The sequence below is a fragment of the Uloborus diversus genome, chromosome 7 (genome assembly GCF_026930045.1).
Source record: "Uloborus diversus isolate 005 chromosome 7, Udiv.v.3.1, whole genome shotgun sequence".
In the NCBI taxonomy this organism is placed as follows: domain Eukaryota; kingdom Metazoa; phylum Arthropoda; class Arachnida; order Araneae; family Uloboridae; genus Uloborus; species Uloborus diversus.
Genome location: NC_072737.1, coordinates 98,066,743 through 98,138,831, shown reverse-complemented (window position 1 = coordinate 98,138,831; position 72,089 = coordinate 98,066,743). Strand labels below are relative to the sequence as shown.

Below are 72,089 nucleotides of genomic sequence, written 5' to 3'. Positions count from 1 at the left end.
TAGGGAAAACTTGCTTAATGTTTGTTTGTTTAACTTTAATCCACAGTTAGGCAAAAATCAAGAAATTCTCTTTCTGGGGGGGGGGGGAGGGAGGGGGGAGGGATTGTATATTGGAACATGTTGGGGGAAGAATTTTGTTTTGGAGCAGTTAGGGGGCAATTTGTGCAGTTGTTGCAATGCGCAGCTTTTACTTTGCACAATACTCTACCTGTACATTGTGCTAAGCAGGTGTACTAATCATTTTCCTCTAATTGTATTAAATTCATGTGTAAAAAATTGATTTTTTAGAATTATTTTGAATTGTTTCAATGATTAAAAAAAATTTAAAAATAATTAATTCTCATTTTCTTGTATTGATGTATTTATTTACAATTTTAGGGCGGAACAAAATTAGAAAGAGCTAGAGATTTGTTTGAACAGTGCTTGGAACGATGCCCACCAAAGTTTGCTAAATGTAAGTCTTGTTTAATGGTGTCTTAAATGCAATTTTTTTCATTTTTCTGCATTTTTTTTTCACTGATTGTACCTTTAGCTTTATTGTACGAGCTTATTTATTTGGTTTCTGCTAACAAAAAAAAAAAAATCTGATTCAGACATTTTCAAATTGTTAGTATTGAATCAAAAACCTGTTTCTTCAAATATCTTGGAAACTCATTTCTTGAGATACACAATACACCTGACATTTCCTGGGTGACTAAAGCTTAGCTTTCAGATGCCATGTTACACCAAATTTTCCTATAAGCTCTGAAAAACATTCCACTAATTTTGAGACCAATTTTCTCAAAAATAAAAATTAAGATAATTTTTAAACACATTTTCTGGACTTTTCTATGTGTTAAAAACCAATTAATACAAAAAAAAAAAAAACATTCCCGGAGGAAACTAAGAGGAGGTTGAGAATCTCCTGCATAATACAATAGACCCTCATTTTGAGTAGTCTGTCACATTCCACGGAAATGCTGTGTAAATCAAAACTGCAAAAATTAAGACTTAATTGTAATGATAAAATAGAGATTAGGTTCCATATATGAAAAAAAAAAAACTTTTGTGATAGATAAATGTATATAACAAGTTTAAAATGTACTCATTCCGATACAGATGCACAACATGCATATATGAATTAACTAAGTGTGTATAAAATAGACCTGGTTATAATATTCTTTTGGCAGTCATAAATTATTTTTCTTTGTGGGGCATTAACGCATCCAAGACTGGTGTAAGGAAGACCAAGGTCTTCCTTACCTAACAAATGGGATAGAACATTTGCCATTGTTGAAGAATGGCTCAAAATTTTCAATATTTTGATTGTGTGTCATCGGTGTCAGGTTTATTTTCTTTTGTTACTTCTAAAAGCTCTGAATTGTGAGAGCTTAATAACTTTACTTCTGGAAAGAGAATTAGAAACAATCACCAAAAATACCTCTAGTGTCAAAAGCCTGCTCACTAATACCCCAAAAGTCAGTTTATTACGCGTTTTCTGCTCTTAGGAGTTAGGATGGATTTTGAAAGAGGGGGAAATTTTATGTTTTTGCCATGTTGCATCTGCGTAAAATGAAATAAAGGTGTCAAATCTTAAACCGCATATAAACAAATCCACGTAAAATAAACCCGCCTAAAGTGTGGATCTGCTGCACTTAAATAAATTGAAAAAATGTGAATGCAATACTAATAGTGTTATAGCTTTTCATATGCAATATTTTTTTCACCCTTTTTGTTCATTATGCTTGATCTTTTATTGGATATTTACGTATTTCATCATTGTAGCAATTTATTTATTGTATGCCAAGCTGGAGGAAGAGCACGGCTTAGCCCGACATGCAATGGCAGTCTTTGATAGAGCAACAAAAGCAGTGCTGCCAGGAGAAAAGTGTGAGGTAATCTATCTTCTTTTATTTTGCGACTTTGTCTATAAGTTTTATCATTTGTGATTTATAAAATTCTGGGTTAATGCAATTCATGTGTACATTTAGCAAAACTTAAATTACTGTATTAAAATTATAAATTCTGAAATGTATAGCATAGTGCTAATGCAGACTTTGTAGTAGCTTTGAAAAATAATCATGACAGAATATTATAAAAACATCAGGACATTTTTTATATTTTTTATTGTGTGTAGTGTGTATGGATGCAGATATAATATTGAGCTTTATATTATCTCCATATATTAATGTAAGATAATAGCTTTGTATTTTACCATCAGATGTAATCAAATTTACTGCTGTATGTTTTTATTTTTTTTTAATGGAAACATTATCAGTAAAAAGAGACATACAGTTTGATAAATAACTAAAATTGACATGTTTCAATTCATAGAGGTTTATTACTGGTTTAATTATTCTGTAAGAATTTGGATATATATATATAGAAATATATATGAAAGACAAAATTATACATATATATTTTAGATGGATGTATGTATTTTAACCATTCTTGTTAGAATTTTTATGTTTTAGTGTCCATAATAAAATATTCAGTTTTGTACAATATATTTAGAAATGTACTGTAAAATGTATGTTCATGTTGCAGAACTGCAACTTGAACTTTGGCAGATGTTAACATCAAGTTAATGTGTGAAAAAAAAAAGATTTGCTAGTAATATTCAATCCTAAAAAAGAAATGAAAAATTGAAATACTAAATGTCTGTACTGCTAGTAATTTATTATTATTTCAAATTTAATATGAAAAATAAATAAATTATTTAAATAAAAAATAAAATAAGTTATCATAATGTATGTTTAGCATTTGCATGTTTGTTGCTTTAAAGTGTAGAATCTATTTTTTTATAAGTTGAAATTACAAGTCTTTTAATTTCATGAACTAGCTAGATGTTTCATGAAGTAACTGAATTATATGCTTTTAAAGTAACATATTCATAAATTTCCATCCTTTTGTTAGATGTTTAACATTTACTTGAAGAAGGCGGCAGAAATCTATGGTGTGACGTACACACGACAAATCTATGAGCAGGCCATCGAAGCACTTCCAGACAATGAGGCTAAACAGATGTGTGTCAAGTTTGCCGATCTTGAGCGAAAGTTGGGAGAAATAGATCGGGCAAGAGCAATCTATGCACATTGTAGTCAGATGTGTGATCCCAGGGTAAGTAAATGTACATTTTGAGATTAACAAGCAGTCCATAAGAGTGCTATACATTGCTGATTAATCTTTATTTATCTAAATTGCATTAAAATACTATAGATAGAAGAAATATTATTTGTACCTTTATACCCATACATAGGCGTGCCATATTTCTAAAATGTTCAACCGGGACACCGTAATGTGTCCCCCCCCCCCCTTGTCGCCGGTATTTAAAAGGGTTCACACCCGTGGCTGGCTTTTAGAGTATTTTTACAGGGATGTTCATTCTCAATGCTATGAGTAAATGGTTTACTAATTATAAACCTAAAACAAGGTAAATAAGAAATGACACAAACAGAAAAATTTTTAAATTTTACTTCTTGCATGTTAATATTTACAAGTTATGTTAGTAAGAAGAAACACTTTCAATGGGCAATTTTAAAAAATGAGCAATATTTAAATATACTTTTCATTAGCAAGACTTTTTTAGAAAGTCTTTTTTTTTTTTTTTTTAATCTTGTTGTAAAAATCCTCAGAAGCTAATCCAATATGAATTTTTCAAGTCAATGATAAATGAAAAAGTAATTTTTCTAGATAATTCTTCCCAGTTAATCGTTTTTAGAATATTTGGTCACCTGTAATCAAATTTATCTTTTTTCTGGGACACCAAGATTTTGTCCGAAAACCGGGATGTCTGGCAAGCCTACCCATACACATATGTGTGCGTGTGTGTGTATAAAACTTTCTTAAAAATATTTTCTCTAAGTATTTAAGCCAAATTAAATTTTTCATTGTAAGCTTTGTTTTGTTAAATAAGTTTTTACTCAACTGTTAGTGTTGAAAAATGATTTTTTTTCTTTTGCCATTTTTGTGTGTTGTAAACTTTTATTTTGTCTAGACTCATCCAGATTTTTGGCAAACATGGAAAGAATTTGAAATTCGTCATGGAAATGAAGATACAATGAGGGAAATGCTTAGAATCAAAAGAAGTGTCCAAGCTACTTTTAATACTCAAGTCAACTACATGTCTGCACAGATGCTTGGGGCTGCTGTTGTTGCAGCAGGAAGTGCAACAGGTAAGGCCAGTTCTTATCTGCCTGTCCAGCAGCATTTTAAACGTTTTAGAGGCATTATCTCCGAATCAGTTTCATATACTCCTTTCTCTGAGTATTTTACCTCTAAACTGTTGTGTTGCTTTATATCCATTTAGGTCACCTTATGTGCAATTGTATCGTGACAAATGCTTAGTATACATTTCCATTAAACGTCTAAATTACATTTTAAAAAAAATTACAATTAGTGTTGGGATCACTTCATGATTCTACTTTTTTTCTATATTTTAATTACCAGTTTTCCTGAATTCATTAAGAAATGTTAAATATAATACAATAAAATTCCTCTAAAGCGGACACTTACAGGACAATTTTTTTGTCCGCAATAGAGAGGTGTCCGCAGGACAGAAGTTTAATAATGTTATTTGCATTGAAACTGGGGAATAAAAAATTGTCCGCATAAGAGGGGTGTCCGCCTTTGAGGGGTGTCCGTTAGGAGGGGTTTTACTGTACAGTCAAACCTTGTTATGTCACTCTTGGGACTGTCAACAAAGTGTCGTCATAGCCGAAGCAGCAGCATAACCGGAATAGTTAAACAATTCAAAATTAAACATTAGTTTATAATAAAATAACAGATTTAATAAAGAAATTAATAGTTTTGATGTTTTTAATTAGATTCAACTCATGTAAATTTGAAGTGCCGGTGGATCTTTTCAATGAGGGTTTGCTCAGATTGCAGGGATGAAAATCTTCCGCAGATCCGCGATTTTCTGCTTTTTGTATTTTTTCTTCAGTTTCTGCGGTTTTCAGGTTGTGAAAGCGATTTAAAAGCCAATTTTCAACGTCGTCGGCAAGACAATGTGAAGCGATGTTGGGAAATATCGAACTGTCGACTACGATATCCTCAGAATGTCGTATAAACGATATAGGAAGAAATCAACTAATTGATAACGCCAAGATATCGTTTTTACTTCGTCGTCACAGTTGTTTATGATAACATCACAATATCACGCCCTGTGCCAAATTCGACATCGTAGAATATCATGATCCCATAACAGGGGCGTAGCTAAGGGGGGGGGGTTTGGGGACAACCCCCCCTCCCCCCTCCAAAACGTTAGTCTCAAAAAAAAAAGGGAAAAAGAAGAGAGAAAAGAAAGAAAAAAAGAAGAAAAAGAAAAAAAATCAAAACGACTTTTTTCTGAGTAACAAAGGTCAAAAATTCACTTCGCTCCCCCCCCCCCCCCAAATGCCATTGAAAATCTGCTCTATGTGTGACCCTCAAGCATAAAGACGCCTCCCTCTGCTGCAACAATTTTTTGATAATTGAGTGAAATTTGACACTTCGCTTTAGAAATGAGATTGATTTATTAAATCCACGTATATGCAGCCTTTCTTTGTCATAGATTCTGCAAATTGTTAAATATGTTTAATTTTATGAGCCGCGCAGTGGGAATATTGCATACAGTCGAATCTATATATATCGAATTTCACATTAAAGAAAAAAATCGAGATAAAGAGATTTTGAGATACGGGGGCTTTAAGAAACTTTTTATAGAAATTTGAAATCAATACTAAAGACAATATGGGCTCTTGATTAAAATTCCTCTTTATTAGTTTTGTTAGGTATTTATTCTATTATTACATTATTAAGTGCTTTATTGCGAGTTTAAGGAATCATTTTGACAGTAAAAGAAACTTTAAGCATATCTTTTTCAAGAAAGTCTTTTATTGCTTTTTGGTCCCTGATTTTTTTTTTTTTTTTTTTGATTCATTATTTATCCTCTTGAGGTTAGCAATTGTTGCAAATCTAACTTGGCCAGTATTCTACCATTTTCCTTTTTTCATCACTTGAAAAAAACTCATACTTTCTTTTCACTCCAATCATTTCGGTTTTCTAAGGAATCACAATTTTAAGAAAGAGAGCAACCAAAGAACAGTACTAATCCAGATAACAGAGCGAAATGGCTTTTAACTTGAATGACCTTTAACCATGAACTTGAAATGTTCATTTTTTTACATGTCAAACCTGTGAATTTCACCCCTTTACCCTTCTGCCAAGAAAGTGCGCGAAAGGACTGTCCTTTGGTTAATATTCGTGGAAAGCCTATTCGTGGAATGCATTTCTCCCTTTTTTCCATGCCTCCTCAGCTCTTGAAGACAATTCCTCTGTTTCTGAGTTGAAGAAAATGTTTTTGTTTGCTGCTTTAAAGATCATTGGGCTTCGAATTCAAAAATGATACGAGGGCTATCCAGAAAGTAGATTACGTTTTGGAATAAAAAATAAACAAAGTATAGGAAAATTTTTTTATTATATACAGATGAAAGCCACACTCAAATACTACTTTTCGACATAGTCACCATACAAATTAAGGCATTTATCGTAGCGATGTACGAGCTTGGAAATTCCTTCGTCGAAAAATTCGGCCGCCTGCGCCTTCAACCACTCCGTTACCTCTTCTTGCAGCTGTGCGTCGTCATCAAAACGCTGCATAGCCAGCCACTTCTTCATTGCTGGGAATAGGTGGAAGTCGCTCGGTGCCAGGTCGGGACTGTACGGTGGATGAGGAAACAACTCCCACTTAAAAGATTCAAGAACTTTACGAGTGACATTTGCCGTGTGGGGCCGGGCGTTGTCGTGAAACAACAAGATCTTAGAGCTCAACATTCCTCTGCGCTTGTTTTGAATTGCTCTTCTGAGTTTTTGGAGAGTTTGGCAATACCTTTGAGAGTTTATTGTAGTGCCTCTTTCCAGGAAGTCCACCAAAATCACACCTTTTCTGTCCCAAAAAACAGTCGCCATGATCTTCCTTGCCGACATTGTTTGCATGCATTTCTTGGGTTTTTGGGGAGAACTTGTGTGCCCCCACTGCATTGATTGCAATTTCGTTTCACAGTTCACGTGTTTCACCCATGTTTCGTCACCAGTAACGATGCGATCGAGTAAAAAGTCACCATCCTTATGGTAAGCGTCCAAAAAGTTCAACGCTGCAGCCATTCGCTGATTTTTGTGGTCCTCTGTCAAGATTTTTGGAATCCATCTTGCACAAAACTTGTGGTAACCAAGCTTTTCGCTGATGATTTGGTGCACCAAACTTCGCGAAATTTGTGGAAAACTTAAAGAAAGTTCCGTTATTGTGAAATTTCGATTTTCCCGGACTTTAGCATCGACTTTTTCGAGAAGTTCGGCGTTCACTATGCTGGGTCTCCCACTTCGATCTTCGTCGTGAACATTGGTTCGGCCATTTTTAAATCTTATGACCCACTGACGCACTCCACCTTCAGTGATAATGTTGTCCCCATACACTTCACAAAGCTGCCGATGGATTTCTATCGGTTTACAGTTTTTTGCAGTCAGAAACCTTATTACTGCGCGCACCTCGCAGCTCGCGGGATTTTCAATTAACGCAGACATTTCAAACCGTCACAGTATCTGAACGAACACAGCACGAACCTCTCACTAGCACGGCTAGATGCAGACTGAGCTGCGCAACGCTTTGACCCCAAGATGGCCGCGCTAGCCCCGCCCCTAGCGGACACAGACGAAAACGTAATCTACTTTCTGGATAGCCCTCGTAGCATAACCGGAATTCAAAGCGATAGAGGTTTTTGTTGGTCTGGTCTCGTGTGTGTCATAGGTCATAGTCAAAACGACCTTTGCTAACTAGAGTATCCATTGCAATCACATTGATTTTTCAGCCATATGCAGTATTTACTGCATATTCTTTTGGAAACGTACAGTCTGGTTAAAATTGTACATTCTAAGTGAAAGTTGTTGCAGAATGAAGCGAGCAAAACCGATAAGCTTTTTTAAACCCAAAGAAAAAAATTAAAATGACGAAAAGGATTGCTCTAAAAAGAGAAAGTTAACGTTATCTGAAGAAAACGAAGTACAGTCTGCAAAGCAGCATTAGTCCCATCGGACCCTTCTGAAGGTAATTTTATTTTAATTCAAAAGAAAAACTGCATAGCATTACATGAATAAAATGTTTAAAAACGAAATGAATCAAGATTATTTCTATTAGCTTGGTTCGCATTAAAAAGTAGAAATTAAAAAAGACTTCTGTTTATAATACACGAAAATTGCTGTTGCTCACCCAAATATTTATGTAAATTCTAAAGCAGCTAATAAAATTAAAAATAAAGACCCAAAAGGAGAACAGATGGCATGCATTTGAGCGAATAACTTTCTACCGCCTATATTTCTTCCCTAACTTTTTTCATTCAAATTTTATTAGCTGCTTTAGAATTAGCATAAATGTAAATACATGAAAAGCAACATATAAATATAATGATATGAAAAGCAATTTCATTTTTTGCGGGTTATAATTCAAGAAGTCTTTTATTTTATTTCATACTTTTAGTGCAAACCACGACGTTAGTAAAAATAGTCTTTATAGTCTGACCACGGATGAGATTGAAAGTCAAACATCCAGTTTACAGGCGGAAATGAAGTATCTATTAGTTTTTAGGGTTGCCAGCTTTTGTAGATGTGTGTTAGCCTCTAAATTAAGCAGTCACACTGAAATGAACGGAACACGCTCATCAGATATTTGATTTTCCCCCTGATTTGGATAGACTGGTTTTGACAAGACCGTTGCTAGAAAATTTCACTTTAAATTAAATGAAGGGAAAAGAAAAAAAAAGTTGAATTTTCCATAACATTAAAAAAAAATCTTTGCTTTTGTTTTGTTTGACACAAGTATTGGAATTGGGGCACTCCATTCCAAAGTATGTAAGATTCACCTCCCTCTTATTTTTTTTAATACTAAAAAAATGTACACACACACACACACACACACATATATATATAAATGGACTTTGGTAAATTATCTAACCCTAAGATCTCAGAAACTACCCGGCAGATTTGGCTGAAACTTTCACCGTTTGTTCTTTTTGGTACTGGGGAGGTTTGTAGACCAGTTCAATAAAAATTCGATTGATAGTTCTTTTTTTATTCTAATTTGTCAAAATTTTCGCATAAATGCCCCAATATGACGGTTAAAAAATACGTGCACATATTAAAATTATGTGTCCATCGAAAGCGCTTATTTTTCTGCTGAAATGGCATCTGTTAGAAAGTTCTAAGTTGTATGAAAAACGAGTTATGGGCTTTTTTTCTTCCATGTTCGAAGGCTTTCCTCAACCCAATTCATTATTTAGTGTATCATCTCAACTCCCAGTTCATAGTTAGAATTGTTGAATGTTTTTGTGTTTCATCTGACTGTTTGAGGCTTTTCTCAAGTCAAATCTTCAAGTAACGTTTTTCCGCCAAGATTGGCTAATAATAACTATAGATTTGGTTGATTATTTTCCATATAAACTGAACTTTAGTGCAATTAATGAGTTTTTTAATTATTTGTGCTGATTGGTTTTTTTAATCATTATCCAATCTAACAGCAGAAAACCTCGCCAAAATTTATGCAGAAAGATTTCAGTAGCGGATGCATTTGGCAGTTTTTTCATCTGTCACGGTTTTTGAAGTCAAAGACTACGTAATAATGTTTGTCAGCTTTCATCATGTAAACAAAATATCGTCAATCAAAGAATCTTTAAAAACTTTTTTTACTGTAAAATAATCCAGGCAAATCCATAAACAGCACAAAAACTTCCATTAATGTGACTTTGTGCACAAATTCAAATCATCGCCAAATTTTACTACTTATTTTGGAAACATTACGGATGAAATTGTTTAGCGCCATTTTATGGTGACCAAAAGTATATTAGTATATGGCGACAATATCTCTTTAACAAAAATTAGTAGCATACCGTTTTACAAAGTAAGGAGGGGGAGCATCATCCAAGGTATCCCAAAACGATTCCCGCAAATTCGATTATATTTTAAATCGCACCTAGAACCCACAATAACTGAGATTTTCCAAAATAACTAAAGCAAGTTTAAGGGGATCACGGGCGCGCGGCTACATTTTTTTAAACAGTTCGTTCTTCAATAGACATACAGAGAAGGTAAGACTCGATGTAAAAAAAAAAAAAAAATAAGTATTAACTGATAAATCTTTTTAAACATGTGAAGTTTAATTTCATATTTCAAAAAATTCTTCAAATTTGTATACGCTTAAATTTCGTGTTTTCGTTTCTAAATGAATACTCTTTCGCTCTTTTTACTTACTGCTACTTTAGTTTTATGAGTAAGGAAGAAGCTAGATTTTAAGTCACGTCGAAAAGGTGTGTTTTAAGTTCTTTTACTGAAAACAGAAAACAAATGCAAGTAACGATTGTTTCTGATAATTATTGCTAACCCAGGCAACGCCGGGTATTTTTGCTAGTATATATATAAAAAAGAAGTACCCCCCCCCCCCCCGAAAGTCGGGTCTAGCTACGCCTCTGTCCCATAACATAGCGATATAGAACTGATAATTATAACGATATTGTCGTGCGACATACTAGGGATCTTTGCGAAAATGTTAGTAACTCTGGCAAATCTGGGTTCGTAAAAAAAACGTTTTTTCTTGCAAAAAAAAAAAATCCGAATAACTTTTTTTTTCGGTTAAAACCAGGTTTTTTTTTGTTTAAAACACTTTTTGTAAGAACAATTTTATTTTTGGAAAGTCAAAGATTTTATGAATTAATTGTTAATGAATGTTTAATATTCACATTTGTACATAATTTCTTGATGATAAATTAAGAATAAAAATTGTAATTTCATATCCTCATAAATAGAGATTTTTATAGGGGAAATATTGTTTAAAAATCTATAACTACTAAAAGAATGCTACATGTAACTGGACCTTGATATAAATAAATATTGAAAGACATAATTTACTCTGAGAGTTAAGACATGTTAAATTATAAATAACTTAGAATGAAATCATGTAAATTAATTTTCTCATAATTATAGCTTTCTAGGATAAATAAGTAAATAAAAGTAAAACCATGTGTTCTTAAGTAGAGAAAGTATTTTACAGTACCTACAAATGAATCACAAATCTGATATGCATTACACAACTGTAAAAATCCAAAGATTAACGCATATTTTGTTTGAAGATTTAAAAAAATGTTACACATCATGAGATAATTACCTGATAAGAACTTATACAAATAACGCAAATAGGCTTTACACAACATTACTTCTCCTGGTTTAATGCATTTTGAGATAATTTCTTTACGTAAAAAAAATTATAATTTTAATTAAAAGCCTTCAATGAAAAGACAAGTTCTGAAGTCTTTCCCGATCCTATTGTATTCCTTATTTTTGATAGTACAAATGCAAACAATAAAAATATTCTTTTTTAACATATTTCAATAATGGAGACTTTTTCATAAAAAATAATGTTTATATTGATTCTTCTACCATTTGTACAGGGGGCCTGTAAATTAGGTAGATAAGTGAAGTATGGGCTAAAATATGCTTTTTGAGCTATTTTGAAATGTAAAAAGAAATGTAAAAGTCAACGAACTGCTTGTATTTTTTCTCCATTGAGTTTTAGAAAAACTTTGTTGGTTTGCCTTGTATATTAATTCTGTACCTCAGAGCCAGAAGGAGGTAAGCCCAAAAATTGCGATGTTCCGTTTATTAGTATCAATATATTTAATTTTGCATAATATTAAGAAAAATATGTATTCACATTTTAAGCCGCGCAATTTTTTCTCTTTTTGCTTTTGGGCTGTTTTCATCCCTGAGATTGAGAGTAACATTTTGAACACTCCTCCTTTCCAACAAGTTGGTTATTAAGTGAGTAAAAAAGAGTTTTCTGTTATTCTCAGCAAGAAAGAAACTAAAGACTTTTCAATTTAGTCCATAATTTGATTAGATTTTGATGACTAAGCATCACTTTTTGAAAGGGGAAAAAGGCTCTTTCCCATTCTTTTTTTCATTTTAAAGTTCTGTGTTCCTTTTCAATGTAATGAAAGGCTTGCTTGTAGTGACCACCTTAAGATAGCTATGATCTTTCTCTTTTCCTGCTGCTTCCCTGGTTCAGTATTGAAATGCACTTGCTTTGAATTCCTTTCTATTGTCCCTCTTGGCAAACCTGTAGCTTTCAGAACCAATCTACTTATCCCCCACCATTCTTAAGGAATCATGCATTGTCAGAGTCAGAAATTCCTACAATAAACTTTTCCAGACGTTTTCATTATTTTACTGAAAGTATTTTAATAACAAAAAAAAAAAAATCGATCCTGTCTGCACAGCTTGAAGTGTCGTCGTAGCCGGAGTTGCACAAAATAAAAGTCTTAAAATCCGGAGCCAGTTAACATGAAATTGTGTGGCATAAGTTTGGGAATTTGAAAAAGTGACCTGACTGTGGTGAAAAAGTGGTTTATTCTTTTGAATTTGTTAGAAAACAAACCACCAACTGAAACAAAAAAAAAAAAAAAAAAACAAAATGAGGAAAAAAATTTAGGTCGATCGCATTTTAAGTGTTTCCGCAAAACTCCAGGACGTCACAATGTTTGGTACCTACATGCAACTCAAAGAGAAAAAGTTTGACTTACCCCACAGTTGTAAATGAATAACAAAACTTCACACAGATTTGGCACATCACACATCTTTTATTTCCGACCATCATTTACATGAAGGTCTCGGGGGAGCTCCCGCGAATTCAACCACCGATTTTTCTCCTTACATGAAATGAATTTAAAAAAGAATACAAGGTAGATTATTGCAAGACAGACTATTGCAGGGATTTAAGATGTCCTAAGGGATGGGTCAGCTTCACATATGAAAAAAAAATGACGTGATTCGATGTTGCAGGAACGAAAAACATAGTCAAGCCCAAAAGAAAAACGGAGGAAGGATGCTTTACATTATACTTTAGCGGAACGAATGAAGTGATGCATCACTGGAGCTGGGGACAATCACTGGCGATGAAAAAGGGAACCACATCTCCCCACGAAAATGGCGATGCAGGCGTCAGAAATTAACTTCAGATTCGGGTGCGCATACCGCTCATGTTTCGAATGGTATATCCAGATGCAGATGCCACCATCATTAATTTGGAACGAAGAAAAAAACAAGGGGTGGAACTAAAAACTTCGAGATGTACATTCAATCATCATTGTCGGAACAAAAAAAGTGGACGTCGCCATTTTTTTTTTTAATCTTGATTCTTGACTATCATATTGAGCAGAATTTACTAACTAATAGCTCATTTTAGGTATTTGACAGGGCTAATTGTTAGGCATAAATGCCTGTTAATAACAACAGTAAATAATCCTATCTCATCACCTCACAACACCAATAGTAAAAGAATGTTTTCCCTTACTTATAATGTACTACCAATCATTCTGCATGACTGGGGTAAAAGATTCTTATCAGCACTCATTCACATTGGTCGAATCGACCGAATGTTTGTTTCACTTTTTCGTTCACCTTTGGCGGGAACTCCTGAGCGGATGACGTCGCATGAAATCTTCTAGAAGAAATCTGATGGCACGTGTGCTTAACGATAGCAGTGATGTGTCCGTTCACGTGACTCGGATATGCTAATGACCCGGGGGGATATTTAAACTGCTCGCGGCTTATGTTCGTTCTCTTTGATCATCTCTCGTCATTGTAGGCGGTCGCTCGATCGGTATGGGAACTTGCTTGTTTGTGCCGTTCGCACTTTTATTAGAAATGATGAGCTGGAATTAGCTTATTTCCCAATGGGTTTACTTCATCGAAGTTTTTAGTCAATAGTCATGCAGTTTGCATTGCAGTGTTAGTTATCTCATGCAAAAGTAGCATGTAGAGAGATTATGTTGTTAGTATTTATTTTTATCATTTACAGCGTGTTTTTAACTATTTACATTATTGTTTAAATAAACGTCATGAAAGTTAGAAATAGTTTGTCAAGTTCTTATTTCCGAACTCACTCTGCTAGTATCAAAGAAACATTGGGGAGATATTATTAGATTAGAAATTCTCCCCAACACTAATCAGCACCTGTATCGATAATTAAATCATCACACCATTTGTTTAACGGACGGATCAAGATTCGTACTCCCCATCATTGTTAATTCGTGAGACGACCTTTCACAGGTCTAGCGTCCAAGCTCCTCAGAAAGCAACATCACATGGTCACCGCTAGCACTCGACTAGACACGAAATTTTCCGAAAACATTCCAACTAAAAACCCACGCGGTCGCGCGAAAAGCAGATATTCATACGCGGCGTCACTTAGCGCAGCGAATGGGAACGCGGGAAAATGACATCACCGAACTAGGCCACGCCTACGGCCAATGAGCGAAAAAGGCGGGAGACAACACATCACGGGAGGAAGAAGGGAAAACATGGCTGCCGAAAACTCGGAAACGACGCCATTAAATAAAAAATCGGAACACATGAAATAAAAACGCGAATCAATGAAAATATATGTGATTACTATATCACACTGACAACTGGGGTGTCGTGAAATCCGCGTGTTGTGATAACAAGGTTTGACTGTATTGTCCAACTCTCTTATAACGAGCCTTAATTCAATGAGAGCCCAAAATTTTTCTAGGAAATTAGAAATGTTTGGTTGTGGTTGCATCTATGTGAGCGTAACTCCCTTTTAATGAGCAAATCCTGCTTAAAGCAAGCAATGCTTTGCAATTCATAAAAATTTTTCCTTTCTTAGAAAATTCCTTTAACATTTGAAGGTTAGCAATGAGTCGCAAATCCAGAGAAGAAGTAATGAGAGCCATTTTTTAAGAATAGGGTCGAGAAGCATTTGAAAATTGAACATTTGTTGACACTTATGTTATTCCGAAGACATAGTAGCTCAAATTCAAGCTAGATCAGATGGAAAAAGTAATGAAAGTGACGACTAAATATTTTACATTGTATTGAAACAGAGCCTTAATAATGTTTCAAGTTACAGTGAATTGTGGAAAAAAGAACATTTAGAAATATATGTGATGGATTTTAGAACATGTTGTCAACTTTAAAGTCCTGTACAAATTGAAACAATTTTTTGATACATTCTCCTTCACAAAAAATATTCTAAAATCTTAGAAACTATTTTAAATGGATTGTTTGTTTTCACAGTTGTTGCATAATCCGTTTAAAATACTTGAATGTTTCTTTCATTAACTTATAGTCTTTAACTCTCTATCCCTCTCTTTTATTTTTTAAGCTTAAAACCTTTGTTTTTATATGAATTAATCGTAAGAGAAGAGGGACTACAGGTCTCAATGATGCTTTTAGGTTTTCTAATTTAGAGATGATGGCCATTTTATAATTACAAAAGTTTTAATGCTATTTTGTAAAATTCTAAGTGATTGGCTAATTGCTTAAAAGTAATCACAATCAATTTTTATTTATGTGTTTACATGTATTCTTAATTTCATAATTGAGTCTTTTTAAATACATTCACTTGGTGTTTTGAGATGGATACAATGATGGGGAAATTCCACTTCTCTGTTATAATACTTTTTCCTGGTTATTTTTTAGATGTACCAAAAGACAGTATGCAGGAGCTGGAAACTCATGCAAAAGCAATGGCTTCTGAAGCTGCTAAAGACCCACCCACCACCATGAGAGGAACAGTGATGTTCGTCAGGTTAGTAAATAAACATACCATACTTTTGGTTACACTTTTTCTTAAAGTTCGAGGAAAAAAGGAAGAAATATTTAAAAAAATAGAAAAATACTCTACTTATCCTTGAGAATCAGAGAAGTTTTTTTTTGTATATTGTTCTTACAATGGGGAGAAAATGAATCAACAGTGACACTATCAAATGTTACAGTGAGTAATATTTGATAAGCTTAAAATTAAAATAAAAATGGTTTAAATGGACTGGGCACACCTCAAAACATGCAAATCCTTCAAAATTCGAAAATGTTCACAAAACCTATATATTTTTTTTATATATTAGATATAGTAAAAATGGAGATAGGCTTGGTGTAGCAATTCACTGTGCTCCATAAAATTGCCTTTAATTTTACAAAGAAATATTTTTTTCCTTTTGGGATAATGTTACAATTAAGTAAATTGGTGATTTTTTTAATTTTCGTTCAACAGGGATGAGATTTTTCCGGCTTTCTCTGTTGACTTTTAAAACCTTTCCTCCTTTTTTTTTGCCTCCTCCAGGCCTCATAGCGAGCGCTCTAATTTTTCTCAAAAAATTGGAAATATTTTTCGGTTTTACTCGATTTTCGGTGCTTGTTTTCTTATCCTTTTTTTTTCCCCCTCGAATCTTCATCTTCTGCAATATCTACCAAAAAAATATGTGCTTAGGAAGCATGCCAACAACGTCAAACAGGTGCTGCACAAAAAGTTGCATGCCTTTTGCACCCTGCAAATATTTGGATTAATTTTAATGTTGGATGGTTTTTTACCATATGCTACCTTATATCTGCTTATTTTATTCATATTTCAATAATATTTTTATTTCTTTAATTTATTTTTAAAAAAATGCAAAAGTCAATCAAAAAATGTGGTTTGCCTCCCACAGCCTTGAATTTCAATGATATTTGGCATGTTTATTTTTTTTAATGTATTTAAGGAAGTGTAAAAAAATATTTATGGTGAATCTTAAATGGTTTAGCTTTACAGCCTATTAAAATTTTTGGGATTTCATGATTAAATAAATGAAGCAATTTCAAGTTGCCTTTTTGATCCTGAAATTGGATTAGGAAGTTTTTTAAACCAAATTTTGAGTTCCAATGCAAGGGAAAAGATATACATACACAGTGCATGCAATAGAAAAGGTGACTGATTTAATGTTTGCGGAACTATTAGCGCTATCTATAAAAGAATGATTGCATTAAATGCACGTACATTTCAATTATTATCTGGATTAATTTCAAAGCGTTGGCAACATCGTTTGAAACGTGATAACGCAAAGTCTAGAAGAAGTCGCTTGGCCTCGGTAGAAAAAAAAAATGGAGCAGCACGCTAACATTAAATTCTGTTTTAAATTGAGTAAAAGTGCCCCAGAAACATTTGAATGGATGAAAACTGTTTATGGTAGTGAAGTACTGAGTCGTAAGAATGTTTTTAAGTGGTATGCAAGATTTCATGATGGTAGAGACAGCTTAGAAGATGATCCAAGACCAGGTCATTCAGTAACAGTTCGAAATGATGAGTACATTGAAAAAGTGACCGAAATCTTACAAAATGATCGTTGTGTCACTACTCGACTCATCGAAGAGGTTACTTGCATACCTAAATCCCCTGTCCATCTCATTTTAACTGACAATTTAGGAAAAAGGAAAGTCTGTGCTCGCTTTGAACCGCACACATTGACTGACGACCAAAAACATTGCAGAGTGGAACACTGCAGAGACATGCAACAAGCGGCCACAAGGGATCCAAACTTCATGGCAAACATTGTAACTGGTGATGGAACCTGGTGTTTCAAATATGAACCACTCACAAAACGTCAGAGCGCGGAGTGGAAGAGTCCAGAAGTTGCCAAACCAAAAAAAGTGCGCATGGAAAAAAGCCGAATCAAGACTCTCCTCACAGTTTTCTTTGATTCGAAGGGTATCATCCATAAAAAATTCATGCCAGAAGGTGAATCAGTTAATGCTACTTACTACTTGAGTGTTTTGAAGCGTTTATGGGCGAGAATTCATCGAGTTAGACCTGAATACCAAAACCAAGGGACATGGTCTTTTTTGCATGACAATGCGCCAGCACACAAAATCTTGATGGTACGTAACTTCTTGGCCCAAAAAAGTATTGTGGTGCTTGATCACCCTCCTTATTCCCCTGATTTGGCTCCAGCAGATTTCTGGTTGTTCCCCAAATTGAAATTGGCAATGAAAGGCAAACATTTTGTCTCAGTTTCAGATATTCAGGCAGCTACGACAGCGAAATTGGGGGCAATTCCAAAAGATGGGTATGAAGAGTGCTTCAAAAAATTTCATGATCGCTTCCAGCATTGTATTGACTCCCAAGGTGTATATTTTGAATAAATCATCTTGTAAACTAGAAAAAACTTTTGTCTTGTACCTTATTTAAAATCAGTCACCTTTTCTACTGGACGCACTGTGTGTGTGTATATATATATATATATATATATATATTCTTTTTTTTTTTATGAAAAGCATGTTCTAGCACATAAAGTAATTTTAGATTTTTCACTCTGTTGTAAACTTTTACTTTACGAACAAACCTGATTATAAAATTTATGTTCTCAGTTTCAACAGTATAAATTAAAAATTTTTTAATTAAAAAAGATATTTTTCTCTAAATAATATGAAAAATTGACTTTATGATGCTGCCTAGACTCACCTCTGGCCCCCTCAATCCTTTATTCAAGGACTCAGGGGTTTGAAGTTGTAGCCTCTTTTTCAAAATTTAGATTTATTTAGGTACCAAACAGTGGTGTTCCCCATGGGGTGTGCTCCATGTATGCAGTCTACTCTCAAACATTTTTTAGACACATAGCATATACCCTCAAGCTTCAAAAATTTTCATATTATGACATTATGTATATGATCGCATACCCATATTGTGCACAGCTGATTACTGGAAGTGTACCCTCAGAAAATTTGATGGAAACATCATTGAGAACAAACACTCTTGGAAGAAATGGTGCAATTCAGCAAATTCGTACAAATTATGTATGCATAATTAAATATGTATTATCTTTAAAACTGGCAAATTAGAAATTTTTTGTTCTAGTTTAGAGTATCATGGCTTCCAGGGGCTAGTTTGATGCAGTTTTGGATATTATCCCTTTTTCGCATAGTTTTATGAATTTTTTTTGGATTTCCTCCTTTTTGCTCTCTGATCCTCATCCTTGTTTTAAGATAGAACAGCATTGTGACACCATTGGGAAATCAGAGAGATTTTAATTTCTGGAACAAACTGGGAATTATTAGGGCATATTAAGAATTTAAGAAGTCGCTGCAAATGCCCCCTCCCAACATAGTTATGCTGCTCTGTTTTGTAGATTGAGATTGAATATAATTTAAAATGTTGGGGAACATTTTCAGAACTGAAGTATCTATATTTTTCATAAACTCTTAAATCCAATTTAGTATCAACCCTTCCAGGGAGTGTCTTCCAGCGTGAGGATGCACCAGCCCCTCCCCATGGTGATGCAACTGTGTTTGATAGAGTAAATATAATTTAAAACACTGGGGGAAATTTTGTTGAACTGTTTATATTTTTCCAAGACTTAAAATTACACTTTGGATGTCACCCCTTCCCCGCCCCCCAGATGGGTGACACCTGGGGTGGACTGCCTCCTTCGCAGCAATCTCATTGCATAAAGTTGTCAGATAAAGATGTTTCTCTTTATAAAACTGATCACACATATCTCATCATGCATATCTATGTTTGTCTGCGTATGTGTAGTTCTCCCCTTCCTGTTACTTCATGATGTTGTCTAAATTTATGTAATTCTATTTGTACATAATATTTTCTATATTGATTTGAAATGGTTAAATAAAAGTGTTTTATATATATTTTTGAACTCACATGATAATTAAATGCATATTAAAATATATACTGTAATATTAGATAATTCTTAATCTTATTTTATAATCAATTTAGAATTAATGTTTCATGGACATTCAAGTGTGGAATTGTTTAAAAAAAGAAAAAATGGTCAATAGCACTGAAGTTACAATTTTTTTCAGAGGTGAAACACAAGGCGGTGATCGTCAACAGGCCCAAGAAATAACAAAGGAAAAGAATCCAGATGAAATAGACTTGGACTTCGATAGTGATGAAGAGCAAAATGTTGAAGGTAAAACTTATTATTTTGTAATTTGTCATTGTTTTATGTGACATTCCCATTTTGTTAGTGAATGCCTCATTAACTATTATTAAGGGTGCCGAATTGAAATTACTATGTCTAATATTTAATAATCTGATAATTGGAGAAAGTATATTCAAATTCGCTAACAATTTACTACAAATTTGGAAAAAACACAAGCATGAGTCTAGTATGTACTTGTTTATAATTATTAATCAGTAGCAGATTGATAAATATAAACAAGTTGCATACCCAAACATTAATTCTTTTTCATATAATTTCATTTTGTGTTACAATATGTCAGCTTGTAAATAAATGCTTGAGCCCAAGAAAAGAGAGCATATTTGACTTAGGGTTATTTCATGCAAAAAGATTTAATACGAAACCATAAGTGAAAAATTCTCTGCAATATTTACTACTTGTAATAATTTTTCTTTTGTATAGATAATATTTAATGTATAGAATGTTTAAACTAAAATTTAAAAGTTCTACTTTTATATTTAATATTGTTATAACAATGGTGTTTCAAAATTTAAAATATAGACATGTCCCCAGAACGCCCATCGAACCAGGTATTGATAAATTCATATTTTTCTGTTTGGCTATTTAACATAATCCTCCAATAATAATTTAGCGGAGCTGTCAATTAAAAATTATTAATTATGATACTTAGATTTCAACATAAAATCCCTATTTTTCAAAGGCTCTCAAAGAAGCTTCGAAAAATCTCCATTCAAATTATTATTCAGTGCTTCATCTCAACTTTCCGCAGCAATGCTTTTATTAAAATTTGTAGTGGGTGAAGAAAATCATTGAGCAGAAAGAGATGTGTTGCCATTTTTGTTCTCGAATATGAACAGGTAAAATTCTGGCTTTTGTTTTGAGGCTTTTCCTGTAATCGGGGGGGGGGGGGGGGGGCAAGTTTTATAACTGGACAAAATTCAGTTATAAAAGCTGCTGTTAAACTTATAAAAACACATTTTCTGATTAAATTCCAGTGGTTATAGAAATTTTAAATTGCTATGGTTAAATATTTAACTTGCTGTTTTCAACTATATGTATTTGTCAAATATCTAAACAAACTGTTCCATTAATGAATCTTACTTTTTTCTTTCTAGAAATACAACTTGAAGAAAGGGAAGTGCCTGATGAAGTCTTTGGTGGACTAAAAAAAAGCTGAACTATTCTGAATACATTTCAGACATCTATGTAAATATTTCCTTTGTAAAAAAAAATATTTTTATGAGCTTCATGTCTGTTAATTTAATGCATATTTTACAGGTATCTCTCTTTCCTGATAATGTTACAAGGTCGGAACAGATAGATTGTTACAAAATAGATGGCCATTTCAAATAGTTCAACTTTATTTTAGAATGAATGACATGTTGAAACTTGATTTTTAGATCTACTTTGCTTACTGAAATCTACAATACCTGAAAGAATAAACGAGTGACCAGTCCTGCAGTTAATCTGTTTGCAAGCTTTGCTTGTGTATGTATGTAATCGCTCATTATTGCAAGCTGATCTTTCCTAAGCTTTTACATACGATGTTAATGTTTTAGCTATTGTTTAAATGCATGTGAGTGTTATTGATCTTTCAAAGCCATTGCATACGCTTGCAATACGTTTTAACACCGCACCTATTTTCACAGTATAACGTTTTATGTACAGTACAATCATTTTTAAGCTAAAGACAATTTTTGAACCTTTTTTCGGGTTTTCCGCAGTACACAAGCCATCCAGTTGCGCGGATAATTGGGAGTTTACCGTATCAATTTTCTGGAAAAAAATTTTGTATTTAAAAAGAAATGATTTGTACATGTTGCAGGTGTAACATATACGTTACTCTAGCAACACATACTAATTAATTTTTAGACAAAGCGTCCTTTCATTTCTTAAAAGATTAAAAATTTATGAGGCCACCACTATGACATGGTACAATTGAACGACAATGCAATCATTCATGCTCATAAAAAATCAAGAGGAAAACTGAACCTTAAACTGGAAATTTTCTTGAAGTGATGACAGTAGCAGGACAAGTCTAATCTTAGAAGAATGAAGATTTAATAATGCAAAACTATTTACAATTTAATGTAATATTATTTACAATAAGAATTTAAAAAAAATTCATACACTGATATAGTAATACTTAAATACCAATAACACAGAATGAAATCATTCAAAATGAAATCACAAATCAGACAGTCATAGTCAAAAACCATCTTTCACAACTCATTTTTATAACTAATGCCAAGCAGTTTGGAAGCCTGTAAAGTTAGGGTAATTAGAAAGATTTTTCTTTTCTCTGGTCATGTTAAGGAAATCAGGCAAACCATCCAGTGTGTAATAAAATTTTGAGAAGAATTGATAATACTGAGGAAAATTACAATTTTAAGTGATTGTTTCAAGCGATAAATGTATAGCTTAAACACATTTTAAATCTATGGAAACTTATAACAGTAAATGGAAGAAGATTGATGGGGTTCGAGAATTTTGCTTCAGAGAAAAGGATTTCTCTCCCCCCCCTCTAAATATTATTTACTCATCAACCTTCATTGTGATTTATATTGAAAATTTTATCTTTAATAAGTAATTTACTTGCGATGAATAATGAATCAAATGTGCGATGGGAACATCGAAAATATTTGAAAAAACTTATACAATAAAGAAATTATAAAGTGAAAAATTAACGTTTCTTCATTTTACTGCTATCACCTATTTTACACCCAAAAGCAAACTAGCGGCAAAATTTAAAAAGCCGTAAAAACAACAGAAAGGTAACTTAAAATATTCTGATAAAGTTTCTTTTTTTTGCTTTCTTTTGAATGTACTTGTGATTTGCAAAAAAAATATGAATGTCTGATAATCACAATGAAGGTTGTAGCAAGGGGTCATATCTGTCAGAACCGTAGTTAACACATATTGCCAATTTTAATATGGCTTGTTTCTATACATGTAAGGATTGTTATGACCCTCCCCCCCTCCAGAATATAAATTCTGCCTGCGCTAGAGATTACAATTATCAGGGGTGCCCACCCCCCTAAAAGCAAGGGCGCATGCCCCAAAACTATGAAGACTGCCCTCCAAAAAGAGGAAAATATATCTTAAAACAACCCCCCTAAAAATTTCAATGGCACACTCCTGCAATCATTAACAAAATACAATATTTGGAACACACTAAAATATGCTTTAGAGCATAAATATGCTTTTGAGCATCTTTAGCAGCATATTTTTAAATGATTTTCATTATTCACTTCATGCTGATTACTTATTGAAATTACCTTTAATGAGCAAATGATATTGAGAGGGAAAAGAAAAAGAAATCCTGTTGCCTCAAGCAAAATGCTAGAACAGTCAATGATGCTTAAAAGGATTACTGATTGTAGTAATTTCAAGAAATTGTATTCCAACCCTTCTTCCCTCGATTTTCGTCATTTATAATTGAATTTGTAGAATTTACTCTTATAAGATTCTATGAACTCGAAACATGCTCAACATTTATTGCTTGAAACAATCGCTTAAAATGGTCATTTTCATCATTATTACCAATTCTTTTGATAATTTTTTCTTTCAATTTTTCAAAATTTTGTAATTAACACACTGGGTGGTTTCCCAGATTTCCTTAATATGAATGGAGAAAAAAAAGGATGCACGTTAGTTTGAAATTTAATAAAAATTCAAGAGCCATAAGAATAACAAAAGTAAAAAAAAAAAAACATAACAATAAAACGCATCTAATAAAGAATTTTTCTTTCTGCTTTCTTTTGAATGTGTATAAAAAATGATTATCTCAATGAAGGTTGCAGCAAGGGGGGTTGAGGGCTAGAGAACTAGAGATGTAAAATTTTTGGAACTTTTGAGGAGGTGGAAAAAAAAAACAGTTTTCTAGAAACATATTTTTTTGCAAATTAAAATGCATTTAACAGCTGTAATTTCTTAGAAAACAAACACACACACAAAAAAAAAAAGAGAGAAAAAGACATAAGAGATATATTGTTGCCTCAGAGACCAAGACATATCTTAGAGTTTGCATTAACTAAAGTTAATGTTTTCATGTGCGATACTAAACATAAAAAAGTATTGAAAAATAAAAAAAAGCTTACAAGTATAAGTAATATAAGTTTCTGAATACATAATTTTATGCGAGAAATTTCAAGATTTTCGTTTTTTCCTGCCCGTTCCCATCTTTAGTCAGAACCGTAGTCAACACATATTTTCAATCCTGATTTGCTAGTTTATACACATGCAAAGATTGTTACAATCCAATTCCCCCCCCCCCCCCGCTTCCCAGAAGAGAAATTCGGTATAGAGCATATTCAGGATATTTGAAATGATTTTATGAATTGACTACCAAAAACAAAAAGAGTAAATCAAGAACCAGTTTGACTTTCTGCACTTATGTCTTCTTCACTCAATTGATCATTATCTTCAAAAGATTCCATATTGGCAATGACTAAATCACTGGTACTGCAAGCAGGCAAATTAGTACTTTCTTCATCTTCCTGCAAAACATTGCAAGTTAGTGATTCACTATCCTGCTTAACAAATTGCACACACTCCAAACCTTCGGCGGCATCAACTTTAGCTTCGTCTGTAGGCAGTAAAAGTGCAGTGGAACCGTCTTGTTGTTGTATGGTAAAATAGTAAGGTTCGTTTTCTGAGCTATCATTTGACGGTAGCTGAATCGTTATTGTTTGGGTTCCATCCGAAGATGTAGTGCTGCTGGTAGGTATATTGACTGTAACACCTGCAGGCAGATTTACAACACCACCATCTTGGCTTATAGCATTAAGGCAGCTGTAGATTAATTGGGCAGCTGTCATGTTTCCAGGAAGAATGCCCTCCAGTTGCTGTAGTGCATTGTCAGTCAACTGCATCTGGACAGAACCTTGATCACTGGATAAAATGTCAAAGGTTTCTTCCTGTTCAGTTGTGGGTAAAGTGGAGGACTTGATAACGTTTTCTGTTTCTCGTTTATGATCAGACATATGATTTATGAAGTTTTCTTTGCTCACTGATTTAAATGTGCAATAAGTGCAAGAAAATAAACCATCCATTCCGGGATGCTTATTTCTTAAATGGGTTTTGTACGATATGGCCTAGATAAATGAAATGAAACTATAAGTATATATCTCACAAAAAACACAGGACACAAAATATTTTAAACAATAAATTAAATAACTGTCTTTGAATCTTTTTTAAAAGATCATATTATTAACTTAGTTACTGTGATTTTGATAAATTAATTTTACAGCAGAAGTAAAATTATAAACCTCCATATCTTTAAACTCATCCCTTCATTAGGTTATTACTTTCAAAGAATTAATCTTTTTGACTTGTGATAAACATATATTATGAAAACAGTATAAGAGAATATTTAGTTTTGTAAAACAAACTCATTTTGAGTAGAATTAGAGACACAATTAAACGTTTTATATAGCATGCTATGCAAAATAATAATACAAATTACAAAGCTGAAAACAGCTGAACTGCAAAAAGGGGACTACACGACTAGCACTTTCACCTAACAAAAATGATTGTCAAGTCTCCCAATTTTGGTAGGAGACTACTCCCTATTTTTTATTCTTCTAGAAAGATTTCCTAGTTTCTTAAAATTTAGCTTAACGTTGTAATATTTAAGTAAAAATTTTGGGACTAATCTAATCTCTCTAATCTGTTTGTTGCATTACTTAACAGTGTGAATAGGTCAAATTTTGGTCTTTCTGCACTACTTTATAAGTTGGCTGTCATTGAGAATCTATAGTATGCCCTCCCCCCCCCCCCTAAAAAATGTAGATTTGATTTGATAAAAGGAGCACTAAAAATAGATCAAGTTCATTAAAAAATATAATTCAAAATACATTTTTCAAAACATTACTTTAACTCATTTGCTATTAAACTTAGTTTTTTTTTTTTTTTTCGCAATTATTAGAACAAGTATTATATTTTAAGAAATACCACTAAAGAAATTTGCTTTGTATTAGTTTGCAGCACCTGGGCCAGAAAATACAAATTTAGGTCTTCAGCACAAACCCTCCAGGCATTCATCTCTGAGTAAAGTTTTTAAAAATTAAGTACCAATGAAAGAGAGTCAGAATCTGTGGGGCAAAACTTAAAATTATAGAACTTTTAAATTAAATTTAAAAAAAAAAAATACAAAACACAATAACTATGGGATGAAACAAAACATGTTAAATTGAATAACTAACCTTTGTGCTTGAAAGGCAAAATAATGAAACAATGCATAAAGGCACAAATTAACAAGAAAAACAAAGAACCACTTTTTAAATACAAAAGTGAGCTTATGGATGAAAAGGCTTCCATCAAAGCATTTTAATTTAAATTATCAATTTTATTCCATTTTTATAAAGTTATAGAATTTTTCTTGAACAGAGATATAATAAAATTTCAAGACTGGGATAACTTCTTCCTTATTAATGAATATAGTTAATGTCCCACAAAAATAATATTCAGTAAACGAATGTCAGTTTTGGTACTTTTTATAAAATCACAGTAAGAAGAAATCAAAATTGTACAGCTGCTTCAAGAAACACTAGATACAATAGTAAAAGTGAGAAACACTTACCTGAATACAGGCATAAGGACAGTGTGGGCACTTGTATGGTTTTGCACCAGTATGCCTCATGCGATGCCTCCTTAAGGAGTTATGATCACCTGTTCTGTAATCACAATGTTCACACAAGAAAGGCTTTTCTCCCGTATGTTGACGCATGTGCAGCTGCAACATGGCTTTTCTTGCACTCAGATGACCACAGAATGAACAGGCATAAGGTTTCAGCTTGTTGTGAACTGCTTGTTGGTGCTTCCTCAGACATTTCGTGTCGGAAAATTTACGGTTACAGGTTTCACATTCTTGCTCACTGTACCATCGCTTCTGGGGAAGATTCTTACGATCCAGATGGGTAACGAGATGGTTACGAAGTTGGCTGATCTGCTTAAAGCCTTTGCCACACTGATTACAGATGAAGCCTCTTTCCTCACTATGTATTTTCTAAAAGAAAAAGGAGCGCAACATTAAGTTATTGATAACAATGCATAAATAAGCATGATAATTATTCATGATTGATCAAAGACCAGAACCTGAGTTATGTGAAATCAGAATAAAAAGTGATATGATTATAAAATAGCAATGCAAGTGACCTGGATTTTAAAATTATATGACTTTTTTTTCAACTTTTGTTCATGACAACATTTTTTTGCATTAAAAGGTCTCTACAAGGTATAGTTAAACCCTCATATTGATGTAACATTTTAAATACTTTGTCAGCATCTTTCAACACTTTTTGATAAACTGGCTAGGGTCAAAGGTTTTTAGCCTATCTATATGGGGGCCACTTTTTTACAGAACTGGTCAAACTTCTGCTTTATTTCTGTATATGAATTCCTAGCAGTTTTTTTTTTTTTTTTTTTGTATATGTGTGTGTAAAATATTTGAAATTGACCCAAACAAAGCTTTTTTTTTTTAAAACGATGAAACTTTATTTGATACAAATAGCTTTGGTCCACAGTTAACAGATCTGTTTGAATTTTTAATTTCTTAAGGCTACAATGGAGTCTTAAAATTCAAAAAACGGTTCAAAATTTTGATTTTTCATTTTTTTATTAAATTAATCTTTGAACTGCGGGTTATTCATAGCAAAAAATTTTTTTTTTTTCAATTTGGACTATTTTTACAGAAGTTACAAGCTGTTCTGTCAGTGTGATATTTTACATTTTGTGAACAAATGTTTCTTTTAAATGCAAATATCTCATAATCGTAGGAAAAAAATACACAAAATCTTTTAATTGTTCACAAGTGCCGCTGCATACACATGAGAACAATTGAATTGATAAAAAATTTCCATAACACAAAGAAGATACTATTCAATCATGAGGAGTCCTTTTCCTAGAAGAAATTGATATTTTTTGAAAAATTTAGTAGGGTCAGACGGGGCAATCTTGGGTCAAAATACCATAACATCTTAGTATTTTCTTAAGTATAAAAGATAAAATGATTTAATTTGGCATGGAGTAAGCTTACACAACGCATGGAGTAAGCCTACCCCTTACTCTTTTTTTTCCCCTTTGGCAACAATTAGTTTTCACATAAAGAAATTGTACATTAACAGCATACAAATTTTAATTATTTCATTTGCATATTTGTTTCTACCTTTACAGATTCAAATTTTTGTTGCAGAAGAATTGAGAAATGTTTTTCATAATTTAGTTCTACTTTTTCATTACACTTGAACGCTTGAATTTTAGAAAAAATTGATTGAACTAAAAGTATTCCTAAAGTAAAACAAGGTTCATTAATGAGTTGAAATTCATAGATATACAGTGTCTAACAGCTGTAGATAATTTGATCATAATTTTGTAAAATAATTATCATTATTATTATTATTTTGATTAAAATAAACAAAACAAAGCAAATACAGTCGAACCTCGTTATCAAGACACCTTTGGGACTGTCAACAAAGTGTCCTCATAGCCGGAGCGACATCATAACCAGAATAGTTTAAAAAATTCATAGTTAAACATTAACCATAAAATTAGATTTAATAAAGAAATTAATATTGTTTATTTTTTTAATTAGATTTAACTAATGTAAATTTGAATTATTGGTGAATACAACAAAAGTGATTCACAAAAAAAATCCTTCACTTATATTTTTCTGTTTGTTTTTTTTCAATTCTACAATACTTTCCAATTAACTGTTTGATAAATTTTTGAATAACATTTGTCACACTCCTTCTTCCACGAAATTACCAGCAAGAAAGAAACCAATTCAAAACTCTTTTCACTTTTGCCCACAATTTGATTAGATTTTGACGGCTAAGCCCCACTTTTCCCTTTCTAATCCTTTTATCCACTATAAGAGTTGTGTTTCCCTTTTTAATCTAATGAGGAGCCCCTTATCTCTTTCTCTCATGGGAGAAGCTTGTTGCGACCACCTACAGCTTAACGTAGCTATGGTCTTTCTCTTCTCTTGCTGCTTTCCTCATCCAGTATTGTAATCCACCTGCTTTGAATTCCTTTCTATTGTTCCTCTTGTCAAAGTCTGAAACCTGTACCTTTCAGAACTTATCTACTTGCCCCCACCATTCTCGAGATGTCATGCTAGGTCAAATCTCTAGTCAGAATCCAAAGTTCCTACAACAAACTTTTCCAGATGTCTTCATTATTTTACTGAACATTTTTCAATTGCAAAGAAATATTTGATCCAGTCTGCGCAGCTCGAAGCATCGTCGTAACCAGAGTTGCACGAAAAAAACTGTCGTAAAATCGGGAGCATTTAACATTGAATTATATGGCATAAGTTCGGAACTTTGAAAAAGTGACGTGACATCCGGAGTGCCGTGAAATCCGGGTTTCGCGATAATGAGGTTTGACTGTATACAAAAAATATTACGCATTGAAAATTTAGGAACAACAGCAAGACATTCTTTTCATTTCTAGCATTAATAAAGAATGACGAAACTAGCTTGTAGAATCGAAGTTGACTTAATTATGGAGGAGTGAAAAAAAGTGAGTTTTACCCTGTGATTGTCAACTTTGAAGAAACTGTATGTTTTGTAATCACACTCGGAGCATGAATATAAATCAACATCTATACCATGCTCCTTCCAGAGATGCATGACTAGACCTCTCCAATATTCAAACTCTTCTCTGCACTCAGGACACATAAAACTCTTCCCGATATCTAAGTGGCTCGAGTAATGATAGTGAAGGTTTTCTTCATTGCTGAATCGATGACCACAGCCACTTTTCATGCACCTACAAAAGTGTAATGCAACATAAAGCACATTTATTGCTAAATATTTACCACAATTTTGGATTTATGTGATGTTAAAAAAGCTACTTCTTAAATTCTTCCAAAGAAAGAATAATAATAAAAAAGATTAAAGAAACAGTTTAGTTTTTTTTTTTTTTTAATTTACTTTCGGCAAGAAAATGCAATTACTTCTGTGTTTCCATTTTTCTGTAAAAAATCTAATTGATGAATCAACATAAATTTAGAAATATTCAGTGGTGTTCCCATATACGCCGTATACTCTCAAACATTTTTTAGACATATAGCGTATAGCCTCAAACTTAAAAAATTTTCATTTAATGACACATTACGTATATGATTGCGTACACATATTGTGCGTAATGGATTACTGAGAGTATACCCTCAGAAAAATAGATGAGAACATCACTGGAAATATTAGCATTTAATATTAAGTATCTTTACAGAGCTGTCAAGCAACTCTTTTGCTTTGATATTTCAAATGTGGGGGGCATACAAAAATTTAAAGTTCTGTATTTGTAATAAATCTTCCAGGAACCAAAAAAAAAAAAAAAAAAACAACCATGCAGATTTTATGTGACATCACGTTGCAATGATAAAATTAAACCAAGCATTTAAGTAATAAAACTAATCAAAAGGGTACTATTTGTACTAACTACCTTAACATCTTTTGTTGAAAACAATTTAAAAACACAAAAAGTCTTGATGAAGTATAATAATTAAATCAATATTTTTTCTTCTTTATATAAAATAGGTGCCATATTCTTGAGATATAATCTACGGATGATCTGCTAAAAAATGAATTTTTTGCTGATTAGATGACGCTGTGAATAATACTGTAATATGATAAAACAATGGTAAGCACGAAATTGTTAATATCCAAGCAGTAGAATCATGTAGAAAACAAAAACAAACAAGTTTTATAAGAGCAGATGGAATCAGATTATGAAATGTGTAAAAAATTGGGTACGTGTAACAGTAGGGGGGGGGGCTACATTTTACGCTTAATCCGCAAAATTCAGTAAGTAACCATTTGTTTCTATGATTTTTGAGTATTTATTGTTGAAAATCATGACTTTTTGCAACCAAATGATCAAAATCCATGATTTTCCTCGGCTTTCCAGGTGCATGGCTCTCCAGTATTTGGATGTTATTGCTCAAATGCTTTTACAATTCAAATCTAGTCTTGATTTTAAAATCAACCACTATCGAAAGGATTTTTGAAAAAAGTCAATTAATCATACTATTTTGATAAAGCTTTATATTTCTTAAGTATTCAAAGCTAAGCACTAACGACATTTTTGACTAGTGTTTGGAGTTATTTTACTCTGAAGGAGTAAAGTATCCCTACAATGCAAATCATTTTTATTATTCACTTCCTTTTAAAAATTATTTTATTGCTTTCTTCCATGACAAATTTGTTGAAAGCTTGAAAACAACACTTAAAAAAAGACCCAGTGGCAGAAACGTTGCAACAACACGATGCGGCGACATCGTCGCGGACAAGGAAACCCTATCGCAGTTCTGTCTGTGCTAAAAAAATAAAAGTTGTCTGCAGAAAAAAATGAGCTATGTGTGCATCACATGACTTCCTTTTACTCCAATTTAATGTCATTTTCTTTATATTGGCAGTTTTAATGTGATTCAATAGTTTATTCTGTAAATATCACCAGTGGCCAAATTGAAACCAGATTTTAAAAAAAAAATCGCCAAATTTGTCGCCAAGTTGGTGACAAAACTTGGCGACCAAAAGACTGGAGATATATCGCTTAGTGTCTGCCAAATTATAACACCGAAATTACATCGAAAACATTGTTTACATTGAAATTAACAATGATCCCCCCCCCCCAATATATCGCTTAGTGTCTGCCAAATTATAACACCGAAATTACATCGAAAACATTGTTTACATTGAAATTAACAATGATTCCCCCTCCCCAAAAGGGGCAAAAGACCCCTTTAGAAACACCGGAATGCAACCAAAGGGGAGTTGCACAACTAGACCCCACTAGGAGTCTACGTACTAAACTTCAACTTTCTAGAACATTCTGTTCTTGAGTTATGCGACATAAATACGCACGTACACACATACATACGTACATACAGGCGTCACGAGAAAACTCGTTGTAATTAACTCTGGGATCGTCAAAATGGTTATTTTGCGTGTCTATACGTTCTTAGGCACTTATCCAAGTGTTGTCGAGTTGAAAAAAATCTCAACATTCATTCGGGGGTGAGCAAAATGGAAATTAAGATCAATTTTTGAGTGAAATTTTTTTCGCGAATACAATACTTCCTTTTTTGTAAAAGGAAGAAAAAACATTAATAACACTCACAGATACATTTCAATTATAACTAAAAACATTGCTACATTGCATCTACTAACATTAAATGTTAAAAATGTGTGTAAAATCTAAAAGCGAACAATAACACAATCATAGATTTATTTTTAAAAAAAATTGCGAAAAGAACCGCGGATAATCCAGCCGCCGAAAATCGGGAGTTTATTGTATTCCATCATGTCATGATCATATCACAGTCCCTTTTACTTTTCAAATGACAGACTCTAAGCCGAGTTGCTTTCCTGCGTTGACACCATGCTGGCAGCAAAACAAGTTTTACAGAACTCCACAGTGTTCTCGCATCACTAGCCTGTTATTCTGAACCTTTTATTTGTTACTTTAAGAACAAAATACCATTTTATATGATGCCGATGAACTAAATCCGAGTTTTCTATCCCTTTTTTTACATCTATCTCGTAAGATTTTCTTGTGAAATCAACAAAAATACAATATTTCCTTTTTTGTAAAAGGAAGTAAAAAGAAAGAAAAAAGCTGTCCGCAACTGTCAGACATATATTTGCATGAACTGCAAGCGATAAATAACTAATATCATAGTAAATAATTTTGCTTGTTTGTTTTATATCGTTAGCAGTGGTGTTGTTATAAAGTTCTCTGAAAATGCAGTGTAAGTACTTTTTCTTCCCACTAATGACTTAAAAAAAAAAAGCATTTATCAGAGAATTGAAATGTGATCCCTTCAAATAGGGTTACCTTCAAATAGGGCCACCAGCTCAGTCACCAGCTTTAAAATTATCGCCATTTAGTATGGTGCTAAACCTTTTCTCATCCTTTTTTTTTGCACAACTCCGAATTTTTGGTGAATGTCAGTAATATTAATAATATTCATCATTCAGACCTTTTAAATGGTAATTCTAAAACTATTTTACTTTAAACTTTTTTATTCACCATTTTTATACTTTTAATGCTTTCATTTTGAAAAACGCAATCTCTTTGCATCCGATATGAGAATCGAATTTTTACTCTTTTTTTCAAGCTAACTTTGCTTAATATGGATGCAAATAAATGAAAAGTCTATTAAAACCATCATTTCAAGATTTTAAAATGAAATTCCGTTTTTGTTTAAGAGTGAAAAATTTCAATGCTGAATAGATGATTTAATTTTACTTTTGCTGCAACTGTGTCTACAGATATTAATGATATGTTTGTCATAGGCTTCTAAAATGCAGTTCTAAAATAATTTTAAAAAATTACTTCTTTTATAATCCGTTTTTATACTTTTGGAGCCCTCACTTTGAGAATTGCTATCTCTTTGCATCCGCTTTGAGAATCAGATTTTTTGAAAATTTGATGTTTAGTATGCTTTGTTAAGAGGTAAACAAATAAATTCACCTTTTATTTTTATTGAAATCACAAAATTTAGAAGCTCTAAAGGAAATTCTGAGATTTTTAAGAGTTTCAAAGAGTTAAATGCTCAACCACTGCTTGAATTTTATTTTTTGTTTCAATTATTTAAAATATGCATATAAAAATTTCCAATTAACATTAGTAGCATAATCCATATATATATATATAAACGTGACGGTGTTTCTTTGTTTGTTTCTTTGTACCTGATGGCCAGAAGACCCCATAGCACCTACAGCCCTGAAACTTGTTTAATATAATGTGGAATAGTGTATAGGTATACTTAAGGGGGTTCCCATCTCCCAGAAAATAATGCTGCTGAGCCCCCTCCCCCCCCCCCCCCCCGAAAACCTTCAAGAATATTTTCAACGGAAAAAAGAAAAAAATATCACTTAAACACCCACTTGGAAATTTCGTTTTACAACCCCCCCCCCCCCCCACACAAATTATTTGATTTTTCACAAAATGAACTGAATTTTCACAAAAAAAATTGGACTCTGTTAAAAATCCTGGACAGATCCTTGTTCAATAGCCAACGCATGTTTGCAAAAGTCAGGTGCCCACCAAAGACAGGGGGGCCAGGTAGTCATCGGATTGCACCGTTGAAACTTTTAGGTGAAGGGTACAGTTTGGGGTTGGGGTTTTGTTCTTGAGAGCAGAGTGCTTCATGGTATTTAGGGAGGTGTGCCCTTGTCTTTGGGGGAGGGGGGGGGGAAACCTCCTGCCTTATTTCAAATAAAATTAAAAAGCTGGAATGGAATGAGATTCTTGGGGCCATAGACTCTACCATAGTAATACAAAAAAAAAAAAAAAAAAAAAAATGCTTCAGAATCCTACTGATATAAAACTGCTGGGAAATATGATAGATTGTTTAATAATTCTTGTTTTTTTCTAAAAGTTTTTAAAAATTACTTATATTATCTCTCAAAGGTGCTTTTTTTAAAAAAATAATTTTTAGACAACACTATAACTAACATAATATGTGTTATCAAACTATATAAATTAGGTATCATTTTAAAGGTATTTTCCCCTGCAATAAACACAGTTCACACATTTTGCATATATTTGTTCGGTTAAATCAAATTTCCGCTTAGATCATCAAAAGGAGACCTGGGTAGTTCAGGCAGTAGAGCGTTTGACTTTCAACAGAATGGTCCTGAGGTCGAGTATCTGTTCAAGTGGCCTGCCTTTATGGCATTTACGTATGGGAATGTGGGGCGAAGTGAAATAGTTACGATAAGTTCCTTTTTCAAATGAAACTGAATATTAGTAGGTCTCAATTAATATTCAAAAAGTTAGATAACAAAAACATTAGTAATGACAAAAATAATTTTTCACTTGCAACAAAATGTTACAATATTAAATTTTTGAAAATTGCTTGTATTATGATATTCTATGATTTACAGATGTTATTTTTTCTAGACTGGAATAGATTACATATGTTACAACATAGTTAAAATATTACTAGATCTGTGGCATTAAAACCAGAGTAAATATTTCACCATTTCACTTTGCCCCACATCCTCCAACTTTGTGTTTTACATTTTAGGCGTTGATATATATTAAATTTTCAATGGTGCAGATGAAGAATCCAGCTTTCTTCTTTACTTTAAATGCACTTAACTGATGAAAAAACATAACTAATATTTAAAGCAAAGCATTCTACACTTCATCTAGCTTGATTCCACCAGGGGTAGAAGTGACCGATTTGTCACATATAAGACATTTTCCACAAAAAATATAGGAAAAATATAGGACACATTATATGAATAATTTTGCTATGAAAAAAATAAATAATACATATCATATATTATTCAGTTATTCATTTCAATGATTTTGTTTTAAAAAAAACCTCAAAGAAAATACCTTACATCTATAATGACTTTCCTGTAGTTGAAAGAATAATTTTTGAAAAAAGTGTACTTTATAGACTAAATAACTAAACAAATTTGAACAAAGATAATTTTTATTTTTTCTTCCTCACTCACGGCCCAAGTACTAATTCCACTGCTCTTAGATTTTATATCTAAACTGAACCCTTTACCATTTGTATTAAGAACAAACAGAGATTGAGAAGAATAACTCTGACGTTTTTCAGAGTTTTCTTTATGCTTGAATGTTTTAGCATGCTGCCTCAATTGTGAAAATCAACTATTGCTTATGGGCACTGAACAGTTGCAAAAATGGCAAAAAGCGGTAAAATCATCTTTTCCTTTAGTGCACCAAAATTTGTAGAATTAATGTCCTCCTGGTTCAACAACTCCACACGAAATGTTGTTAAGCGATGCGATTTCGCCATTACAATTCCACTTATTACAACAAACTACGTTTTAACATCCATAAGGAACTAACCATTCCACGATCTCAAAATTCCACAAAAAGAAAAGATTGCAAAAAGAAAATTAGAACATTCCGATCAGAAAATGCACTGAACGCAAAAATATATCAACGAAAACCATGATAGAAAACAAAACAAACGGCTGTTGCTCCCCCCCCCCCCCCCCTCCAATGCAAAATTCTAAAACCAACTTCAGCCAATGAGAGAAGATGCCTGTTGCAGAATTTAGTCAGTTGCGTTTTTTAATTTGAAATTCGTTTGAGCACGTACTTTCAGCGAAAAATCCGATGTCAGAAAGTTTATTTACCGTTCTTTTTAAAAGATATATATGGTATAAAACGGAAATATAAGACATTTTTGAAAAATATAGGAAATATAGGACGATTTTGATGCTTTTTTTTTGAAAATATAGGAAATATAGGATATATAGGACTACTTCGACCCCTGTTCCACTTTAAAGAAAATAAAATTAGAAATACTAAATATCAGAACAATTAACTTTGAATAGATCATATGAATCTCCAGTTCAAGTAAGGTCTATTCATAGCATAAACATAAAGTTAGTTGCACTACCTATTAAAAATATCACCATTTAGGTCGAGAAAAGCAAAAAGTCAGAGTAAAGCAGCTTCTACAATTAATAAAAATTTAAGTTGAGTTATTGAAACCACAAAATAAATAAATAAATATAGAGGAAAAGTAAATGTAAAGGTAGGATTGTTTGCATTAAAACTGTTTACCTGAAGCTTCTGTCGGATGTATTATCTCTCCGAGTCTTTTTTTTCACTCCAAAATCGTATTGCTCCTCAAGAGCTTTTGGTGGGCGAGACTGTCTTTTATTCTCATTTACAGTGGCAGCTTTAGTGCTTTCGGAGCCTTCTGTTGAAGTAGTAGGTTGAGCAGTTGCGTCTGCACTAGGGCGTGTCTTGGGTCGACCTCTCTTTTTAGCAGGCTTGGCTTTAATTACTTCAAACTTTAAATCATGGTCCTATAAAACCAAAAAGAAAAGTACATTAAGACTCTATGAGACCAGAAGAGCACAACTTAATCAAAATAGGTGAACACAACAGGCAGGGTTCATACTCTATTTGGATGAAAAAATTCCATGACTTTTCCAGGACTTTTTCATGACCTTGTTACATGAAAAGAATAGTACTATTTAACATCAAACTTGCCTTTTTTTTTTTTTTTTTGGAAAAGAGCATTAGCAAAACTTCTATGTGAATGACACTACCTGATTGAAAAAATTTCAGTGTACACCTAAAAAACTGAATAATTCTTACCTGTTTTCATCGTTTAAGTTAAGCAAAACTACAGTGAATGATGCTTAAATGTCGACTATTTTTTTTATAAACAGGCAGAATGATAATGATTAGGGAAAAGGTTGAATGAATCATTACCAAGTTTCAATAAATTTGCTTCAAAAGTTGCCTTTTAGTGTCAACTTGACAATTTTTTGGTTCTTTAAAATAAAGCCACATTCTTTAGTAAATTCATGTTTCTAAACCAGATATTTATTTAAAAAAATAAAAACATTACAAAGTAAATAAATCTTTTGATTTAAATGTACTTGTTTACTTATTTGTACATTTTCAACTGCATATAAATTAATAGGTTTAGAAATTCCAGAACATGTTTGAATAATGACACTGAATGTACCAGTGGGTCGCATGGATTAGTTTTGCGGGCCGTATATTGGGCACTATTGTTTTTGGGCATTAGAATTCCCCTATTTCTGTATTCTATTGCATGACTAAAGATTGTTCAAAACCTTCAAAAAATTGAGATAAACACTGATAAATTTTAAAATAAAGATTTAGGGGTGATGGAAATGAACTTGGATGCAATGTTTTTTAAGATCGTTCAATCTTCCAGTTTAAATAGCTTTCATGGTGCAATACTAAATCACTCAAGATTTCTAATACTCTTGTTAGTTACTATTACTTTTTCCCAGAACATTTTTCCGTGACTGAAATAAATTTCCATGACTTAGACTGAAAATTTCAATTTTTCATGACCAGGTCTGAAATTTGCTTACTTTCTTTCCATGACTTTCCAGGATTTCCATGACCCGTACGAACCCTGAATAGGGTCATCGTTATAGTACTACGAGGGAAAGGTGAAAAGTTCTCAGCCTGATAATGAAAGACTGCAATTATCAGTTTAAAAATAGTTTTCTAAATAGTCTCTTTTGACTTCCACAAAGTTAGCCCAGCATTGCTTAATCATTAGTATTCTTTCCCGGAAAAAAAAAAGAGTCTGGAAGGCTGTAAAAATATTTATCTCCAGCCAGGGTTGGCCAGATTGGACCCAATGTTTTTTTTTTTGAAAAAAACCCATTATTTAGCCGATTTTTTGGGTTTTTAAAAAATTTTCTGAGAAGTTTAAAAAAAAAATTATTTAATTTAAATACTTTCACAATGTAAACTTCTTTTTTATTTGGTCTTCACCAAAGACAATGGACATAAAAAATAAATTTTGGAACTTTAATAGTATTTCTTAATTCTTAACGGCATTAAAAAATACTTCAAAGATTTTAAATAAATATATTTAACTTTTTACTTTAACTGGTCAATAAATAACTCAAATTATCTTGACTAAGTCCTGTCACGTCTGATTTTCTCAATATTTGTAGATTGTACAGAGGAAACTACTCTAGCTAAAAGGCTTTCATGTGAATTGTTTTCTGCAAACTAAAATGTCACAAATCTCAAACAAACAAGGTATTTTTTAAGAAATTAACAGGTTTTACAAACGGTCGGACAGAAAACAGGATAGGATGTACAGTATTTTCATTATCTTACGCAAAAGTGTAATATTTGTTACTCTGTACACAGAAATAGAAAAACAGGCAACATAAAATTCAAAGAAATGTCTTGATTAAGCTGGAATTCAGTAAAAAAGGATTTAAACTACTTGAGGTTCTACAGTAGTTCATCAGCATTCACCAAGTGTGGCACCTATCTTATGCAGAGCTTTAGCACTTTTCGTTCTTTGTGCAACCAAGGGTGCCATATGCAAAATTTTAAGGGGGGGGGGGTCAGATGTTTTCCTCCTGGTTTAGCAGGATATTTTCCAAGCAATGTAAAACATGATGAAAAATGTCTCAAATCGGGAAATATTACACTCATCAGTTTAACCAAAAAAAAGAGGGGGAGGTGGGGGGGCATCATCATTTGATGCATACGATACAAAATTATGTACCTCTTTTAAGAAGGCATTTCAACATTCATTTTTAAAAAAGTCTCAATAATTATCTAGCAAAGATTTGTTAACTTACATTAATCATGTGTTGTTTACAATCATCCAAAGAAAAAAATCCTTCATTGCATGTCCCACACAAAAAAATGTGCTTCTCCACCGGTTCTTCCTTGGGTGAAAAAGTTTCTTCAACAGATTCTGCTTCAAGATCGGAAAGCTCTTGATCAATCTCCTTAGTAGCCACTATTTTTGGTTCTACAACAGGACTATTTGCAGCTTTTAAATGGCTTATATTTGCTGAGCCTTTTCTTTCTGTACGTGGTAAATTCTTGGGCTCTGTATAAAAATAAATTGATTGATAAAAAAAAGTAACTACAACATAACATTATGCCAGTAATGCTGAGACTTAATTTAGATTACTTTGACATACATTAGTGCCAAATGCCCTTGATGGGTGCAAGATGCAATTATGAAATGTGTGCCATGCATACTAGTAAATAAGAAAAGTGGAAAGAAAGAAGGAATTTTTGAACCCTATCCCTAAAGACGTACCGCTAAGCACCTATCATGTCGACTTTATAGGTCCAATGCGTCAACAAACAAGAGGTACCAACACATCCTGACAGTTGTTGACGCATTTACGAAGTTTACCTGGCTTTATCCAGTTAAATCCACTTCTGCAGAAGACGCACTCGACAAACTGAGACTGCAGCAGAAGAAATATTGGAAATACTAGAAGAATAATAACCGACAGAGGGCCAGTATTCACAGCTAAGGCTTTTAGTGACTATTGCATTGATGAGAAAATACAACATCTGCTTATAGCAACTGGAGTTCCGCTCGTGAATGGCCAAGTAAAAAGAGTGCACGCTTATACTGGTTCTCAGTAAGTTATCCATTAAAGATCCTACGAAATGGTATAAGCATGTAGACAGATTACAAAGGATATTTAACAGCACCTCCAACAGAAGTACCAAGTGGACTCAATTTGAATTGCTGATTTGTACTACTATGAGAAACAAAGAAGATCTTCATGTGCGGGAACTGATAATGGAAGAATTTGTGGAAGAACTGGCAGAAGCTCGAAATCTACTTCGGCAAGAAGCAAAGAAAAATATCCAGAAAATTCAGGCTGAAAACAAAAGAACGTATGATAAGAAGCGTAAAAAAGCTCCAGTATACCAAGAGGGAGATTTAGTGGCTATCCAAAGGATGTCGGAACTGGTCTAAAATTATGGCTGAAACTTTTAGGACTGTACAAAATAAAAAATGTTAAATCAAAAAATAGATATGAAGTAGAAAAAGTAGGTAATCATGAGGGCCCTAACTTAACGATTTCATCCGCTGACATGATGAAATACTATTCACGAATTTAGGATTGTGTTTCATTCTTTTTGTTTTGTTGTATTTACTTTCGTTGTGATTTATGTAAAGCTTAATTATGATTATTTTCATACATCGAAATCTTATGTCAGTCACTGAGGCCAGTTCCTGCAAGATGGCCGAATCTGTAGGAAATAAGCTGGCAACTGAATTATCTAGCGGGGAGTTCGATAAAGAGAGACACCTTTCTATGTTCCGTGATGGCGGACGTCTTTTTCCCGGCGTGTGTTTTGTCTTGTGCTTTGTGTTGAAAATAATAAATATTATGTGCCGTCACCTGGTTGCAGTTCTTTGCAAAGGATCCTACATCCTACTACAATGAAGAATACGAGTATCATTCAAAATACCTCTAGACAGTACCATAAATTCTACATTTATACCCTAGCTTTTATCTTCGTTTGCTTGATAGGGAGCCATACCATGTTTGCACATCTCTTTCTGTTATGGGAATGCATTTTTATCTACCAATGTGATAATCTGCTCAGCTTTATAAGAGGTTTTTTGCCTGAACATGGTTTTAGCTACTCCAGACTCATGAGCATAAAGCTAGAGCGCAGCTGCTATCTTTGAATGTTGTAACTGACATTTTTGGTGTTTGCTTACAATTTGGTGTTAGCTCTGGCCATGGGGCGGTAACTTGTAGTTGTATATCCAACTGAGGTGCATATAGTGTTTTCAGACCTTAAAATGTTTTGCGAAATTATATTCTTCAGTTTACTATATAAGTTTATTTCAAGTAAAAAACCGTATTTAAAGTTCTTAATTTTTCAGGAGAGGGAACCGCCACTGCTGGTATCAATGGCTAATCATGGCCAGGGCCGGATTTAGGGGAGGACAGGCGAGGCTACTGCCCCGGGGCCTCCACAACATAGGGGTCCCTACAATAAAATTTTTACGAAATATCCTAACTTTCACGGGTGAGCAAATTTTACATTTTTTCTCCTCTTTTAATTATAATAATAATATTTAAAAAAAATAGTAACTTCAGGATGTATTTATTATTAAAGTGCTGATCGAAAATATCGGATATATACATATATATCAAAATATTCGGATGTATATCTAAGTATCGGATATTTTCGAAAATATGATGATCTTTACGAACCCTGATTATGGGCCTCCACTCCTTTGTTGATTCCATCCAGTACTTAATAAATAGGTTGGATTAGAGTTGTGTGCTTTTGCTTTGTTGATTTTGTATAATTTTTTGAAAATATCCTATTGTTTGCTTTTGTAGGTATAATAATATATTAAGTTTATTTTTAAGTATATATTTAAGTATATTTTTTTTGATTAATTGTCTGTTTGAAAATCTAAATAATAATTCTTAATTATAAAAACACTTTGTAAGTGATAATATTGAATTTCATCAATAGCAATTAAAGTTTTAATTATTAAAAAATACATAAAATTTAAAAGTATAATTGTAAAGAAATTGATAAACATTTTTGCTTGTATTTTTATTTATTTAAGAGACTTTTCTAAAAGATCAATTCCACATGATTTCATTGAATTCATTCAGTGGCCTGTTCAGCTCCATGAGTGGGGATGAATGGGCCAAATTTCTATGCTTTTATTTTCCATTATCATTCACAGTAAACATTTTCTAATCCCACTAATATGACTTTTTTATGTAACTACATAAGTAAAGTAACTGAAGAGCCAATTCTGAGCAAAAAAAAAAAATATATTAGAAAAAAAATTACAAAAATTAAAAACCAAAAATTGGCCCATTCATTATCACTCTCCCCTACATGAACCTTACGTCATTGCCAGCAAAATAGGGTAATGTTAAGGCGTTGGCCTCTTACGCCTAAAGGTGCAGGTCCGAACCTAGTTCTAGTCAATGGAAGATGCGGAAAATCAACACTAAGTATTTCGCTAATTATAAAGTACGAAAAAGGTTCTTTGATGTTTGACATGAGTACTTTCAGTAAAATTAAATTCCTAGTACAGTTTTGCATTGAAGAGAGTTCAGAGTCTTCACCTGGGGGGAAATTGGGAATCAAAATTCTTTTGGTTATAGAATTTGTGGATCAAGAGGCTACCGTATTTTCGGGTCGCGAAAATCTGTAAAAAAAAAGTAAAAAAATTGCCGGTGCGGCAGATACAGTGTTTTCTTTTTTCAAGTTTAAAAAAAAAGTTGAAAATGCTGCTAACAGATGACACCACATCGTTTGCTTTCATTTTGCGAAATCCTTCACCCTTGAGCGACAAGTTAAGCAAAGAGGGGGGAGAGAAGGTAAGTCAGCGATTGTATGTGTTTCACTGAGGAGAAAAATGCTGATTCACGTGCGCAAGCAAGCCTTATTGCAGCGGAGCGAAGGGACAGGAAATCCTTCGACCTTGGGCAACAAGTAAAGCAAAGAGGAGGAGGGAAGGTGAGTCAGCGCTTGCACGTGTTTCACTGAGGAGAGAAGCGCTGATCCACGTGTGCAAGCAAGCCTTATCGCAGCGGAGCGAAGGGGTTAGGGAGAGGAGGCAGAAAAGAGTACTAGTAAGAGAGAGGGATGGATGTCCAGTGTGTAAAGGAAATTTACCACCTCTCTCACAAAAATGGATTGCTTGGTCAAGCAACCTAATGGGAAACTTGTCTCCTAGCTCTAATTTTATTATTCACTTACATCGTCTTGTTGCATCTTTTGCTGTCGTTCGTGCGCGCATTTTTGGCTCATCTTTTTTTACAAAATGTTTTTAGAGTTGCTTTTGAAATGGCTTCTAAGCAATTGAAAAGTTATACAGCAGCCTTTAAGTTTAAGGTTATAAAGGCAGCAGCAATTGGAAATCGATTTGCTGTCAGAGTTTGGAATTGACGAGAGATGCCTTTGCCGTTGGAAATCGGATAAATTAACCATTGAAAGTGACGGCCAATCGAGGGATACCGAAGGCAAAAAGTGCAAAATGGGAATTTTTAAAAACATTTCATTTTTGTTAATTAAAAATACTAACGAGAAATAAAAATTTTTTTTATTTACATTTAATCCAGCTTTCTTTACTACTGATTGTGCTTTTCAGTTGTTTAATGCTGGGTGCGGTGCTTACACAGGGTGCGGCGATTATTCCCGAAAATACAGTACATGAAAAAATGGGGGGTGTAATAGGAAATCGCGACAGGTCTGCAATAGAAAAAGCCTCTAATGCAACCCTTTTGGGGGAAAATATTTACTATATTACACTGCTTGAAAAAATGACAATTTTTTTATGCATTATAGAAATGTACTTTCATGAGATTTGTCAGAAAAGAAGTTGCACTTTTCTTTCTCTTAAGTTGGTCCAAAATACACGTCTCAGTTTGCATTTTAAATTCAAATTCTGTATTTGGAACTATAAAATCTTCATAGTTCTTGTTACATCCAGCAATAGATTTGCAAACTGTTACGAGAAACAAATGTAAAAATGTTTCATCAGAGAGGTTGTAGTGATACAAAAAAATGATATTTAATATTCAATTAAAATTTGGTCATTTTGTCAAAGACTACTAATTTTAAATTAAAAAAAATCGGTACAGATGTGATATCCCCCCCCCCCATTTGGCGACATCCGATTTTTTGCACAAAATTGAAATATTTTTTTCGCCAATGAGGCGATAATTTTTTAAGCATGGCATCCCTGGTTAAACTAACCTGTGTTTGGCAACGCGAAGGCAATCTTGTTCAAACTTTTTTACTTGGGTTGTTTACTCGGTTTCACGTAGGAGAGATACGTGTTGTTTCGTGCAATATACCTTACAGGAAAGCTTATTTTGTGTTAGTTTAAATTCAGTAGTTGTGTTTTGAAGTAAAAACATTAGAAAATGCCAGTTTCTTCAAACTTGAACGTTAATTAAAAGTTAACTCCAACGTGGTGTATATCTGTAACGTGCCATTGTCATATGATGTTTTGTTTTGGACTGCGTGTGAGGATTTATACCATTAAAAGGTAAGTTCTTTATTTTAGAATTCAAAAAAAAAAAAAAAACCTCTCACTTCCGAAATTCTTTGTTTTTTACAAATCCTTGAGGGGTTCTTATAGTTTTTAACTTTATTTTTACTGTATGTAAATTAATTTTACAAAAATAGTACGGTTATTTTGTTCTAAAAGTTAATTCTTATCGATGCCACAAATTATTTAGACATATTCTATTAACGTGCCTCCTGTAGGTACTGAATTTCTGAAAATAAGTTGACTCCAACATTTTATAAAAATATAAAGGTGTTATTTTATGTAAAATATAATAGGTATTTTGAGAGCATGTCTGTATAGCAAATAAATGTATGGTATTTTTGTATTGTTTATGTTTGGGATGTTTTGTTGAGACATTTCTACTTTTCATACATCGAAATTTGAGTAATTAAGCGCTTTTTTGGCTGAAATAGTTATGGATTTTGGGGATGTTTTCCGCTTTAAACATCGCGATTTGAATCGCTTTGCTCTTTTTTAGCAGAGTATGAGGAAAGTTTTGGTTCGATGAAATGCATGTTGGAAAACAGCTTTCATTTCTATTGGTACATATTTCATTGGTGAGCTGTTATAGTAATTTGTCAATTTAAGCATTTTAAATACTTTCTAGTAGTTGTTCTTTGTGTACAAAACCTTTCTAGTTTCTGGTATTTTTGAAGCGTATATTCGTGATGTTTTTTTGTTGTGGTTTTATGTTGTTTTTATATATATTGTGTTCTGAAGTGCTTTGATCATGTTTTTTTATCTGATTTTTTCCTGTTGGCGCTAAAAAAAGCATCGCTAAAAACGATGTATGACATATGTCTTCATACATCGTTTTCTTGGCGATGCTTTCTTGGCGCCAACAATAAAAAGTCGCCAAGGGTGGGGTATATCACATCAGTTCCAAAAAATCTTTTAATGACCGAGATTAAGAGCCATTGTCTGTAAGGATCAAGCAGATTGTGGTTGTTGACATTTTTAATTTTCTTTATTTTTGCAAATGTTGTTCCTTATCATGAATGTAATATTTGTGCAAAATATGAGCTTTGTCTGCCTTACCGTTTTTGGGAAATTAAATTTTTAAATTTAGGGGGCGTGGCACATTTTTGCGTGTTTTTCAAATTTGCAGATTTTTAAGTTCTTGTTGCTTTAAGCGCTCCTATAATGACATGGATTTTTAAATTCTATAAAATTATATGGTCTTCGTAGATACTATTACAGCTGTCAAATCGGTGTCACTACGAGGGTGACGGCCACAAACTCCGTTTAAAAATGACCGAAAATGAATTTTTTTACTACATTCAATGCCAATTTTCTCAAAGCGTGATGACACCAACATTTTTACATAAATTCCTAGCTACACTTGCATACATCAAAAATATGTAATAAAATTGGTGTCACTATAAGGGCGCCAGAAGATATTGGAACTTTTATGAGCTAAATTTCACAAAAATGCAAATGTTTAAAATCTAACTACTACTCTCCCCCTCATAGCAGAGATCTGAAACTAATAAAGTTTGACAACCAACATGTTCGTCTAACATACGAAATAAAAATATCGGTGTCACTCCTATTACTTTCGGAAATATAATCATTCGAAATTAGTATGTTATGGAGTTATTTAAAAAAAGACTTTTCTAATTCGAATGGCTTTTTGCACGGTTTTTTTTAAACTTTAATATAAAATTACAGTAGTGACACCTAAAATAATGTTTCTAATGCTTTTTAGAAAAAAAGCTTTATAAAAAGCATTAGAAACACAGTAAATTGATATAGGTACAGGTGGACGTATTGTGTAATGTGCATTATGGCTAAAATAGTCGTACTAATATTCATATTTTTTCAACCATACTAATTTTTTATCTGTTATTTGCATTAAAAATGCAACATAATGTCTTAAATAGTGATGAACATAATGTGTTATATAGCGAGCATTCAGAATCTAAAACATAATTTGAGGGTGACGCAGACTAAAACAAAGAAAACATAAAAAATCAAATCACCTAGTTTCAGAAAGACGGCCATCTCTTATTGATATCTGTTAATTTTGTTGCACTAAAGCTTGGGAAAACATGGTATCCCAGAGAAATTGTAGAAGTTGACCATTTGCTAATTTGAATACAACCAGCCTCCTAATAGCAGAGATCTGAAACTACTTAAGTTTGATAACCAACACGTTTGTCTAACATTTGAACTAATAAAATTAGTGTCACTCCTACTACTTTTGGAAATATAATCATTCGAAGTTAGTATGTTGTGGTGCATTTTTTTCATTTATTATAGGGGTGCCAACTAACACTGCCAACTTCTAGCCACTTAGTGGAAGAATTAATATATACCAGCTCATATTTTGCACAAACATTACATTCATGATAAGGAACAACATATGTGAAAATAAGAAAAACTAAAAATGTGAACAATCACAAATACCGTAAACTGCCTGATTCTTACAGACAATGGCTCTTAAGCATGAGAACAATACCAGCACTGATACTGCTTCCCTGCTACTATAAATTTATCAATCATATCAATTATTTTCATTTAAATATTATATGAAATATTATTATAGGGGGGGGGGGGAGCAAACTCTAGCAGTCATTCTGCTTCTACAAATAAGACCATTTAAAATCTCTTATTTTCTCCCTTGAAACTTTGACTCGATCTTATTTTTTCATTTAATAAGGTTGGCAGTTCTGATACAATAGAAGTCGATTAATTGAATTAATCACTTAATCAAATTATCAAAAACAAAACAAAATCCAACTATGAACTTAATAGCAGTTTATACATGTAAGCTTAGATTTTTAGATAAGATTAAGTTCAATATCGCTGTTCTTGCTTCGGATTGTGCACCTTTTTCCTTCTTTTTTTTCTTATTATATTGGAGCAAAAATGCCTTGTTCCATTTTCTCAATTTGGATAGCATTTCCGCATTTTGTGAAAAATGCCGGAACCTTTAAAAGTGCATTCTAATTTTTGGGAATGAAAATTATAGCAACTTAAATGTTAGTTTGAAAAGTGCAAATGTGATCTACTATTCTTTCTAAAGGGGTTTTTTTTTTGGGGGGGGGGGGGTCTAAAAACCAATGAGGTAAGAAAAATACTACTGTGTCTCGGCTTTGTACTTTGCAACAATTCTGGAAATCATCAGAAAATCAACCCCAAAATAGGTGCTAAAAGATTGCATAGATGCATTTCGGCCAAAAAATGAGTTGCAATACTACGAAAAAGTTATTACCTAATCTATTGTTCTTATAAACCATCTTAATATTTTACTTTATGAGAAAACTTTTTGGCAGAAAAAAAAAAGTCACAACAGTCAGAATACGTAACAATAGACATTTATAATCGTTTTGCTATAACTATTGACAAGATAATTACTTCTTTGTCTTATTTGATCTGAGAAATAAATTCTATAACAGGGTGGCGACAGGAACTGTGAAAAAAAGTTCCCTGACTTTTCCCTGATTTCCCTGATTAAGTTCACCAAATTTCCCTGATTTACGTTACCTATAATATTTCTTTTCTTTCTTTGCTCTACTTGAAATCCTTTGTATGTTTGTATAAAATGCAGTATTTTAAACGTTTTAAGTTGTGTAAAGTTATTGAACTAAAGATATATTTAAAAAAGATGCTACTTTTTTTAATAAAATGGTTAAAAAAACATATCAATTTTTTTGGGGGGGAAAAAACCCTACAAAACAGGATATTAAATTTTTCTACACGAAAAAATTAGAGATAATTAAAAAAAAAAACTTTACTTCCAGAAACCACTTAGCATAAGAATTAAACTATTAAAATTACTCTTAAAAACATATGTGTATTTATGATAGAACTAAAAAGTAATTGAAATTATTTTGAACTAAGTTTTCAAACAGTATAATAATTGTTGCAAGAATAACAAGTAATAGTGAAAGAATAGAAGTAATGTAGTTATTCTTATATAACTAATTGAAATATTTATGCAAAACAGATGAAACCATTTGACATCCATTCATAGGGAGCTTTTCTCTAATCAAGAACATAGGTTTTAATGAATGAATACAGCATTTTAACAATAAAAAAATTAAGATATTTTCTTAAGTACACAAGTTAACTCTATTTCAAATGATTTCAGTATGTAACGAAAAAAAATCTTAGATTGCTTTTGTAATAAACAACTTTGAAATGCAAGAAAAAAAGAAAAAAGAAAAGCAATTAGTTCATTTTAAAATATATAAAAGAAGAATACAACTTGGTTATAAAATTAAAGAATTACTTAAGTCTGAAGAAAAGAAAACCTTTATAATCTGCGGTGACAACAAATAGTATAACAGCAAAAACGAAATTTTTTTTAATGAAAGTTCAATTTTTGCAATTAAATGAAAAACGCAAAGAAGTAATAACTTTTAAGCTTTTATAGTATTAATTCAAAAACCAAAGATTTCTTCTTGAAATCGTGATCACAGTAGGCTAATTACTTCGAGACAATGGAATAAAGGCAAAGGAGCTAAGGCATTAATGAAGGCTTCCTCTTTGCCCGTATGGTTGTTTATTTTACGTAGCATTGAAAGCGTAAAGGGAAGTTTCAAGCTACGTAAAATAAACAACCTAACAGACACAGAAGCAATCTTAGAAAGTTCATACTGTGGTTAATAAGTAAGATTCAATACTTTAGACGTTGAGGAAAAAAGATGCACAAATATGCGGCAGTGTATAATCGCACCTCATTTTTATTTTACTTTTTTTTTTTGAACAGATAATTGGCGGAAAGTGCGTAGGGAATTAGAGCACTTAATTTTGTAAAGCAAAAAAAAATTTTTTTTCTTCATAAAATCAATTTTCCCTGATTTTTTGTAATTTTTTCAAAATTCCCTGATATTTCCCTGACTTTTCCCTGATTAATAAAGTTCCCTGACTTTTCCCTGATCTCCCTGATCTGTCGCCACCCTGTATTATAGACAAGATATGCAGAAGACAAACACATACATTCATGGGCGCCCATATGCAAAGTTTTAAGGGGGAAGGGGGGGGGAGGTCTCATTTCTAAGGAGGGTGTTGAGCCCCTACTTGCCCCCCTAGGCTTGCGTTCGACGAACCTCACTAGTCGACTCGTGAGTAACCGGTTGCTAACCGCAACGTTCTTGAGAGCTACCTATTAACTGGCTACTTCTGATGTCGTTCTATGAGCCTCACCGGTTGATCTACCGGTCAACCGCAACTTAAGCTGGTTGATTGGTTGAGGGAACCACGTGACATTTTTGATCAATTATAAGTAATTTTCACCTGCATGTTATTCGTCTGCGCAAGAAACTGGTGATCAACCGAAAGCGTTCAACGAAGCATTGGTTCGTGAACAACCGTTTAGTAACCGCTGACGTTGCTGTCTCGCGATTAACCAACCGGTCGCTACCGGTCGTGCTCGTCAAACGTAAGTTATATGGCATCCTTGCAGATATTAATATATGTCATGAAATTGTTCATAAATTGTGACATACCAGAATCATGTTCCTTATCCAATTTCAGCACCACGGCAGATTTCTTTTCATTAACATGACAGCATCGAATGTGCGACATGAGCCCGGACTTCCAAGGGCAAGAGAAGCGGCAAAACTTACATTTGTAAGTAGTTACAACATCCATGAAATCCTCCAACCTTGTAGGAGGACTGCAGGATTTAAAATCTTGAGAGGGCTCCAGGAGTTCACATTCCAGAGAATTATCGGAGGTTTCAATGTGCTTTTCCATGTCAAGTACTTCCTCATCTGGCAGCGTCAGGAAATTTGATTTTTGGAGCTTTGAAGGGAAATGCATGGTATAGATTGGAGATGATTTACCTGTAACGGAATTACAAAAAAAAAAAAAAAAGAGAGAGACAAATCAATTGATGAATGAAAAGCACACACATAAATTATACTCTACTTTCTTTTAAAATGTTTGCGACTGACCAATTGGTTTAATCCTTATCTGGTGAGGGTTTTTTTCTAACAGAAATGGTGAAGTGGTGTTCACTTATGTAACTCCAAATTTATATTTCTTGTGCACTCCACAAAATTTAACAAATTTAAGCAGGGAAATTTAAAGTGTTTTTTGCGTTAATTATGCATATAAATACAGTATTGTAGCAATTAATTGGGAAATGCATTTTTTTTTTCAAAAAAATCATTTTTATTCAAGTTTTTCATGAATACTTTTGAAACTAATAATTAATATGGCCTCCCCGAGAGGTAATAACATAACAGTTACGTTTTGGCATGAACGACAGTCCACAAATTTTTGAGTGGATTTAAGTCCGGTGAGTTTTTGGGCCAATCCAGTAAGTTTGTTTTCAGAGTCGAAATAGGCGTTTTGCTTCAATGTGTGACATCGTGTACCTTCTTGTTGAAAAACGCCATCTCCGTGCGGCCAAAGTTTGTTCATGGTTGGAAGCTTATTTTGGGTCAATATCGATTCCTAGCTGGCACTGTTCATCATTCCTTCTATGGGAACAAGGGGTTCTGTCCTTGAAATACAGAAACAACCCCAAAACATTTGGGAGGATATTTGGGTGCTTCATTAATGTGCTGCAGACGAAGAGGTTCTTCTTTGCTCCTTCTCATAAACATGGATCTAAATCCCTGAACTACAAAATGTGTTTCATCAGGAAATAAAACCTCTTCCCAGTCCTTCTCAGTCTATGTTGTATATTTCCCCCCGTTCCTATTCTAACTTTTTTTTCCTTCGTGCGAGGTGCAAGAAGCTGCTTCTTGTATGGTACACGTGCTTTCCGCCCACGTTCTAAAAGCTTGTATCTCACTGTTGAAGGTGCAATGTCAACACCAGCTGCCACCATGGACTTGGACAGACTATAATTAGTTAATCGAGAATTCATAACACTCATTTGATGTAAACTTTCGTCGTCACGAGCCGAAGTTTTGGCCTCATTTTCCAATATGGTTGGTTTCAGCATTTCCTGTAGTCTTAAACTGCTGCCATATCATAACGACACTTGATTTACTCACTCCACATATTCTGCCTATTTCTTCTAACGTTTTAGAAGTGTGTTCTCTAAGTGCAAGCACTTTAGCATGTGTTTCAAGACTGATATCCATGACTCTAATTTCTCCCACAACAAGAGAGCAACTAACACTGCCAACTTCTAGCCACTTAGTGGAAGAATTAATATATACCAGCTACTTACCTGATGCGCATAAACAGCTACTAGTTTGACAATAACTGCCATTTGAACGGAGCTGAATTTGAGGGCTTATTTGTTCGCTTACCTGTGATAAAGCGAAAAAAGTAACATTTCCGAATTTATTGCCACAATACTGTACAACTAAAACAGTATGGCACACATGTAGGTATAAAGCTATACATGTATAAACATTACAAAATATTTGAATGCTCCTAATGTTGTAATTTTTCTGGGCTGAAAGATCATTATTTGGGTTTTAACATTCTTCATTACTTTTGATTATGAGAAAAGAGTAGTGTTCAGGTAATAGTTTATGTCTACATCTTTAGCCAGTTTATTCTTTTATATTCCAGGTTTCATATTCAACCAAAATATAATTTTTTTTATACAAATGCAAAGAAAAACTCAAGTCCCTATGATAAATCTAAATTTTGCTGAATTAAAAATATTACTGAAGTAACTTCCAGCTAAACTGTGCTTTTGCTATACGTATTAATAGTGCATTTCTGCATTTATTCTATTACTAGCAAAATGTGGAGGTTTTAAATAAATATGAATTTCTTCCTTCAGTTTACTGCCAATTTCATGCAAACTGAAGGGAAATCTTTTGTTTAATGAAGTGATCAGTGAGAAGGGAGAAAACGGGATTCCAATTTCAGTTGCACACACAGTAAAAACTACAACAGATCATAACAAAGCAATACAATTGCTCGCCAAAAATTTAACTAAATACAAAAGCATTCAGCTAAACTCTATAAATAAATCAGGAATTTTTTTTAACAGAATTTTAAAACATCAGGGGGAAGCAACAGTTAAGTAGGAGTTGGAAGAAAAACAGCAGTCTACACAAAAATCCAGAGAGTTGGGAACACTGCAATACACAAAATTATTAACAATTAAGAAACAATTTTAAAATAGCATATTTCTCTAGGCTTGTTTTTGTCACTGCACAAACTTTAAAATTATACATTATACAACCTAAATAAAGTTATAGATAATATAAAATTTTAAGACTATAAAATGATTCGTAAATTCTTACCAAGTCTTTCATTTTCCAAGTCTATAGTCGACTCATTTTTATCTTGAACAACCTCACTACTATCAGCAACAATCGTTTCTTCCACCATTTCATTATTCTCCACTAATGACTGAGAAACAATAAATGTAACAGGCATTATTTCCCCATCTTCAGTCATCGCAGTCGTAGTGCATCCATCCGGTAAAATTACATTCTTGTCCAAACAAATACCATCAACAAATTCCACATGCTGCGAGAGAGTAACATCACAAGCTTCCATCATTCTTTAGAGTTGGCTTAAGTAAACTCTCTGGACACACTAAAAGAAAAATAGTTGTTAGCAGTGCTACATTTGTAAAAAAAAAAAAAAACAGTAGGTAGACTGTAATGACATGATATAAAAAGAGAGAAGATTATGGGCATCATAGATTAAAATGTAGAAAGTAGGTAAGGGCAGGGGCAAAGACAGAAATTTTGCGGCCCGTCACAAATGACTTCTCTGGGGGGCCCCCTCCATCAGGGCCAGATTTAGCTTTTCAACCGCTCTGTGCAAAAGTTAAAAATTGCACCCCTTTTGAACAGCATGTATAACTTTAACTGTATACTTAAAAATTGCTTATCAATTTTAATCTATTTTTACAGGTTGTATAATATAATGGAGCTTTGCTTTAAGGTATGGTGTACACGTAAGTGGATGAAACACACAGTTTCAGGGTTGGCTTTCTGCTGGCAGAAACTAGTTTTTGCCGTGCCAGTGGCAGAAACTGGTTATAACCGGTAAAAACTGGCAAAAACTGAAAAGCGTCTTCAATAACTTTAACTTAACTTATTTTAAAGTATTTACTAAATGATATTCGGTTAAATAAACTGAGTCATCAAACTTCATTTCATCATTGTAAAAAATAAAATTCTATGCCAGTTCCCCTTGATTTAGTTAATAAAGGGAACTTTTCAATTGCTAATTCTCGTAATATTTGGATTAATCTAACAAAGGACAACAATCATATGGATTCTTAGGAAAGAGGAGTGACATACAGAATTAAACAGGAATTATTGATTGTAATTTCTTGCTTATATGCTTAACATCTAAATTGCTTGTGATTGAAATTATCACGTGCTTCAAGAAGAAAGTATCAGAATTTTATTTCCCAATATTAACCTAAACTTTGTATGTACCTAATGTCACAACTATGCAAAACAAATTGACCCCATTTCTGGAAACTAATTTTTTCCAGTTAAATTTTTACCACTTTTCCAGTTACTACTGGTGAACCAGTTTGAAAAAATATACACTAGATGAAATTTTCACGAATATTGCTTGTTCCTTAATGCATTGCCTGCTAGCTCTTCTGTTGCAAGAAATATTCTTAAGTTCCTCATTTGTGCACATTAAATTGAGAAACTGTTTAGATTTTTGAAACTATCTTTTCTAAGAGGCAACTGCAGGGTCCAAACAATGTAACATTTGTTGAAATGTAAGAATTAATTGTGCTCTATTTAACAATTTTTTTTTTCCATGTATTTTCTACTGTGTGTCAACATTTAATTTTTTGTCATTTTGTTAGTTTTTGCCACAAATGTGGCAGAAACTGGTTTTTGCCATCCCGGTTTTAACCGGTTTCTACCAGTGGTTTTAACCGCCTCGGCAGAAACTTGCCAATCCTGCACAGTTTAGACCTGTTGAAGCAACAAAATAATTTTTTAATTGCACTTTTTTTAAATATTGTGTAAATTTTGATGTGAAAGTTTTGGATTTTCAATATATAGAGTAAGTGACCAGTAATGGGCAGGTTTGTCTTGTATTGCCATTATCAAGTTTGTAACTGATATTCCAGGAATCCCTTTAGCGGATTCTCAAAAAAGAATCTTTCAGGAACACCCCACCACTTTTTCCAAACATAAGATTTTATCTTTTGTGCAATGTATTATTTTAATGCTCCTCAGCCACTAATAGTGAATATTCTTTACATTTAAGTTTTTTAAGGGTTTCTTAAGGACCTGACGTTGCTGTTTATTAAATAAATCGCACAAATATTATGTACTCATTCCTCAGCTGCTTTTCTATCATATACGTATATTTTTTCTATTAATTACGATACTTTCAAACTAATGTGCCCAGAACTCTTCTAGTAAAAGTGTGTCTTTCATCAGTTATGGGCACATGTAACCATAATTGATTTTTTTGGCCATTCTAACTCAAAATTATTATTTAGAATTGATAATAAAACCTAAGCTAAATATTTTTGGTAAACGATAAATAGAAAATGTAGCAATAAAATAGTTTTTTTTTTAAATGTATTTATTTGTATTTGTTGTTGTTCAGGCAAACCCTTCAATAGCGATTTTTCAGCTATCCATTTTTTAAATTTTGATTCTTTATTTATTTATTTATTTTTTTTTTTTTGACGCAAGAGCCTTGGTAGGCTATGCTGAGCCTTTTAATTTTGATGCTGCTTTAATATGTAAGTTGAAATTTGATTTATTGTTAAATAATAATAATAATAATAATAAACGTTTTAATATTGTTGAATATAATAACTAAAATTGAAAATTTAAAAAACTCCTACCGAGTCGTAAATGTAGAATGAAGAAGGAAATATGAAGATTCTTTAAAAAGCCTTTTCTATTAAAAATCAATTACAAATATTTTATTTGTTAACAAATCTGAACTGTCAATAGATAAACATTTTAAATCATTGTATTTGCTTTCCTTGTCGGTTAACAACGAATACGGTTACCAATCGCGTGAATAAAGGCTTAACCGTATTTAAATATTGTTTTTAAAAAACCGTAACTCGAACTCTATATAACACAGAAGATCCATATTCTATCGAACACAGAAGAAATTACTTTTTATTTCGCTACTAAATTCTAAAAAAAAAAAAAAAAACATTTAGAGGTTTTTAATTAATATCTTCTTTAATTAATGTCATCTGAAGACGTAACCTAGCTAAAAACACTCTCGATTAACTCACCTTCAGAACAGAATTTTTTTTTTCCAAAGCCAGTCCATCCGCCGAACACACATACACGTAATTATCGGATTGGCCTTTGACGAGCCCTACTTCCATCATTTTACATGAAAAGTTTTATCCATTAAAAAAAGAAAAAAAAGAAAAATTAACACAAAGTATAAATTGTTGAATATAACCAAGGCCCAGAAGTTGAAGACGTAATAAAACCCTAAAAATGCTCTAAAATAACCCAACTAAACTTAAATAAAAAATAACCCTAAAAAAGCAGTTAAATTTGAAAAAATGCTGTTGTAATTTTTAAAACTGCTCTTCAGGAATGAAGTCAGAATCCCATTTTAAATAGTTAAATACAGTGAAACCTGCGTAAGTTGACCACTCGGGGTGCAGTACTTGGGCGGTCAACTTAGACAGGTGGTCAACTTATAAGGAGCGATAATGATTTCTTTTTTTTTTGTCATTTCTTGCACCATGTATTCATTTTTTGAGTAATTCACCCTTACTCTTTCTGTTCAACTCACTTTCAATGTTTAATATCATTGAAAGTGAAACATAATTAAAAATACTGTTATACTGTTCGAATAATTTTGTTATTTTTTCCTTGTTTTTAACTAGATTAGACATGGTAGTTTTAGAAATTTGTACCAGCTAATTTTCTCTGGCTTTCTCCATTTTCAATTAATTTTAATATTTCATACTTTTTATTAATCTCAAGTTCAACTGACTTTCTTTTTGAGCACAAAGAGCAACAAGCTCGACTCTCCCAGTTCATAAAGGTAAAATTAAAATGTCCTATCTCTTAATCCCTTGCACCAGAAATATGTAACTTTACTCATTAGCAGGCCCAGATCTGCGCATCTGCAGTGTGAGAGGCCAGCATCCTTAAAGGGGTTAACGGCCCTAGAAATTGAAGAAAAAATAGAAAACAAACTAGCACTAAGCCTTATTCACTTCACAAATAGACACTGCTGGCCACTAGGGAGCGGCCCTACACATTTTGTAGCAGGGGAGCCCAAAATGGGCTCTTCATCCGGGCCTGCTCTTTGTAGCACAATTCCTGTGTTGCCACAACATATTGCAATTGAAAGAAAATACTTTGAACTTTTCTACTTACACCTATTTTCATTGAACAGAGTACAAAAAGCTATCTCAAATAGAACAACAAATGAAAAACAAGTTTGGAGAATAAAGAGCAGCATAAGCTTTATGCTGCTGTTTAGTTAGTAAAATGCTAGTCTGTCATCAAAGAATTAAAAACATTCTTAGAAAGCTATCAAAAAGAAAATAATAATAATAATAATAAATAAATAAATGAATAAATGATAAAATAAAATAATTTGCTGAAGAAAGTTTAAGAAAATAAACCAAGTGGTCAACTTACAAAGGGTTTTTACAATACTCCAAACCAAATTTGGCGTACATTAATGGTCAAGATAGACAGGAGATCAAGATAGAGAGGTGGTCAAGTTACAGAGGTTTTCCTTCATTATATGAGATAGGACTAATTCCGTTCCTGACAAAAGCGGTCAACATAGACAACTTTACAGGTTTTACTGTATTTTAATGACACACATGAATTGTTTTAGTAAGAATCAGGGCAAAGTTACCCAAAGCTGCCTTTTGCAAAAAATATTAACCCTTTTGCTTTTCAGTATTAAGATGTACACAGTCTTCAGAAATCTAACTTCTAAGAAAATGATTGCACCCACAATCTGAAATGTAGTCAGAGTATAAAAACCTGTTATTTTGTTCGTTCCCCTTTTTTTCCTTTTAAAAGTGAACAATGAGAACTATCAACCCCCACAGATATGAAGACACAGCTTTTCGAGATTGTACTAGTCTCAAAAATCGGAGTTAAGGACTTGTAGCTCAAAATGCCCAGAAAGTTTAAGAAAAAGTGAAAAGTGCTGCAAACATCTTGGGAAAAATTCACTTGAATGGGAAAAACACCAAAAAATGCTTTTAAAAAAAGAGATATCATCCACTTTTGGACCCTGATTATAAATAACGATAGCCAAAAGCAATGGGTTTGGAAACGAATATGGTTCGCATAAGCAGAAGCGGAGCAGAAGGAGAATTGTGTTTTATGACGTGGCCCAATGGCTGTGCGTTTTCAGTCACACGACATTGTTTACAAAAATTGTCTATTTTAATTGCTCTTCACGCTCAAGTGAATGATTGTTTTAAATTTTAATGTTGATTTTTGGCATCACCATCATCAAATCTATGAAATACCACTAACTTTATATCATATTTTATGACATAGTGCATGCTCCCTATTACAAATTGTGATAGGACCCTATTCGTTGGGTTTTTTTATTTCTAGTAATGGGTTTTATTGCAACTATAATTTGAATTCGAGAGGTTAAAATTCAAATGATTGCAAGGAGTTAGATGTTATGTGTTGAATGCTGTGTGCTGGATACTCTTTTCGCATAAAAAAGCTTGTGTCAAGTCACGGAGGTCGTTTCTAAATAATTCAATTCCGAGGAATGTGGAAGTCTGCATTATAAGCATAGAAAAATAAAATCAAAGGACGGGACGTTGTTCAACGTTTCAAGTGAAAACATTAAGCAATTCGTGATTGCTCAAAAAAAAAAAAAAAAAGATCAATGCATTACGGGTAAATTTTGCACATAAATAGGGGATCCAGGGGTTACACCATGGAAAGTTTTCTGAATTGTAGCTCTAAAAATGTTATTTTAGACAATCTTTGATGATATAAGGAAGGAAAGGAATGTTACGGGGACTTTAATTCAGAATTTTTCAAAATTGAAGGCTCAAAACAAAATTTCAAAAACAATTCAAAATTTTAAATCTGTGAACGAAATTTGAAATGAAGGGAAAATCACCGTTATCTTCATTTTTATGAAAATTATGGTTTGCGAAAGTTGGTCCTTTTAGTTTTTTTTCTCATTAAAAATGTTTGAAACGTTTATCTCAGCGGCTCTAGTGTATCTTAATGGTTCAGATGTTCTCTGATAAATGACTAAACATCTTTTTTTCTTTTAAATTGCATTTTTTTCTCAAATTTTACAGAAAAAAATTTGTCATTTTCATTTTTTTTAATTTTTAAATCTTTAATGCTGCAAAAGATTTCTTTTCGTTACATTACTAAAATGAAATTGGTGGTCTGTTTTTTGAAAAACTGGGATGTTTACTTTGCTCTACTCCCCCTCCTAGTGACTGGGGGAGTACCCTGATTGGAGGTTACCGCAATCTCGTAAAAAATTCATAATTCAAAAAATTTTGCCTGACAATTCTGCAAATTTGGAGACATAATTGAAATATTTAAATGTCTAAATGTAACTACCTACTAGAGATGTAAGCACGTATGTGTGCATATCCGTATTTTATCATTCGGCGAAATCTGGAGCTCTGTTCAGCAATTTGAGAATTTCTCCCCTCCCAAAAATTTAAGTTCGGTGCGTAACTGCGAGTGACGGTCCTACTGATGATTCTCCTTATTTTAAAATGAATTTAAAGTATCTAATTAGTTAAATTTAGACAAGAAATATAACACCTTTTACTTCAAATTTTTGCAGACTACCATTATAGAATATATAAAGGGACATCGCATTGCCCCTCTTTATTTGTAGATGGTGCCAGAATACTTTCCAGAGAACTTTGTTTTTTTTTAGCAGCCACTCAATTGTTTATATTTTTCTCATTTTGATTTGGCAATTTTGCACCCTTCAAATTTTTTATTCTGTGCCAGGGCACGGACTGACAGAGTATTAGTCTGGCTCTGCCTCCATATTGCTTACACCTATTTTTCACCCCTAGTTTTAAAAATATTGGGCCCCCTTTAGGCTCCGGCCAACAGGTGTCCCTTCTCCCGCTTGTGCACGCCCCTGGGTAAGGGACAATCCATAAATGATATTTTTTTTCTCTTAATAATTTGGACCTCTAAACCCCCTTTGTCATACTTCAGCTTAACCGTTCCCTCCGCTTGTCACATGCCTATCATAAATATTATGTTTTAATTAAATGGAGAATAAAATTAGAATATAACAAATTATGTGTATTAGATAGTTTCCAAGCTAAAATTAGCAGTTAGAAAATCAAAGTGATGATTCAATTTTTTCATGTGATATATAAGATTTATAGTACAATAGTCAAACAATGTTCCCAGACTTCCCTGACTCTCACAGTCCATAAAATATCATGCTTTCAGACAAACTCCACTATTTATGTCTTAATGGAGGAAAAGCCAAATTTTGCTAAACATGGATGAATAATTTTCTACTTCTGAATCATAACATAAATTATAACATAACATAAAATAAGTAACAAATCAATCAGTGTAACAATAACCTTAAATTTGTTACACCTTCCAACCTTATCAAAAAATATTTAATAAAAGTCAAAGGCAGCAGAATCAAATTAGTAAACACTTAATTGCACTTCAAAACCTGATTTACTATCATTATTTGAAGGGTTTCTTTTCTATTTAGCATGTTCTCCTTAATCAATAAAAAAATTTTAAGCTAAAGAAACTCAGAAATTTAATTTAGATTGACTTCAATGGTGTAGATACAAAAATAATCTACTAGTAAGAAGCGAATGACATGTTAACCCCCACCACAAGGAAACACTTTTAAGTTTTACAAATTTTTCAAACAAATGACATTTGACAAAACAGCATCGATGAAATGGAATTAAATTATAATAAAAATAAACAGATAAAAGTCATTTGTAACATAAAAAATGCTTAAGTTGAGTATACCTGCAAGTAACTGTTCTACATTGCTCAAGAATTAAATCATTCTCGGCATGAGTAGGAATGTCATTCAGTAATGTAAAACTAAACGTCGTGTACACAAAATAAATTACATTCATTGGCAATTGACTAAGTCGGCCATTTCTGCAAAAAGCGAGTACAACAATAAAAGAGCCTTTTATATAATTTATATGTAAATCTGTCCATCTGTTTTAGCGTTTTGACAGCTTTAACAGAGAAATTAACAATAACAAAGGGAAAATAATTAACTGCAAGACACATCTTGATCTTCTTTTACAAAATAATCGAGTTAAACAAGTGCAGGAAATTAGGAAAACAGATGTAAGTATCAGTATTAAAGAAATCTTCGAAGTTTTAAAATGCGCGGTGTATTTCGCTAAGCAATACTAGTACTTGTTATGAGACAATGGGATAATCAGAAACAATGGCGGTGAAATGGATTGTGGAATGAAAAATCGCCACGTTTTGTAATACAAAATAAATATTGTTTTTTAAATCGGTATTGGGAAAGCACGTTATTGTAAAACAGAAACTGACGGTGAAATATCTAGTTTCGAGGCTAGTTTTTACTACGTAAATCTACTTCAGGGTAGGAGATTATTACTTATATTGTCCTAAACATTCTCAAAACCACATGTCTCAGATCATTTCAGAAAGAAAACAGATTCTAAATACTTCTGAAAAAATTGGCTATAGTTTATACCAACCTCACATCATTATTTACAAATAAGAGGTAGTTAAAAATTTTCGGCTAAGCGGCAATCTCGACCCAATAGCTTAGCGCTTCTTCGCCGCCATTAAAATGCTCGTGACGTCATGATGTAAGATTGTTTTGTTGCCAAATTGATCAAAATAGTTTTCCTATTTTAACTATTTTAATGTCCAAGGCGCTAATAAGCTTCACATTAATCACAGCACTGCGAACACAACGCTTTGCTTCCACAAACAACACAGTAAATATTTACATGTACAAATATTTACCCAATAGCTTAGCGCTTCTTCGCCGCCATTAAAATGCTCGTGACGTCATGATGTAAGATTGTTTTGTTGCCAAATTGATCAAAATAGTTTTCCTATTTTAACTATTTTAATGTCCAAGGCGCTAATAAGCTTCACATTAATCACAGCACTGCGAACACAACGCTTTGCTTCCACAAACAACACAGTAAATATTTACATGACAAAGAAAATGAAATTGCATAAACGGCGAACCTGCACGCAGGCAGCTGCCAAAGCAGATAATCTTTTTCTGACCTCTCAGTCCTACTAACGAAATATTGCACCAAAGAATCATTTTTGGGGCCGTGGTAGCCTGATCGGTAAGGCATTGGACTCGGGGCCGGAGGGCCTCGGGTTCGATCCTTGCTGGTCGAAGACCCACCGTCGTCATTAAAGGGGACTGGGCGACGTTAAATATGCTCGTGGTCTCAATGTCCTCCAAGTGAAACGATACCTCTGGGGGTGCTAGTACCAGGTAGCTAATAGCTCTTGGACTAGTTCTAAATTCTCATTAACTGCTCGATCCGGTGATGGTGCTGCCATCTATCGGTATATAAAAACAATGGAGGCAAGGCACTTAGTATGCAGTCCTCGACATAAATGCAGTTGAAGTCAGTTGTGACTCTTGAATAGAATAGAATAGAAGAATCATTTTCTGCTTGGGGGACGTAAAAAGTGTTTACATTTAAAAAATTTAAAACTTTGTTTGCCCTCCTATGGGTATTTTGACTCACCGTAGTCAGCAGTGGCGTAGATAAAAGGGGTTTGGGCATTGGGGGGACAAGCTCTCCCGAGTCGTTTTGGTGCAAGAAATTTAAAAGTATGGTGAAAAACCATTCATTAATTTTTTTTCCTAGAAAGAAAAATGTACGATTTTCCTCTGAATATCATTGTGTTACGAATTCTCTGCTCCTCCCCCCTCCCCCCATCCTTCAGAAATATTAAAGACCGTCCAAAATGTTTTCATGACAGCAATATCAAATAACTCCTGGGGTAAGCCCTCCGGACCTTCTATCATCATCAAAGTTTGTCTGAAGTTACAGTTTTGGAGCTTCGGTTTCGAAAAATTTCTGGGACGAATCCTCAGACGCCATTCATTTGTTCGACTACCATTAACAAATGAAAAGGAAAAATTGATTGCCCATTTTCAGGAATTGGGAAATTTCAAAGGCACTCACGGGGTACTAATCTTCTACGATAGGCCTTGATTTTATGACCCTCATTTACAAACAACTCCTCACGAGCTTAACAGCTTTAACAAACAGGGCCATAAGAAATAGTAAAAGGGTTGTTTCGCTGCCTGTCCTCTGAAACTTGAGGAAAAAGAGACTAGGAGCCGAGCAACTCCTGATCCAGAGTCTTTGGAGGTATCGATTTGGAATGGGAACTTTTACGATTTCGAGACCATGAACAAGTCCCCGTCACTTTTAATGAACACGAAGTATCTTCGACCTGCTGGCATTGAACCTGGGACACACCAGTTAAAAATATGATCAATGAAAATCGCAGTAAAATAGGGAGGAATACAGGGGTCACTAAAATATGTCTTAAATAGAAAACAATGTTAAAATACAATGGGCGAGATTTAAAATATTGTAATGAATAATTAGACCAGTAGGTCTGTAAATGTTGAATGTCAAAAAACAAAAGTAAGCTAAGAACCCAGATAACCACAAATATCTCAAAGATATCTAAATAGGTCTATAACATGTCTAAAAATATCTAAATCATGGATATAGATATATGGACATCCTAAGGATATCATGGTATCTCCAAATCATGGATATGGATTTTTGCATGTATTCCAGAGATTTAGGCAGTTACATGTTTTGGATATGGATATTAGGATATCTTATAGATAACTATTCAATATCCCGTACGTTGCATTTTAAATATCCACGACTGTCTGCTTTCAAGATGACTTCAAGGTATTTGACTTTTAGATTTGACCGGATTTGTTTGTATTCTGAATTCTGCGGCGAAATCATTTTATTTTGAAATTTTACAGAAGAAAAGTGATTACTTTTTTACCCCCAATTCGTATTCTTTAAAAAAATCGAGTTGTGTGAAATGAGAAAACTCTAACTTCCTCTAAACTTTGTTGATTTTTTCCAAGACGATGACGATGACGAGATTCAAGTCTGTTGTCTTTTTTTTCTTTCCCCAAGATTAAATTGATAGTGAATGTGATATTCATTTCTTGATTTCCACAGGTGTTAATTTGTTTTTCAACTCAGACCTCAAACACTCGAATTTCAAACCAATAAAAATATCAGGCTGGAAATTGAAAATTTCATTATTTAATGTCAAAACACTCAAATGGTTTAGGAAAGAAAAAAAAATTGAGGGAGGGGCTTTCTCGGTATTATTTTAGAAAAATCAATAATTAGGACGAAAAGAAAGTAGCAAATAAAGGGGAAGGGAGAAAAGTCCCCGAAACTTATCCCTTCGTTTTACGTCACCAAAGGTAGCATAGAAGAGTATTTTTGAAATTTTGACTGAAAGAAATCCAGGGAAGAGTTCTAGAACGCGACTCCTTCCTGTATTTTCATCAGAAATGGCCTACAATCACATATTTAGAACAGGGGCGGATCCAGACAGAATTCTCGCAGGGTGTCGTTTGGAAAAATACAATGCTTTTGAAAATTTTTGAATTTTTCAAATATCAATATAGCCCACCTTTAACTAGAGCATTTTTTAAGGAATTTTCACTAGGCGACGCAAGTTTAACATAAAGACTGTAACCTTCCCAATAATTTTCCTCTTTTCTTAACAAACGTGTGTATATATCGTCGCCTCAAAGTGGTATTTCCTGTAATCAGTACTGCGTTCTGAGTCGACTGTATCGGACTTTTGATTTAAGAGGAAGCCGATATGAACTAACCATAAGTATAATATTAACTCCGAAGTAAAGGGGGCCCCGGGGGTTTCTACCCCGGAAATTTTTCGAATTTGTAGTCTTAAAAACACATTTTAGACGATCTTTGATGATGTTAGAGGTGAAGAGGTTCGATGGCGCTCCCCTGTCTATTTTTCGAAGTAGTAGCTCTAAGAATGCAGTTTTAGACGATCTTTGATGATGTTAGAGGGAGGAGATATTTGAGGGTCCATCTAAGGAATTTTTTCTTATTTGTAATCTTAGAAATGCATTTTAACTGTCTTTGGTAATACTAAGGCTAAGGGCTCGGGTGCGACCCCCCCCCCCAACCATTTTTCGAAATTGAAACCTTAAAAACGCAAATATTATCTCCAAAATAATAATGTTAAGAAGGAGGTTCGGGGTTTCTCCGGCGGATTTTTTTTAGAGTCGAAAACGCAGTTTAATAAGATCTTTTCGTGATAATACGTGGAGGAGAAATTCGAGGGACCACACCAAGAAATTTTTCTAATTTGGAGTCTTAAAGATGCATTCTACTTATACTTTTTAATATGGTAATGGTAGAGTAGGTTAGGAGAGCTCCCCCCGAAATTGTAGCTCTAAACAGGCTGTTTTAGACGATTTTTGGTGATGTTAAGGTTAGGAGAGATTAAAAGGCCCATCCGAGGAAATTTTGCCAATTTATAGACTTAAAATCGCATTCTAGACTGTCTTTGGCAAGGTTAACGGTTGAAGAGATTCTGAGGTTCACTCCCAAAATTTTTTCAACACCTCATGACTTTTTTTACAGCATTGACAACATTTTCCACTCCCATGACTCATAAGTAACTTTTAGAGGACCAGCAATTTTTCGAAATTGAAGCTCCGGAAACGTAATTCTTGAAAACTTTCAATGTTTCTAGGGACGGAGGAGTTCTTCCCCCAAAAACATTTTGAAACTCAAACGCTTAAAACAAAATTGAACAACAACGCCAACATCTTGAATGATGTTGGCGAAAATGAGAGGTGGGAGACCCTCTCCTGGAAACTTTTACAAGTTATTTTTTAAAACGTGGTTTGTAGACGATGTTTGGTAATGTTAACAAGAGGAAGAGGAGTGACTTGGAGGGTCCCATATTAAAAAGGTAATGAAAAGTAATTACACAGCACTGCATAAATCCAGGTTAAAACTTAAATCTAACTTTAACTGAATGCGCAATCATTAAATGTATAACTTTTTATCGGACACTTACTAAGACCCTTTTCTTTCCCCCATGGAGAAAGTAAACACATCTAGCAAGACGAGCCCATTATTCTAAATGAACCCAAACATTTGGTATACACTTGATATTTTTGAAATTTTCGTAGGATAGCTATGCCCGGCATTTTTTCAATTTTTGTTTCCAATTCACATTAATTACAATGAATTTTTTTTTTTTTTCAATTTAAGCTAGAAAAGAGGGGTTTAAAAAACTATACTTGAAACTTCCTCAGTGTGGTTTTACGACTCCCCGGCATTGTTTTTATATTCTTGTTAGACTTCGAGGAATGATAAAGATTTTTTTATATTTAGCTCTAAAAAAGGTTTTTAACTATTTTTGAAACCAGAGAGAAACGCCATTTCTCCATCATTAATGATTGTCTAAAATTAACGCGATTAGGACTTCAATTTGAAAAAAATTCCGGAGACCCCTTCGACTTAATATTATCGAAGATCGTTTAAAATTTTTATTTTAGTGCTTCAATTCCAGGTAGTAGCAGCATTGCAGATCATCTACAACTGCACTTCTGGAATTTTAATTTCGGAAAATACCGTTGTAGGACCTACGAACTTATCCTCGCATCAACATTACCAAAGCTGCCTTGTAATTATCATGGTTTAAGATTTCAATTTCAACTATTTTTCGGTAATGGGCCATGAATCTCTCCTCCGTACAGCATCAAAGATCTTCTAAACCAGGGATTCTCAACGAATGGTCTGGTGGACCGGTACCGGGCGCAGAAAAATTTGACCGGTCCATTTTTACTCGTTCATGTTTAAAATAATTTCCTTACTCAAAAAAAAAAAAAAAAAAAACACACACACACACATATATAGTAATACCCGAAATATCCGAATATCCGATACAACATCTTTTACGTGAATTTTGTGATTTATTTTCATAGTTTTCTATGATTTTTCAGCAATGTTTATTACTTACTGTCTGACCACGGATTGCATGGAAAGACAAACATCCGTTTTACAGCCGGAAATGGACAAATCTATTATTTTTTTTACCGATGTCAGCTTTTGCAGAAGCAGAGTCTCATTCAAATGAGCGGAATACGCGCATCAAATTTTTACTTTTCCCACTTATTCACATAGATTCGTCTTCTCTGGAAGTTTGAAAATTCCACGCAATCCGTGGTTGGACAGTACGTACTCTCCTGTTTGTGAAAATTGCAACATTATGAAGGAAGCATCATAGTGAATGAAATTTAATACACAGTTGAGTGGTAATGATATAAATAAATGATTACATTTTCAAACCAAACAAACAATAAAAAGAGATAGAAATTAGTATTTTGTGTGGCCACCACGCGTCGCAATAAGAGCTGCTACACGACTCGGCATGGAGTGAAACAAAGTTTGAATATCTGCCTGCGGAAGAGTATTCCATATTGTTTGTATGCGCAACCAAAGTTCGTATGTCGAAGCAACAGGACGAGGATCACGAGCGAGAAGCCACCCAACGAAGTTCCACACACGTTCAATCGGTGACATATCCAGGGAATATGCAGGCCAAGGAAGAAGCTGTACCTGCTGCGAATTAAGGTAGGATTTGACAGTCCTGGTGACATGTGGACGGGCATTATCCTGTTGTAATACAGCCCCTGGCAATCCTTGCAGGAAAGGAATAGCTTGGGGCTGTAAAACTTCGTTTACGTATCGGGTACTGTTCAAATTGCCCACAATTCGTAGCAATTGTGATCGTCCATGATATGCTATAGCACCCCAGACCATAATTCCGGGTGTTCGTCCACTGTGGCGTTCGATAGTGAACTCCGGAATGTGCCGTTCACCGGCATAGCACCTGACACGAATTCGGCCATCATGGTGCCACAAATTGAAGCGGGATTCGTCAGAAAAGACGACCTGCTGCCAATCAGCACGCCAGCTCCTATGCCCATTGTAGCCGCAGGCCACGAGATTTTGCGTGAGAGGAATCCTGTATAAAGGAATCCTTACGCGCAGCCCACGCTGCAGCAGACGTCTCCGAATTGATGAAGCACACAATGAAACACCTGTAGCTGTTGACCACTCTGCTGCCAATTGTCTAGAAGAAGCTGTGCGGTCCGTCAGCGCCATACGCACCAGGTGTCTGTCATCACGAGCTGACGTCACATTTCGGGGCCCACTCCAGGATTTCCGAGCTGTCCGACCCTCGTCCGTCCACTACTTCCAAACACGCATGATTGTGCAGCTCTTACGCTGCACATGAGCGGCTACTGCACAATAAAGAATCCAGCTTCAAGAAGGCCGACGATTCTGCCCCGTTCAAACTCCGAAATTTGCTCAAATTTCGCTTTTTTTCGTCGAAGAGGCATAGTAAAGATTCAGTTAACTTTTACTCTAGCATATAGCCACCGATAATCATATACGCCTCGTACAGAGGTCTATTTATATTCGATTCGATCCGCCGTTCAGAGGACGCTGCTCAGCATGCGCAAGCGCTACCGGTCTGCAATTCTAATCATTTGCATATCATTGTTGTACTCTAATCATATATTCAAATAGGTAAATCATTTCTGCATAGCGATACAATCTCTAAAGGCCAAGGCCACTCTGAGGTCATACTTATCCTTCCCACAATTCCCTTTTTTCCCCCCTTCAGTAGTTTGTTCTTTGTTCTCTTGATATAGTGTGTGTGTATCTCTTTTTGATTTTTGCCATGTGCCGGCAGTTGTTGTTTCATCTTTTACGTGAATAATTTGTGAGTCGTCTATACATAAATTAATTATAGCTCGCGCTTGTTTATCTTTCTTTAAAAATTCAGCATTAGGTTCAGTGGGCGGGGGCGTATCAAGAAGATCATCCAGCCCGTCATGCATTAAGAGCATTTGAATCTTGGATTCCAAGTGGCATAGTTGTCGGAATTCAGTTTCGTTATTTGAGTGGAATCTTTAAAATTTGCTTGAGCCATATTTAGTTTTTTCTTATTAAACACAGTTCAATAGAAAATTATATATACAGTCTTAACTTTGTTCAGAACTTCAACATATACACTGTTAGAGAATATCAGTCTCATAATCAATGTTGTAAAGAAAGGTTGGCTTACCTTTTTTTATCTCGATAGGCAGCGGTGTGATAGTTGAGTTTTCTGAACGCATGCAGAACAGTTAATAGGCGAGTAGACGAACAACACGTAAAGATTTAATTAGGTATGACTAAAAACTTAATGTACACTAACTACATCTTCGAAATTTTCAGGAACATTTTTAAGTTCATCGGCAAGAAATCCTAAGCGATCTGGTGGTTTCCCTTTGGTTTTTCTTTTTGATCGTCTAGGCTTTTCTTCGGGTATTCGCTCTTCTTCAGATGTCATTTCGGATTCATCACCAGATTTATAATAATATTCTTCATCTTCGAGTGAATCTTCTACTGGTGGAAGAGATGAAATTTCAACGCTATCAGTTACCAAGCAGTCTTCGATAAATTTTACGCTTCTACTGACAATTATACGGTTTCCACCGGTGTATATTCTGTATCCTTTAGAACGTCGATCATAACCAACGAAACTTCCTTCAATTGCTTTCTCATCCAACTTTCTTCTGTTTTCCTTATGAACGTAAGCATAGTCTGTGCAACCGAATTGTTTCATATGAGCTAAATTAGGTCTTCTTCCGCTCCAAAGTTCATATGGCGTCTTCTCGCAAGCTCTAGTTGGAAGTCTGTTCTGAATGTAGTTTGCAGTAATAATAGCTTCACCCCAAAATTGATTAGGTAGTTTGCACTGGGACAGCAGGCATCTAGTCATCTCTGTAAGACTTCTGTTCTTTCGTGTGTGATTGCACCGCTTGCAAAAGCTACATAATGTATTCGAATTCTTATTATTATAATTTCTTGCATTAATTGCAGTTTTAAAAGCAGTTGAAGCGTTAGGATTTCTATCCGCTTGTTGCTCTATTCTTCGATTATATTCATCTGTTAGTTTCGTTTTTACTAAATCCGATGTTATAAGTGCTTCATCTCTTGCTTCTAAAGCAGTGATGAGATTGTTGTAAGATTCGGGAATCGAAACTAATAAAAGAGCTGCTACATGTTGATTTGGGATATTTTCACCGATAGCTTTTAGTCTTTCGATTAAATCTGTCATGTGAGTTATGTGTTTGATCATATCAGCATGTTCAGGCATCTTTATAGAATATAATTTTCGCAAAAGATATAGTTAAAATGAATCCAGCAGAAAAAGAAAATTGGCTTCAAGCAATAAATGAAGAAATCGAATCCTTGTCCCGGAATAAAACTTGGGAGTTGGTTGATCTTCCACCTGGAAAGAAAGCCATTGGAAATCGATGGGTATTTAAGCTGAAGAAGAATGAAAACGGTACAGTAACACGTTGCAAAGCGCGCCTTGTTGTAAAAGGTTATAGTGAAAAATTTGGAATTGATTATGAACACACTTTTGCCCCAACAGTGAAATATACAACAATCAGAACCTTTCTAGCAGTCGCAGCATACGAAAAAATGCAAGTGAGACACGCTGACGTTACCACTGCATTCCTTCATGGCGATTTAGAAGAAGACTTGTACATGAAACAACCGGAAGGTTATGTCGATCCAAAGCATAAAGATAAGGTTTGCAAATTAAAGAAAGCAATATATGGATTGAAACAAGCAGCTAGAGCTTGGAATAAAAGAATTGAAGAAATTCTAAAGAATGAAGATTTTTCTCAAAGTATTGCAGATCCATGTCTTTTTGTAAAAAACGATGGAAACGACAGAATAATGATCATAATCTACGTCGACGATATACTAATAGCATGTAAAAATGAAGATAAAATTGCGAAATTAATCAAAAAACTGAACAAATTCGTCGAACTGAAAGATTTAGGAGAAGTAAGAAATTACTTGGGAATCAACATTGAACGAGATGGAGACAAATTTCTACTAAACCAAAAATCAAAAATCGGAAAATTGAAAAAGCAATTTAATCCAGATATCAAAAAAGCCTTCTTATACCCCAATGGACACATCTTATCCAAAAGAAGAGGATTCCTCTCTCCCACAAGTTGACAACACGCAATACAGGCAAGCAATTGGAGCTTTACTTTATACAGCTACAGTAACCAGACCGGACATTACCTTCACTGTGAACATATTAAGCAGGAAGAATGAGTCTCCCAATGAAAAGGATTGGAAAGCAGTTCTAAGAGTCATTGAATATTTGGACTCGACGAAGGACATTTAGTTACAAATTGACTCTAGTAGCCCATTAATTCTTACCTGTTACAGAGATGCTGATTTCGCATCTGACCTTGCCACTAGAAAATCAACAAGGGGTACTGTATTTTTCTTAGGGAACAATCCTATATTTTGGTCCACTAAGAGAGAAAATTGTGTTTCATTATCTTCAACCGAGTCTGAGCTCATTTCTGCAGCCACTGCTGCTCAAGAGCTGAAATGGATATTAGATCTACTTAAAGATTTTGGCCTAATTCAAAAATTGCCTATTAAAATGTTTGAGGATAACAAATCAACAATTTCTTTAATTCAACATGGGAAAATGAATACTAGGTTAAAGCGTCTTAACGTAAAATATTTCTTTTTGAGGGAAATGGAAGAAAATAAAATAATTAAGATAACCTATTGTAACACTAACTGTATGATTGCAGATATTTTTACTAAACCTTTGCCTAAGCCCAAGTTCATTGACTTTAGAAATAAGTTAAATTTAGTTTAAGTTTTGTAATTTGAATATACGATTAAGGGGGGAAATGTTGTACTCTAATCATATGTTCAAATAGGTAAATCATTTCTGCATAGCGATACAATCTCTAAAGGCCAAGGCCACTCTGACGTCATACTTATCCTTCCCACAATTCCCTTTTTTTCCCCCTTCAGTAGTTTGTTCTTTGTTCTCTTGATATAGTTTGTGTGTAGCTGTTTTTGGTTTTTGACATGTGCCAGCAGTTGTTGTTTCATCTTTTACGTGAATACTTTGTGAGTCGTCTGTACATAAATTAATTATAGCTCGCGCTTGTTTATCTTTCTTTAAAAATTCAGCATTAGGTTCAGCGGGCGGGGGCGTATCAAGAAGATCATCCAGCCCGTCACGCATTAAGAGCATTTGAATCTTGAATTTCCAAGTGGCATAGTTGTCGGAATTCAGTTTCGTTATTTGAGTGGAATCTTTAAAATTTGCTTGAGCCATATTTAGTTTTTTCTTATTAAACACAGTTCAATAGAAAATTATATATACAGTCTTAACTTTAAGCTCCAAGCGATCGGTCAGCGAATCAAAAAAGGTTGAGAAACTCTGGTATAAATAACGAGTAACAATTTCGAGCAATTTTTTTGGGGAAGAGCCCCTTAGCCCCCAACTCTCTTACAGAATTGGAGATAACAATCGCGTTTTTAAAAGTGTAAGTTTCAAAAACTGGACGGGGAAAGCACCCCAGAACAATTTCCTCTAAAACTACCAAAAACCAAAGCTAATCTAAAATCCAATTTAGAACTACAATTTCGAAAAATTTCTGGAGAAAAGTCCTTGGACCCCCTTATTTTAGAGAGAATAGTATGCTTACGATTAGGTTCATATTTCAAATACTCTGGTCTAGTAATGACTCTCCGACTCCCTTAAACCAAAAGCTAAATCCGCTCTCTATATTTTAGACGCTTTTGAAAAGATTCAAATATCATCAACTTCATACATTCACATAATTATTTGACCTCACGACGGTTTTACCCTCTTCTCGTGGTGGTTAACAAACTCCTAAGCTCCCTGGTGTAGGGATACCTCTACACCAGATCATGAACAACCTACCAGTCTTACGGTTTCGGCGATATTCGTTCCGAGTCTTCGAACCATTAACCATCCGCCCTCTATCAAAGTCACTTAGATTAGATGCCTTTTACATCAGTGTTTCCTTCAGGCATCTCTCCGGGGAGCAGTGCCCACCCCCCTCCGCAGGAGGCCAACTGCACCCCGGAGAAAAATTCGGATTGCACTTGTTTTATTATGTAAAGATTA

The 72,089-nt window shown here is 33.7% G+C and overlaps 2 protein-coding genes across 2 annotated transcripts in view; one reads left to right on the top strand and one right to left on the bottom strand.

The window, feature by feature from the left end:
* The window catches only part of LOC129226808 (pre-mRNA-splicing factor SYF1-like), an 82,244-nt gene extending 61,061 nt beyond the window's left edge, over nt 1-21,183 (top strand). The window contains exons 17-24 of the mRNA XM_054861435.1: nt 379-454; nt 1,765-1,874; nt 2,896-3,099; nt 3,977-4,154; nt 15,505-15,613; nt 19,651-19,760; nt 20,888-20,978; nt 21,051-21,183. Of these exons, the coding sequence (XP_054717410.1) occupies nt 379-454; nt 1,765-1,874; nt 2,896-3,099; nt 3,977-4,154; nt 15,505-15,613; nt 19,651-19,760; nt 20,888-20,949 (849 nt within the window). The 3' untranslated portion in view covers nt 20,950-20,978; nt 21,051-21,183. The remainder of the gene's footprint in view (nt 1-378; nt 455-1,764; nt 1,875-2,895; nt 3,100-3,976; nt 4,155-15,504; nt 15,614-19,650; nt 19,761-20,887; nt 20,979-21,050) is intronic.
* A 2,893-nt stretch (nt 21,184-24,076) lies between these two features.
* Nucleotides 24,077-60,791, bottom strand: LOC129225951 (zinc finger protein 569-like). Its single transcript, XM_054860503.1, has 8 exons — nt 60,707-60,791; nt 52,305-52,602; nt 49,587-49,925; nt 38,885-39,141; nt 36,345-36,592; nt 29,309-29,546; nt 26,356-26,781; nt 24,077-24,868 (listed from the first exon to the last, which is right to left on the bottom strand). Exons 2-8 carry the CDS (start codon nt 52,564-52,566, stop codon nt 24,140-24,142), a joined length of 2,499 nt encoding a protein of 832 aa, XP_054716478.1. The 5' UTR covers nt 52,567-52,602; nt 60,707-60,791; the 3' UTR covers nt 24,077-24,139.
* Nucleotides 60,792-72,089: the final 11,298 nt, after the last annotated feature.

What these genes read in the sequence shown, in the direction of transcription:
- LOC129225951 (XM_054860503.1), bottom strand. Translation starts at nt 52,566, where the DNA reads ATGATGGAAGCTTGTGATGTTACTCTCTCGCAGCATGTGGAATTTGTT. An exon ending in CTTGGAAAATGAAAGACTTG is followed by an intron (nt 49,926 to 52,304) that starts GTAAGAATTTAC and finishes ATTCCGTTACAG; the next exon opens with GTAAATCATCTCCAATCTAT. An exon ending in TCAAAGTTGACAATCACAGG is followed by an intron (nt 26,782 to 29,308) that starts GTAAAACTCACT and finishes TTTTTCTTTTAG; the next exon opens with AAAATACATAGTGAGGAAAG.